The sequence below is a fragment of the Herpailurus yagouaroundi genome, unplaced genomic scaffold (assembly GCF_014898765.1).
Source record: "Herpailurus yagouaroundi ecotype Mexico unplaced genomic scaffold, PumYag 202, whole genome shotgun sequence".
NCBI classification, from domain to species: domain Eukaryota; kingdom Metazoa; phylum Chordata; class Mammalia; order Carnivora; family Felidae; genus Herpailurus; species Herpailurus yagouaroundi.
In genome coordinates, this window is record NW_024412433.1 from 2,275,030 (window position 1) to 2,342,140 (window position 67,111).

At 55.9% G+C, this 67,111-nt stretch overlaps 2 long non-coding RNA genes across 2 annotated transcripts; both read right to left on the reverse strand.

Moving 5' to 3' along the window:
- Window positions 1-18,665: 18,665 nt before the first annotated feature.
- Window positions 18,666-46,483, reverse strand: LOC121014349 (uncharacterized). The gene is made up of 2 exons (XR_005783173.1): window positions 43,344-46,483; window positions 18,666-19,365 (listed from the first exon to the last, which is right to left on the reverse strand). It is a non-coding gene; the product is annotated as an uncharacterized LOC121014349 (long non-coding RNA).
- A 6,344-nt stretch (window positions 46,484-52,827) lies between these two features.
- Window positions 52,828-57,761, reverse strand: LOC121014350 (uncharacterized). Its single transcript, XR_005783174.1, has 3 exons — window positions 57,751-57,761; window positions 56,551-56,556; window positions 52,828-56,069 (listed from the first exon to the last, which is right to left on the reverse strand). It is a non-coding gene; the product is annotated as an uncharacterized LOC121014350 (long non-coding RNA).
- Between the last annotated feature and the right edge of the window lie 9,350 nt (window positions 57,762-67,111).

The following is a 67,111-nucleotide window of genomic DNA, read 5'->3' on the forward strand; positions in this document are numbered from 1 at the left end:
ACAATAAACTGCTGGTTTAAGGGGGGCTGGTGAGGCTTTCTCCAGCGTTTTGCGGGGCTGAGGTCAGAACCCTATCCCAGGGCCAAGGAAGCAGTGAATGGCAGCATCAGGGAGGGAGGGCTGGGAAGGGCCCGCCTGGTGGTGGCACCAGAGAGCAAGTCGGGAGCGGGGATTCCCTGCACTTGCCCCCGGAGAGGAGCTCGGGAGTTTGCAACCTGCACCCAGGCGTGGGGTGCACGCAGGGGTGGGGTGGAGGGGAGGGGTCAATCCCTGCCAACCTGTAGCCCTCACATTAACATAAAAAATACGCAAGGGGCCTTTGGTCCCTGAGAGGCAAGATCTGTGAGCTGCCCAAGCCCGTGAGATCTGCAGGCGGGATGCTGGTGGGATCTGTCCCCGTCCTGGGGTGTCACATCGCAGCACCATTGAGAACTGAATGTGCTTGTGGCAACAGCTGTCTAGGGAAGGTGGGCGGTGGTTTTTATCGCCCCAGTACTCCGATGAGAGCGCTGAGGCTGTGGGCCCCAGCGCAGCCCAGTCGGGAGCGGTGGGGCCAGATTACGTGGGATCTGCCTCCTCTTGCTTTTGAGTTCTCTGATTCTGCATCTGGAGCTGTTTCCACGCTGGTGCAACGTGCTCCCTGCCTCATGGACGCGGGGCGAGGGATGGTGGCTTGCGTGGGGAGCCCGCCTGCTTTGCCCCCGAGGCGCCGTGTTCTCTTAACCACTAAAGCTCCCAGTGGGACAGGCCAGTCCCCACATACCTGTGCCCACCTAGCTTCTAACGCTCCAGGACTCTGCTGTCCCCACTGCTGTGGGCAGGCCCCCGTCCGTAACGGTGTCTCCTCCTACCACCCCTGGCCCACAGGGGACAGCCACCACGGAGCCTCCGGGATGCTGGGCCCTCCCCGGCACGTGCACATGGCTGTGGTAAATGCCGCGTGGTCGTGGCCTTCTTGCTTCTTCCAGACTCTCGATGCCCTTTCTCTGTCCACCACAACTTTCCTCACCTTCCCCCTCTCGTGTGGACCAAGATTTCTCCAAGCTTCCGGAGGGCACAGCCGTGGTCACTCCTGAGTGAACACACGCCCCCTTCGCAGACCTCCCCTCCCCGCCCCCATCTGGGCCCGCAGGGCCCTGCCGCTCCTGTGGGAACGCGTGGGTGAGGTTCAGACCCCCGCCAGGCGACGCTGTGACTTGGCCGCGTTTATTGCACTGGTGGCAGGAGGGAGGAGGTGGGTTCTGGGACGCACGTTGTCCCCCAAGGAGAAGTCTGTGCGTCCCCCTCAGGCAGGGAGACAGCTTTGGTTGTCCAAGAGGAGGGCGGGGCCACTTGTGCAGGCCCAGGGCTTCAGGGGAACCCAGCCGCCACGTTTTCTAGGGCGTCCACTTGGCTGTCCCCGTGCACGTCTAAGAGTCCCAGTGCTTTGCTCCAATCAGGGCCCCGACCTCGGCTGGCAGGAGGGATGGCCTAGGTCTAGGCCGGTTGGACCGGGCACGTGACATGTCCCGGGAAGGACTCAGGCACGGTGGGAGCCTTGGCACGGGGAGAGGGGTGAGGGTCTGAAAAGCTTCGTCTCTGCCCACTGACGTACAGTCTCACGAATTCTAAACTAAAACAACCGTCAGGGTGGAATGAGTGACATTTGAGGGAAACGAAATAGGACAGGAACAGAGGACCCCGGGATGGCCACATGCGAGGACACACCGACACCGGCAGGCAGAGGGGCCCCAGCCCTCGTCACTTTCTCTGGTCACAAAGCGGCAAAATGTGCGTTAGTGACAAAAAGGTGAACTCGACGCCCGGCCGCTTGGTGACAGAAGCCACGTCCCCTGGCAACAAGTGGATGGAGGAGGAAATGGCGACCACGGCAAAACACGTCTGGAGTCAGGAAACGGGGAAGAAATTGCAGAGAGGTAGAGGGACCGTGGCTATGGCAGCACCAGGGAGCATTTTCAGGATTTGAAATGCCTCCTTTACCAAAACGGGAGGTTGAGCAATTGGGTCCCCGATGTCCGGTGTCAAGAAGGCCTGAGGAAATTGGAAGGAAAAATAGTAAAAGTGGAACTAGGTGGCATTGGCAGGTCACATGAACAGCAGACATGAATGCATTTGAATATGAAAAGAGTCGGGGCCCCTGTGGCTCAGTGGGTTGGGCATCCGACTTCGGCTCAGGCCATGATCTTGCGGTGCGTAAGAAAAAAAAAATCTACTTTTGTTTAAAACAAAAATCGAACAGGGGCGCCTGGGGGGCTCCGTCGGTTAAGCGTCCAACTTCCACTCCGGTCACAATCTCGCGGTTTGTGAGGTCGAGCTCCGCGTCGGGCTCTGTGCTGACAGCTCAGAGCCTGGAGCCTGCTTCAGATTCTGTGTCTCTCCCTCTCTCTGCCCCTCCCCTGCTCATGCTCTGTCTCTGTCTCAAAAATAAATAAACATTAAAAAAATTTTTTTTAATATGAAAAGAGTTGAAGCCAAGAGCACATCCAAACAAAATAAGTTAGAGGCACGTTTGGAATTCATCCAAAGCATCTCTCAGCCTCGGCACTCCTGACATTTGGAACTGGATCATTATTTGTGGTGGGAGCTGTCCTCTGTGTTACGGGGGTGTGGCCACGTTCCTGCTAACACCCATCCCCAGACGTGATCACCAAAACTGTCCCCAGGTATCACCAGATGTGCCTGGGGAGACATGGCCCCTGGCTGAGGGCCACTGCTCTAGAAAACACAGAACTGAAGCCCACAGACCCTTGCATCTGATGGGTTCCTGATCGATCTTAGCCTCTCAAGGAACACATCATTTCTATGGTAGGTAATTTGCTTCTGAAAATTCTTTGTGCATCTCACGTGATAAGAGAAACTGAATGAGTTTAAGGTACAACATTTTTATGTGGGGACATAGAGACAGCAAAGGCCGGCTGGTAAAATGTGCTTCATTTCCAAGCAGGAAAGGACCCAAAGCTTTGGAATAAGCAAGCTGGGAAGAGTGGTTTCTTGTTAATGAGTAAAGACAATAGAAGTACTGCTAACACAACATCTTCTCATTGATCACATTTGGAGGGAAACACCATAAAAATGTCACCCAAACGAGGCCAGGAGTGAGTGCCCTTGGGCCCCAACAGAACCACATTACTGTGAGTAGCACCAAGTTCCTGCACTCGCCCTGCTCTGCAGGGGGACCCGTGACTCTTTCCGGAAAGACCCTGTCTGGTCCAGGCGCCCGTGGCGTCTGTCTACCACGGTTGTTATCTTCTGCTCTGGCTCCTTCGTTGGAGGGACCTCCTTCCCCATAGCTGGGAGGGCTTCCCAGTCCGTGCTGATGCACTGAGCAGAGCTTTGCCTCCTGTGTCCACGGAGCTCTAAATCCTGCCACCTCCAGGAAGCCATCCCCAGAGCCCGGCTGTGCTGGGCAGAAGTGGGGATAAAGAGCTCCCTGACTAAGCTAGAGCGGCTACAAGCTCTCGGGACAGGGGTTTCCCAGTCCATATAAGTCCATCAGAAGGGACCTCAGCAGGTGACAGGCAGGGGAGGCCCCCTGACCTTTTCTGCACCCTGCCCCGTCCGTGTGGCCCTGTCACAGCACTGCCAACAGGCAGATGCCAGCCTCACCGGCTGTTCTGCACCCTCTGCAGCCAATGTCAAGGCGTCAGCCTCCCTTTAAAGGAAAGTCGTTTGTTCGTTTGTTGTAACCATCCTCGTAATTAGTTTAACTGCACAAGCAGCAGTTCAGCTCTTACTGGGAGCATCAGATAGGTAGGGACCGTGACTTTGGTCTATGTCCCGTCCTGGTGTGATCGTTAGTACCGTCGCTCTTAAGAGTGTCTTGCTTTGTTCGATCCTCTGTGCCCACCCTTACCACTCGTGTGGACACACACGTATGTCACCGGCTGCCGAAACCCTTTCAACACAGCTAGCAAACTTGGTCCTTTTAAACACCAAATCATGCAGGCGGTTTAGGGACATTTGGGGTAGAAATCCAAAGGTCGCATGGAGTCAATCTTTCTAAAGGGAGCACCTTTAAGAGGCACGACCTTGATGATCCCGGGTCCTCAACCTTCCTCCGCGCCATTCCAGCCCTGACCTTCCTCTGCCCCATTCTAGCCCCTGCAGCTCACCCGGGTCATTGCAGGAATGTCTTTTCCTCCGATATACTGCCTGCGTCCAACTCCTCCGTCCACCACACCTGCCAGAGTAACTTGCAAAGCAGATTATAGCAAGCATCTCCCTGCGTAAAGCCGCGGCGTCTTCCTTGGCTGGGCGGGCAGGTCCCGCGTGGCTCCACCCCCCACCCCCAGCAGGTGCCTCACGGTTCCACGCCCCCCACAGTGGGTCTTATGTGGCTCCACGCCCCCAGCAAGCCTTAGGTGGCTCCACCCGAGCCGTTCCCGCGTGGCTCCACCCCCACCCCTAGCAGGTCCTCTGTGGCTCCACCCCCAACAGGTCCCGCGTGGCTCCACCCCCAGCAAGTCCTCCGTGGCTCCACACCCAGCAGGTCCTCTGTGGCCCCACCCCCAGGAGGTCCCACGTGGCTCCACCCCCAGCAAGTCCTCTGTGGCTCCACCTCCAGCAGGTCCTCTGTGGCTCCACCCCCAGCAGGTCCTGCGTGGCTCCACCCCCCACCCCTAGCAGGTCCTCTGTGGCTCCACCCCCAGCAGGTCCCACGTGGCTCCACCCCCAGGAGGTCCTGCATGGCTCCACCCGCCCCCAGCACAGACGCCAGCTGGCCCTGAAGACACGGGCTCCCAGGATGGGCGACCCTTGCCGGGGAGGGCTTCAGGAGGGGCTCTGTGCCCAGAGGCAGGAGTGGACAGGGCCTCGTGGAGACCCACCAAGCTCAGGCAGGCTTCCTGGGTGGAGGCGGCAAAGCACCGCTAGTTTTGGAAGGTGCGGGGAGTGGCCAGGCAAGAAAGTGCCCGAGGAGGGACTGACGGAGCACAGCCAGGTGAAAGCAGGGTGCGTTGGGCACGCGTATGGGAGGGGCCTGCCGGGGCTGGAGGCTGGGACTGGGGCTGGGGTCAGATGTCCCCACTCTCTGGTCCCATGCCACCAAGTCCGGTTTCCCATAAAGCCACAGATTGCTTTCCGAGAACGTTGCGGACTAGGGTAGAGTGGCCCGCCCAAGGCAGGGCCCTCCCAGCCTGAGACACAGGACGGCTTCCAGACGGGGTCTGGGGGCTACCGAGGAGCATTGTGGGGCAGCAGCCAGAGTGGCCCGTCCTGAGGGGCGCCTGGCGCTGGCTGTGTCCTGAAGAAATGGGGCTCATTCGGACGCGAAGCCACTACAGGAGGAAAACCAGCGTTCGCCACGCCAAGGGGGTCGGCCACGGCCACTCGCAGTTTCCTTGGTTCTGAGTTGGCAGCTGAGACAGGTAGGCAGGCAGTCAGTTCTGAATCCATAATCCCGTCCTGGTTGTTGGAGGCCGATAGTTACAGGCGATGTGTGGCTTTCTGGGCTGTTACCAAGAGATGCTGGTCTGACTATCTGCAGGCTGGCTCCCCGGCTGCTTTGGGCAGGGCGTGGTCCAGGCTGCTATTTGTGCTTATGGTCTGACCACTGGCCGTTTGTATTTCAGTCTTTCAAGTGAAATTGTGGGGAGGGACGGTATTTTGGGCATGATGACCTTCACACCAGAGACACCGGTACAGAGCACCCTGTGTTTCCGCACCTGCTAGGCTGGGGTTGGCTCGGGGCCAACAGGGGGCAGGTCTAGCTCAGCGGCAGGCAGAAACCCTGTCTTGGATGCAGCACCGCCACGTATCAGGGCGGCACGGGTGCACGGGACCGTGCCAAGAGAGGCATGCGCCCGGGTCCCCCTGGGCCCAGGTTCCGTGAGAACTGCTTTATTGAGACAGATGGTATGCAGTGGATTGAGACACTGCCATGGTTGGGGAAACAGCGAGAAAACCTTCCAGAAGAAAACACTGAAGAGGCAAGTGCCAGATCGAGGGAGGAAGGCAAGTCTGGAGCATGTGGGAAATTGCAAACTAATTTAAAACAATGTGAGAGGTGGGGAGGCTTGCGCGGTCCCAGCGCCAGTGCCGGGGGATCTGGCCGGATGGTGGTTCTGACTGCGTTTCAAGTGTAAGATATACTTTGATTAATTTCTCTAGACTTCACCAGAGTTACACCAGCAAGTCCCAGAACACTAATTAAGGCGAAGAGGCGGACAGTGACTCACGCTGGAAAGAGCCCAACTGACGAAACCCTCCCAGCCCTCGGAAAGCATCCACGGTCCTCATGCGATGGGAATTGCCTTGATCAAGACAGCTCTGGCACGAGGTCAGCACGATAATGGAGACAGAGCTCTGATTAATGGGCGTGTGTGTGTGTGAGAGTGCGTGCACGCATGCGTGTGCACACACACACGTGTGCAGGCTCTGGGTGTGTGTTCCTGGGAAACGCTGGCGGGGTCATCTGGCCGGCGCTTCCTCGCGGGGTCACCCCGCAGGAGACTGATGGGATGGCTCGGCGCTCTGGGGTTTGGATTCCCGGGAAAACAGCGGAAGCCCGTGCCGAGGGAGATGCGGGGCTCCCCGGGGCGTCACCTCCTCCAGCTGGATGCCACCACCCAAGGCCCCCGCTGGCTGACCAGACTCTCGCTTCGAGGCTCGAGCGGTGGAGGACGGATCGGCTTTCACCCCCCGGAGCACGGTGGGGAAAGCGGACGAGAAAGCATCCGTATCCTGGCACAGAAGCGGGTGTGTAAGAAAACAGAAGGGCACCCAAGCAGGTATTTTCTCTCCAGAGGCTTCAGGCTCTGCCGTGACCGGCCACTGTGGCTGCGGGGCTGAGGGCCACCCGGCGGGGCCACCAAGAGCCCACGGGCTGGGGGTCACCCGCGTTCATTGTTCTCAGTGCAGAGCGGGAGGAGACACGTGGCGAGATGCCGTGAAGGGCACCTCGCGTGCAGACGGCCCAGCGGAGCTCCGCACGGGCAGTCCGTGGGTGTGCACAGGAACCCACGGCCCTCCGTGTGGATCTTCATACCTGATGCATTATGCCTGCGCGAGGCAATTTATCTTCACCCTGGGTCCACGTGCAACGGTTTGAGGGCAGATAAAAACCAGCTCGCTATCCCGAGGTAACTTCTTCTCCAAACCTGTGAAGGCCCGAAAATGGTGGGTGCGTCTTTCACAGCTGCAGGGTGTGTGCGTGTTAAAAACGGAGGCAGGAAAGCCTGCGGGTCAAGAGCAAGAACTCTGAATCTCTCTTCTGCCTGTCCTGCAACTTCGGGCTGGTCACAAGCTGTGTGGGTGGCCTCAGTTCCTCTGCCAGAGGACAGCGAGTGAGAGCACCTGGGCCAGGGGCCACGGGAGCCGCCGCAGGAAACGGACGAGAGAAGGCACAGCCCAGAGCACTGAGCCATCACTCCGGGATGTAGTCGGGCTGGCGGGACGCAGCAGGGCGGACGGCTGGGGGCGGCAAAGTGTCACAGCGCACGGGGCGCGAGGAAGCCCCAGGGGCGCGTGGCCCGGATTCAGGAACCTTTTCCAGTTTGTAACCAGAGCACCGACACGGGAATAAAAAACGCTAGCACGGCTCCTGGGGCGCCTGGGTGGCTCGGTCCGTTAAGCGTCTGACCCTTGATTTCAGCTCAGGTCATGATCTCGTGGGATCGAGCCCCGTGTCGGGCCCCTCGCTGAGCATGGAGCCTGCTTGGGATTCTCTCTCTCCCTCTGTCCCTCCCCCCTGCTCATGTTCTCTCTCTCTCTTAAAATAAATAAACCTTTAAAAAAGTATTTTAAAAACCACTAGTACGGTTACAAAGACATCTTAAATTCTCAACCTGTGGAGAGGTTGTGAGAGTTGATTTTATGTGTCAACTTGATTGGGTGAAAGGATGCACAGTGACCTACAAAAAGCGGGATTTCTGGTTGGGTCTGGTTGTGTGTCCTGAGGAGATCGGCTCTGGAATCAGCGGACTGAGTAAACGGCCCTCACCAATGCAGGTGGATACCATCCCATCCCTTTGGGGCCCAAATAAAACCAAAAGGCAGGGGACCGGTGCGTTCCTCTGTTTGAGCCGGGACAGCTGTCCCCTCCCGCTCTCAGACGCTGATGCTTCTGGGTCTCTGGCCCCGATTTGCGTGGAGTGACACCCCCAGCTTTCCCGGGTCTCCGGGTTGCGGACGCGGACCGTGGGACTTCTCAGCCTTCACAGTCACGTAAGCCAGTTCCTGTAACCATGTCTCCGGACGTGTCCCATCGGTTCCGTTTCTCTGGAGAACCCTCATGCAGAAATACTACGGTAAATAAAGGAGTTCGCCTTAAAAAGGGAAGGCGGCTGGATGGGAACGGTCTGAGAAATGTGGGCACCCGTTGAATGATGGGCACAGGACCAAGACGGAGAACACAGAGGAAGCACTCCTAAGGCGACACCTGTGGATCCTGGGTCGCGACGGGGACGTTAGAGTGCAAGGTCGTGACCTGTGCCTCCGTGTTCCCCCAGGCCTCACTCGGTACCCCTGTGCGCATGCGCTTTGAATTCAGCCGATTTGATCTTGTTGGTGCAAAACTCTACAACCTGGCGTGAGTGTGACAGAGGGGCACGCACTGGTTGTGCAGGCAGAGCAAATGCACGCTCGGCCCACCGCCCGCGGTCAGCTCTCCCGGGAGAGCTCGAGCCCCTCCCTTGCACTGGGAGCGCCCGCCGGCACACCCGGCCGGGTCACACGTGCATGTGAGCCCACGGGAGTCACCCCTCACGAGCAGATCCTAGATGCCAAGGGCCGTGCCAGGGCCTGGAGGGCCGGGGGGGAGCAAGGTGACAATGGCCCGGCCCTTGCGGAGCTTAAGCCGCACTTCGGAGACAAATCAGGCAGAAGAGCAAACTCAAGCTCCACCCCTCGTCCCTTGTGCCCCACGAAGGAATGTTTCTAGTAAAGAAACATTGCTGTGACGTCACCAGCGCCGACCCTGACGTCACCAAGCACAGATGCCTAAACTGTGCTTCCAACGTGGCGGAAAAAACAACTGAAAAACGTTGGAGGTTTTTAAACTCGTGATGTCTTTCACGTCTCGCACAGAAAGGGGGTCACCCAGACTATGACAGTGACCAGCTGAGGGCCATCCCCAGGGTGCAGCCGTGGCACACACAGGGCACGCCCGCTTGCCCACGTCAGCCTCTCTGCAGCCTGCTGAGGGCTCTCGGCCGCCCCACCCCTCCCGAGCCCCCACCAGGGCTGCGGAAACACATCCGTCTGGCTCTACCCGCCCCCCCTGCCCCGGCCAGTGAGATCAGGCTCCATGCGCCCCCACCCCCAAGGGGACCCCGCTCGGCCCAGCTCCTCGTGCCGACGAGGCCACCCGGGCCACGGCCGCGGCAGCTCAGAGGTTGGCTGCGTTGGGTCCGGCATCCACCCCCCTCCGGCCGGCCGGGGAGGGGGACGGGGTGGCTGTGCGGAGACCAGGCTGTTTACTCGGAAGAGCCGTGGGCAGGAAGATACTATCGACACGGAAGACATAAAACTGAAGGCGGGGAGATTTTCCTTTTGTTCCTTGTGAATCCTTACAAGTCCCCGAATGGACAGTGGGAGGGGCTGGGTCCTCAGGGTCAGCAGGACCATCCAACAAACAGCATGCGCAGCTTTTTCCAAAGTGATTGGCTTTGTGGTCTTTCTCTCTCTCTCTCTCTCTCTTTCTTTCTTTCTTTCTTTCTCTTTTTCTTTCTTTCTTTTTCTTTCTTCCTTTTTCTTTCTTTCCCTTTCTTTTTCTTTTTCTCTTTCTTTCTCTCTCTCTTTCTTCCTTCCTTCCTTCCCTTATTTCTTTTTCTTCCTTCCTTCCTTCCTTCCTTCCTTCTTTCTTTCCTTTCTTTCTTTCTCTCTTTCCTTCCTTCTTTCTTTCTCTTTCTTTCTTTCTAATCTGCGAATTGTTGGGTCAATACCAACATCATAAAGAGGCAGCTTTTGTTAATCTTGGCATCAAAATGATGTGTTTTCAAAATCTGAACCAAACCAAAGAAGTAACAAGCTAGAGAAGTAAGCCCGAAGAAGCAGCATACTGTTTTGTGGGGAGAAAAGAAAACAAACAAACCACAACCACAATCGGGGGCAAAAGCAGCCTGCTGCGGGCTGAGTAAATGTCTAGCCTCACACGGTGGGAAGCTTGAAGGCTTTCGTCCGAGCTGAGCATGGGAAGACGTGGCTTTGAAGACGGATGCATCAGCCAAGGTTCTGGTCCGGCTGCGCTCTCCTCGTCTGGGATGCGGTTCCCACCCTCCCAACAGAGGGCTGCTGCTGTAGGGTAGTGTTGCCCACCCACGGATCAAGAGAAGTGTGGGAACAGCCTTCGAGGACCTTGACCCCGAAGAATGTTTGAGCGTGTCCATCAGAAACGGAAGACCTGCCCACCTGTCAGTGGACGACCCCAAGCCACATGACCTGAGCTGGGACATTTGAATCCAGGAGCACGGAGATTGCTCTTAGCTTTTGACACCCATCTGACGTTTCTTCCCATCTCTGGGGATCGAAAAGGGGGCACATCAACACAGCCCCAGGAATGACGGCCAACGTCTGACTTGCTCCTGTGTCATCACATGTACGTTTCTCGAGAGCCCTGCACGTGTTTTTCTTCTTGGATTCCTTCCTCGCAGAGGGGGAAACAGAGGGAAAACGGGTCATTTGTTGTGGTTATTTCTTGTGCTGGGTTGTGTCAAGTCAGAAAACTGTCTCTCTGTTCTTCTTCCAGCAGTGGAACAGGAAGACAGGGAGGCCTTTTCAGCCCCGGTGGCTGTGAAGGTGGCCCTCGTGGTCACCTGGATTCCTAGAATGTTACGCCTGGCGGTTTCTGTTTTCCTCAATGTCATTGTAAAGGTGACTGTTTGAACGTGGGTTGTTATGATGTCAACATATCAGAAAAGGTTTCCCTCTCCTCTCATAAAGTTCTGCATGCGAGACAATTGTTAGCAACCAATGATCTAATTCCTGTTTTGGTGGAAGTTTTGAGCGCATTATCTCAGGGCTTTTTACATCATGAATGGACAGGCAATCCAGTTTAAATCCACTGTCCAGTAAACGACTAAGACAGTGTACTTTGGGGAGGGTTCGGGAACCTTCAGGAGAAGTTTGGTCCAGCAGCTCTGTGATGCAGAGGGACAGAGCTCCCTCAGGCCCCCGTCTCCCCCTGCATGGCAGGTGGAACCACAGGCTGACCACGCCCTGCTCTGAAGGAAGGGAGTCGTCCCCAGCTGGATTCCTGAGGCTCACTGAGCCACCTCCGTGTCTTTCTTGACCCTGTGCTATTTTCTTCAAGTGTCCTGGGGCCCCCAGGTGATGGGCTCTGGTGGGGCCACGCATCAGAAGGCACCTGTCTGGAAAGCCACTTGCCGAAGGGCTCCCTGGGAAGACCCCAGGGTGGATGGCTCTGAAGAGGCATGCGCCCCGCAAGCCATTCCCCTCTGGGCCTGGAAGATTCCCAGAGAATCCCGAGCAGGGACACCTCCAGGCCAGCTGCTGTTTCCAACCCCATGGGCCCGCTGACCCCATCCTCAAGTCACCAGGTCTCCACCCTGGCCAGCTCAGCCACCCACAGCCCCCCGCGCTCAAGCCCACCGCTCTCATCGGTCTTTCTACGGCGCCCTCCGAGCTCTTCAGGCCCAGACGATGGACGACAGAGAACTGTCCACTCTCCTCTTGGCGGAGCTCTGTGCCTTCCCCTCCCCTTACCTGTCTGTCCTCCTCCCATGCCTCTCCTGTCCGCTCTCGTGCACCACACAGCACAGCCGGGGGCTCCCAGTCCCCCCGCCACTGGCCACACGCGGACTTCCCTGCGGCCCCCACCCACCCCTCCTGGGGTCAGGCCGCCTGCCCTCTGCCCTCCACATCCCAGCGGCAGGTGGGTTCTCCGGGGGTCACAAAGCCCCCACTCCTCTTTGGCCACGCACCCTGCCCTGCGGCACGGTGGCCACTCCTCCGTGTCTGTCCTGTGCTGCCACTGCCTCGGCGGCCTCTTTTGAGCACAGCCCCAGGTTGCTCGCTTGTGTAGACATTCATCTGAGCTGCGGGCTTTGTGGCCCTGGAGCCTCAGCCCTGCCCACTCCCAGCAGTGAAACCACCCTTGGGGAGGCTTGTGGGCTGTTTCCCTGAATATGGGGGTGCCAGAAAGGTGAGGGGGAGGAGGGAAGGGCAGTGGAGGCAGCTGAGAGGCATGGGAAGAGGAGGGGTCTCCGCTGGCCTTTCCTGTCTTCATCACTTTGAGGACCGAGGACGCTTGGCTTAGCTAAGCTTCTGCTAACAGCACACTCACTCTTTTAAAACAGAAACCAGTTTGGGAGTTGGGGTGTGCCCAGAGAAAACATCGCCCCTGGATCTCCGCGCTGCATGGGTGGGTAGCCTCGTGAAGGGGGGCCGTGAGGCTGGCGGCCCTGGTGTAGCCCCAAAACCAGCCACAGGGAGCCCTCGGCATGTGTCATCCACCGTCCCTTGACCCCAGGCCACCGCAGGCTGTGTGGTGCGCTCGGACAAGCAGGCGGGTCTCCCCTTCTGCGCGCAGCCTGTGCGGAAGGCCCTACTGTGCGACGACCCTATTAGGAGTCAAGCCACGATGACACTATGAGAAAACGCAAATACACAGATTACCTTCCTGTCATGAAACCCCGGGAGAAAGGCCCGACGGGGGTTTCATCCCATTTTACAGCAGAAGAAATCCAGACCACAAACCCAGCTTCTGACGGGACCCTGCCCCGGCTCGTTCCAGGAACACGATGTGAAACAAACCACAGACGACAGTGGCACCAAGAGGGCAGGAAGAAACCGCTGGTAAAAACAGAATGGAAACCAAGCCGTGTCTCTTCAAGGCCCAAACTGCTGGCAGCTTGGGATGCGGCAGGAGAACGTTTCTGATGCTCGAAGGGAAGGTCGTAGGGGGGTGAGGCTGGCTGGGTCCTTCAGGGACGAGGGTCCTGCCTCCTCTGTGGCCTCTCTGTCCGCCCCGCCGAGTGTGCATCCGGCCCAGAGTGGGAGGGCTAAGATGTTCTGGGACCCAGACGGGCCACGCCCCTGGCCCTGGCCGGCAGTGCCCTCCCCGCTGGGGAGCCCGGGATATCTGGAGGGGGTCCCTGCCATTGCCCCAGTGCCCGTCACTGGCCTGGTTCACCTTGCAGGGCTTCCCCGCCGCCCACGTGGGAGGCACGCCGATGCCAGGGAACAGCCCCAAGCCCCTGGCCAAAGCACGCGGAGTCCTGCCCGCGCCAAGCAAGTGAGGAGCGTGGCCTGGCGTAGAGTTTGCCTCTGTCGTGCAAGGTCCAAGTGCCCGCAGCCCAGCGAGGAGCGGTGATCTGGTCCTTGTCCACCGCGGTGGATGCTGTCCTCAAGGCCACGTCAGTACCTCTCTGGGTTGACCCTCCTGAGCGCCGAGGCCAGGCCGTGGCTGGTGGAGGGGCCAGGAGGTGGGTTTGGAACGGCCGGTGGGACGGACCCACCTCCGTCTTCAGGAACACCTGCTGACGCTTTTCGTTCTCACACTGACGGGCCGCCTAGCCAGGCCCTCAGAGGGTTTCCCAGCCCAGGCCCATCTGGCTCACCACCCTGAGCCTCTTCTCTGTGAGTGGTGTCTGAAACCTCTCAGGACTGAGCCCCAAATGGGAAGCTGCACCCGACATCCAGTCCAGAGAGAAGTTCGGGTGGCTGGCGCTTCCCCCCCACCCCCCGCCCCGAGCGTTCCTGGGGCTGCGGCGGGGAAAGTTCGCGCACAAGGAAGGGGGAGGATTAGCGTCCAAGAGCTAATGTGGTGTCACAGGGGACACCACACAGGCAGGCGGGTGGGGACCGCAGCCTCCTTCCTACTCCTCTGACGTGGGGCCTCGAGACTCCAGCAGGCTGCTCTCCGAGTGCCTTTCGATTTTGGAGAGGGACCCAATCTGCCTCATTCCAACTAGAAACATCGCGAGTGTAAAAATACCTGAAGGCAGCGTGGGGTCTGATGCTACTGGACCCGCAGCTAAAGCTGGCCAGCTCCCTCCCACCGGTCAGCCTGCGTTAAGCCCCGTACTTTGAGAAGCCCTGAGTTTCTGCGGCCCCTGCAACCACAAACCTTGATTCTGAAGCCCGAGATGAATAGATTTAATCGACCCGAAGGGGCCAAGAAACCAGTCAGAAAGGCCAGCAGTCCTCCACCGCGGCTCTGAACACACAGCGGTCAAGGCTCAGATGGCTCACACCATCTGCCACCCCCAGAAAGGAACTCTGAGCCTCGGTGACCTTTCCAGAAGACTTGAGAAGCAGGAGCCCTAGCGGGCGGGGGTAGGACTGTGCCTTTTGCACCCAGTGGCGCATCGTTAAGTAGAAGCCCGGCTTGTGGAGGGTTTGTACGTACGCCTGGCTTGTGTTTGCTCTGAGCTGGGCAGCTCGCTTCTACAGGAGCGGGGAGCAGTCAGGTGGCAGCTCGTCCGGCTGGGCGCAGCATCCCAGGTAGACACCCAGACAGAGGCCCTGTCCTTTGGGCCGTAAATCAGCAATTAGCCGAGAGCCCCGTACTCCTTCCATCCGGTCTCCGTGGAGGGTGGCGGTCTGCAGGCAGAGGGCTCCCAGGAGGGGCCTGCCCCTTCCTTCCCACAGGCGGAGGGGGGAGGGGCAAGAGGAGGGGCCGCACGTGCCACCGTCCCTTGTGTCCCCGAGTAATTGTGTCCCCAGGGTCGGCACCACCCGGGAGACCGAGAAACCGCCTCCCCATCATCCGTTCTCATCACCGATGTCATTGTGCCGTCCTGTCCCCGTCTGTACCTTCCCTCTTTCGCTCCTGTGGGGAAGCCGGCCACGGGCAGTGACTGGTAGAACCCGAGAGTTCTGCCCACCCTGCGTTTTTAAGCTTGGGAAGTAAGGCCAGCCCCCCTGGCTTCTGGCGTTTCTGGTCTCACTTCACTTTCCCATTTCATTCTCAACAAAGCAAACACGGGGGCAGGGAGCTTTCCAGCTTCGTCTAGGGCTGCCCTAACACATGGGGCAGCTTAAACACTGGAGACGCGCCCTGTCTCTCTGTTCTGGGGCGGGGAGGTCCCAGACCAAGGTGTGTGTGGGGTCGTTCGTTCTCAGGCCACGAGGGAGAACCTGTTCCAGGCCCCTGTCCTTGGTTTACTGATGGCCATCTTCTCCCTTCCTAACTTCCTCTTCTTACAAGGACACCTGTCATATGGGATTGAGCTCACCCTAATGACCTTTTACTTGATTACCTCTGCAAAGACCCCAGCTCCAAGTAGAGAGTCACCTTCTGAAATCCTGGGGGCTAGGACTCCAACGTATGATTGTAGGGGACATAATTCAACCCGTAACAAACCGGAATGGCTTTTACAGGGCACCCCGTCCACCTCTGTGGTTTATAGAAGGAGAAACTGAGGCAGAGAGAGAGAGAAAGTGACCACCACCAACAGCTCTCCTTCCGGATGATCGCAGGGTGCCAGGAAGCATGTTGGGTGTCGTTCACGTGTGGCCCCACCCAAGCCCACCCTGGAAGCAGGTGTGTTGGCTCCCGGATGCAGATTATCTGGGGCACCGGCATCTGGAACAGCGGGGAGCAGAAATGCATCTATGTCTCCTATCGTGAGTTCCCATTTCTATTGTTATGGGAATCTTCGTCTCTTTGTTCCCTTTTAAAAAACGTTTATGTCCTTATTTTGAAAGAATGGGAAAGAAGAGAACAAGCTTGGATGGGCGGAGAGAGAGAGAGACAGAGAGAGGCGAGCCCAAGCAGGCTCTGAGACGTCAGCAGAGAACCTGGCACAGGGTTTGAACTCATGAACCATGAGATCACGACCTGAGCCGAGATCAAGAGTCAGACGCTTAACCGACTGAGCCACCCAGGCGCCCCTCTTTGTTCCTGAACATCACTTATCACTTGCTTGTCTCCTCATTTGGTAAAGTCTTCTGTGGGGTGACAGCTCCCTGAGGCCTTCCCTGGGTCCCAGCCTGGCTTGTGTTTTTCACGTGCACCCCCAGAGTCGCAAGATGTCTGTCACGGCCCCTGCGCATGCCCCTGGCCTAGCACCTGCCCGCTGTCTCCGGGACTTATCTGTGAGGTGAGAGTCATGTCTTAATAAAGAAACCACCTCATGCCAAAATAATCCAGGTGGCCAGTAGAGTTCCGGGAAGCTCGTGGCAGGGAGCTGTCTCCCCAACGCGTGGCAAGAATCCTGACGCTTCCCTGTCCACGGCCGCTTTCGGTGTCCTTGGCAATGACTGCCACTGCTGCCCCGAACTCGGTGCCCCTTCCTCAGCCCTCCATCCCAGGCCGTGTCTCCCCACTGCCCCATCCCTGACGCTCTGCCGCGAAGTGTAGGCACTGACAACACCCGGGACTTTCACTCCAGACGTTTCTACGTCCCAGACAAGGAAACAGAGGCTCCGTTGCTCTACTCGGCTCAGGTGGGTCACGGAGTCAGGACGGCCTGAGGTTCTCAGGACTCCCAAGTCGGGCCCTCCCACCACCCTCAGGCTGGGAAGGAGGGGATCGGGCAGGGTTTCTGATTCTCCTGGGCCACAGTCCAAGGCAGACCGCATGTCGACAAACGGAGTATTCAAGCGGATGGACCGAGAGCACACGGTCAGTGAACAAAACACGAATGGAGTCAACGTGCTGACCCCAAGCTAAACGCACAGAGTGTAAAGGTGAGTATGTTGGCTGGAAAGAAGTCCGTGGCCACACTGCTCCTCAGTATTAACGATTGTTTCTGGTCAGTAGGGGAGGAGTTAATCCAATGGGCTCTATTCCTTGCGCGAGGCCAGAGCAGTTGGAAGAGGAGTTCTCCACTCATTTTTAAATGAGACCTGGGGGGCACCCGGGTGGCTCAGTCGGTTGGGCGTCCGACTTCGGCTCAGGTCATGATCTCACAGTTCGTGAGTTCGAGCTCCGCGTTGGGCTCTTTGCCGACAGCTTGGCGGAGCCTGGAGTCTGCTTCAGATTCTATGTCTCCCCCTCTTTGCCCCTCCCCTGCGTGTGCTCTCTGTCTCAAAAATACATAAAAATATTAAAAAAAATTTTTTTTAAATAAATGAGACCTGGGAACATAAATGCTTTATTCAGGGCCTTATGGGGTCCGGGGACACGGCGGGGTGTCCCAGGTCCCAGGATATGACTTCGGTCCTTTCCTGGGGTGCCCTGCTGAGACCCCGAGCTCCGTCCCCGACTCTCCCATGACAGGCAAGGTGTCTTCTCTGGTCTTCCCTCGGCCCCAGCACCCCGCTGTGGTCACGCCCGGCCAAGCCCTCTGCCCCGCATCGGAGGCAGCACGAATTTTGCAATTTGGAAGTCAAGAAAGAAACTCTTGGTGGCCACCCCATCTGCACATTTGATGTGATAGCATTTGGTATTGTTTTCCTTTTGAATCCCTTCAAGGCAAGGTGCCGGAGTATCTAATGGCCTCTGCTGGACCCGGCAGGACAGCGAGGGGCAGTTCTGGACTCTCACTGCCAGGGCCCCAGCTGCCCAGCTCTGTCTTCCCGAAACCTCTACAAGGGATATAGTTGTGTGTGTGTGTGTGTGTGTGTGTGTGTGTGTGCACGTGCACGTACACGTGTCCACTCTTGTCTGTGGTCAGTGCTGGGGCTCGTGCTGCAGGGACCAGGCCCCCAGACAGGTGCACGGGACCCCTCTAGTTGGTGCCAGTCCTGGCGGAAGCTGGTGCTGCCTCAGGGTCACTGCAAGGAGCCAGCCAGGTGACGGACGTTGAGGTCTGGCTGGTGTTCTGAGGGTCTGCCCTTCTAGTGGCCCCGGGCAGTGGCAGAAAGGGAGGAAGAAGATTGACAGGCCGCCACAGCCCTGCTCCCGAGAATCCTGTCCGGGCGCTGGGTGGCCTCCGGGTGGCGCCGTGTCCTCAGACAGCTCTGTCCAGCAGACCTCGTATCAGTGTCCCCCCGACCCATGCCACTGGTGGTGCAGGGAGGTGACCTGGTGACGTGCGGCTGCCCAGCTGGAAGCCCTTAACCTGGGGCTACCCACACCCGCCCTGGTGCCCCCAGACATGGCGAAAGGCTCAAAAGGCCAGCACGTGGGGTGCAGGGCTCCCCGCCCCTCCCGGCGATGTGTCTCCCCCGTTACCCCGCCCACCTGGACCGGACCCCAGCCAGACTCGCCTTCTTAGCTGCAGACTGTGACCCTTCTGGGGTTTCTGGGCAAGGGCTCCGAGCTCCCCTGTAGATACAGGTGTTCCTTCCTTAACCTCCCCCTGCTGGGTGCACAAGGCTCTGGGGGGCCGGACAGCTGCACGCGGGGCCCAGGGTTAGACGTATTCAGAGCAGTCTGGCCCCTTCTGGGAACGTGAAGGAGGGGCATGGGTGTGGGGGTGAGGCTGTGGGGAAGGCTCTGCAGAGCCAGGGGTGGTGGGGGGTAAGGGGGAGGCTGGCCTCGGCCTCGGAACGGGGATGGACGCAGGATGCACAGTCTCCACGTCACAGGCAGGAGGAGGTCTGGACAGCGGTGCTGTCTAGCCCGGGGGGCTTCGGGGAGGCCAGACGCACAGAGGGGCCCAGGTCAGCCTCACCCGCTTTCCCAAGCCTGCGTCCATAGCCCTCTGCACCGCGTCAGGGATGGCAGCTTCTAGAAAGTTGTACGATTACCCATGGCACACTGCCTCACACCCTCTCTTGTCCCTTCTAAAGCGAAGCAGTGGTCAACTCTGTGACCTGGTTCACGTTTCTCGGGCTGATTCCTTGCTGTGAAGTACAGAAGAGGAGAGGGAAGGCCGGGCTGCAGGGACATCTTTATTATTCCTGGGAGGGGGCAGGGTACACAGCCACGTTGCAGTCACCGAGCTTGTTAAAAACATCTCAATAAATAAAACAAATAAGCAACATATACACTGAAACAGAAAATATTTTAAAAAATGGTTAGCTGAGCAAATCACGAGAGAGAGAGAGAGAGGCAAGGGGTGAGAAGGAGTCCAGGCTTGCTTGGAACGATCATGCAGAGGCTGGGGGGGGGGGGGGGGGGGGGGGGGGCATGCGAGGTTCTTTGTCTGAGAGCCTTGGTCCAGTTTAAACAGAGTTGTACAGGAATGCATTTCTGTTTTATTAAAAAAATATACATTAAAAAGGCACTTAGAGGGAAATACAAATCCAAAATTTAAATCCTCGTAAATACGTTCCTGAATCTAGAGATTTTCAGAAAGAACAAACCCCCCTCCCCGCCAAAAAAAAAAAAAAAAAAAAAACCCAGAAGGAAAATCCAAACAGTGGCAAGGACAATAATGACCATGTCACCAGCAGGGACCGTCTCGGGGGAGGAGGTGTGCGGCCCGGGGTCCTCTATCCAAGCCGCTGCTGTCCCCGTGTCTGGACGCTGTGCCGGGAGCAGAGCTGGGCCCCTTGAGGTTGCACAGGTGTCAGAAGTGACAGACGTGGAGGTGCCCCGATTCCACTTGGGCCTCGGCCCCGCAGGACAGCCTGGAAGACAAGGGAGAGGGAACATGAGCCCTCACTGCATGCAGGTGTGCGTGTGTGTGTGTGTGTGTCTGTGATGTGTGTGTGCGGTCCTAGGCCCTCTCATCACGCGTGGATCCCGGCACCCCCCACCGTGATCAGGGCACACAACCGTCCCGTCTCTGAGGGCCCGCAAGCGCGTGTAAGGGTCTGCCGGAGCGTGTGTGTGACGTGCACAGCGTCCTGTTCAAAGAGTGTGTCCAGGGGCCACCCAGAGCACCCCCTCCCAGCCCCCCTGCCTGACCGTGGGACCGGCCGGCGAGGCGCCAGGTCAGAAGCCCAGCCCACGGACGAGGGGCCACGCTCTCCCAGAACCGCCACGGCCTTCCTGTGAGGAAGGTGGGCTCACCCAGGGGGCCTCGTCGCCTGGAACGTGGCGGGGTTAGGACAGAGACCCGATGGAGAGGCAGTGAGAGGGAGTGCGCGCCAAGGGACCCAGCGGTGGGGTCCCCAGACCGCGCCCACGAGTCCCGCTCGAGAGGACGTGCTTCCCGGAAAGAAGCTCGGGCGGGGTGTGATCTCCAGACCGTAGACAGACGTGGCCGCTGTGAGCCACGGTCACCAGTCACGGTAGTGGGAAGCCCAGGAAGACGGGGGTCCTGCTGCTGGGCATGGGCGTCTGCTCAGGGCCTGTCCGCCTGTTGCAAAGGTGCTGCAGGTGCCAAGGGCGAGGACGGCTGGGCCCCACACCTCGCTCCAGGGGGCAGCTCGCGGCTAGGGCCACTTCCAGCCGGTCGCCGGCTGTTCTGGGACCGAGGGCTGCTGATGGCCTCGTCCCGCAGGACCCCCGTCCCACAGAACGCTTGGCAGCTTGCAACCAATCCCGACCTATGTCATCCTTCCCAGGAGCCCCTGAACTTTGTTAGGGATTCTTTAGACTGGCTGGTGGGCACTCCGGCTCCCAGTGATCTTTACCGCCTACCCCAGGGCCCGGTGCGCACAGCACGCACCTCCTCATCTGGAGAACAAAGAAATAACCAGATCAACTTCATAACCAAAGGAGGCAAGTCCATTCATCAGAGTCGTCTATGTGCTGGGGCCACCTGGTCCTGGGGGCAAAACGATGCTTGAGGCAGGCCTTTCCCCTGCCCCCGATGCGCTGTGGCCGGGGGTGGGGTGGGGGGCTGCCGGACCCAAGTGCTGAGACAGAAGGATGAGGTTTGCAATGAGGCCGGCAGGGGCTGGGGGTGGGGAGGAGTCAGGAATGGCTTTACCAAGGAGAAGCCTGAGAGGAGGGTCACTGTAGGAACTTCCCTCCAGGATAAGAAGTCAAGGACGGGCACCCCAGGTCCTGGGACCGTGATGTGTAAGGGTACAAAAACACAGAAGGATTTTTGATCCGGTGACGGGTGACAACTTCCACAGTGTGTTGTGGGTGTGCATGTGAGTGTGAGTGTGTGTCCCTCATACTACTGGGCAGTTGCAAGCAGGAAGCTTACCCCTCTCCCTGCACCCCCAACTCCCTTCCCCCAGATCCCTAGAGAATTCTAGAAAGCCCCGCTGGGCCAAGACAAAGGACTAAGAAGTTTAAGACACATTTTCCCTGAAAGAAACTCATGTGTGTGAAAACATGCACACACACACACACTTCTTTTCTTTCGAGCCCAGAGCACTCCAAATATGTACGCCTTTCTAAGTGGTCCTGGGCAGAAAGTCAAAGGCTGCTCTCTCTTGGAGAATGTGGTTGTAATTAGATAATTAATAAGGGGGGCAGCTAGAGAAAGGTAAATGGAAGCCTTCCTCAGAGGGAGGAAATAATTACAACAGTTTTTGATATATGAGCCGCACCAACCCTCCAAGGGGAAATACAGTATCATCCATGAAAAGCCAAAAATGACAGAGGCCGTCCCCCAGTAGTGGTGAGTTTCAGGGCTGCTTCGTGTACCCGCGGGGCCCAGGGCTCAGGCAGAAATGAGCAGGTTCATTCGTCTTCTTGACCGAGAGCCTGTGGGCCTGGCCCCCCTGATGTCACCCTGACCCCGGCCATGTCTGCTGACATGGGCAGCGTTCTCAGCAACAAATGTAAAACATGTGGGGCCCAGGACTGCCTCCCGCGTGTAACAGCCACCTGAAACCATATGCGTGTGCCCTGTCTGTAGTTCACTCCCCACATCTGTCTGCCTTGCAGAGATTGGGGGGGGGTGGTGACGGGCAGAGCGGCGGGGCAGCGGCTACACTGAGAGGGTGACTTTGCTTCTCTCTGCCACACCAGACCCTTGGGCACAAATATGCAGTAAAGGGTCTTAGTTGACTATTAATTCCAGGACTTAACCCAGGGAGTGAAACAATAAAAATTCTCCAAAAGGTGAGGCAGGGGCTTCAGGGGGAAGATTTTATTAAAAGGCCTTCCATCCATCCACCCATGTACTCACCATCCATCCATCGTCCATCCACCTTTCACATATCTACCCCCCCACCCTTCCTTCCTTCCATCCACCCACTCATCTATCCACCCACCCACCCATCCATCCATCCGTCTATTCACCCACCTACCATCCATCCATCCATCCATCTGTCCATCCACCTACCATCCACATATCTACCCCCCACCCTTCCTTCCCTCCACCCACCCACTCATCTATCCACCCATCCACCCATCCATCCATCCGTCTATTCACCCACCTACCTTCCATCCATCCATCCATCCATCAATCATCCATCCGTCATCCATCTTCTTAACATGTATGGAGCTTCTATCATGTGCCAGAAATGCTAGTAGTTATTTAAAAAGCCCAGAAATGAAACAGAGAAATCTAACAGGGGAGAGGAAACCTGTTTGTAAGCAACTAGAACACACAGTAGACAGTGGCAACTTTTTAAACAAAGTACAAGGCAGACTGTGCAGCCAGAAAGGGAAGGGACAAAGTACCTTGAACTTTGTGGGACACTGCCAACAAAAGGCAGGGTAGGGAGTAAGGGTGGAGGGGAAATGGGCACAGATGTGTGATCTCTAATCAGTACAGCACACGCACACGCACACGCACACACACACACACACACACACACACACACACACACGCTCCTGAGATTTTGCCAGTGGAGATGGGGGGGGGGGGTGTTGAATGTGAGTCTCAGGAAGGCAGGAACTGCGCACAGAAACCCCGGAGCATGGCCACCTTGCAGAGCGCGGAGCAGATGCCCTGAGCCTCACCCAGGCCCTCGTCGCCCCCTTCGGCCTGAAAAGGGGAGGAGTCTGCCTCCCTCAGACCCGACATTGCCCAGCTCACTCGAAGGAGCCACCACCGGCCAGTCCGCACTTGCTGCCACTTGTTGTTTCTCCCCTCCCAGTCACTATGCCAAAAACAAAGACCCCCAGCTCCTGGGCTCCAGAACACCGGGACTGGGGGGACGTGCCCTATGCAGATGGACAGTAATGAACCCAGTGGTGGAGCTGATGGCTGCCACCTCCCTGGAGGGTCTTGCCCATCCCACATGGGCCAGTCCCCCTGCTTGGGCACTCATCGAGCACCGTTGTTCAGCTGGGGCCCGCCGTGCCCTCGCCAAGCCTGGACGCAGCCTTCTGACCATTTGAACATGGCTCCTCGGGGTTGGCTGGGGGCATAGAACCCACTTACTAACACCAATCAGACGTGCCATAAATACGAGTGGAAACCATGTGATGCCTCACATCGGGCAACTGGGGACCACGGCGGGGAGATTAGCAAGCCAGGCGCCTCACAAGTGGCCCAGAGCACGAGGATCAAACTTTCCGGACGGTGGAATTTACCATTTGGAGAGAAGCCACGGAGAGTCTGCATGGAGAAAGTAAGGCTGCTCTGCTTTCAGAGAGAAGGAGCAACCAGGAAGTAAGAAAAGGGCTCTTGGAAATCGCAAAACGTCTGGAAGTGGAGTATTTCTCAAGTAATGGAAGCAAACTAGCAAAACAGACCTGATAAAAAACGATCAATAAATCAGAGACTGACTCATGGAGGTCTCCAGCATCCGAGCAAAAAACAAGGAATGTGGAAGGAGGGAGGAGAGGCGGCCACAAAAGAGATATGGGGGAAGACGTCCCCAGGCTCAAGGAAGATTGACGGTCCCAGACTAAAGTGACACAGAGTTCTGGAAAGAAGAGCTGACAACACGGGTAAGCATGCCACATCACAAGGAAAGTTCTGGATTCTGAGTACAGAAAGCCTCCTACAGGCTTCCAGACAGAAAAAGAAACAAAAAAGCACCCAACGAAGGCCACCCGCTGACAGCCAATCCCAGGATGCCCCGTGTTCCTGCGGAAAGGGGTCCATGGACCACATCGGGGAGCAGAAGGAACATGTTGAGGCATATACGGCTCAGAAAGTGCCCCCCCCCCTCCAGGAGCCACTTCTGGGCAAATACTACTTGAAAAGGTCTTTCCACCCAGATGAAGAGTCACTAGGGCTTCTGTCTCCCCAAGTACAGCAGCAAATAACGCGACAATCGTCCCACCGCAAAATGAGCAGGCAAATAGGAACTGGGGGAGGAAAGCCTCAGAGGTCAAAGGTAAAGCAGAGGCCACATCTGTGGGTCCCCAGCCAGCCCGAGCTCCCGCCCAGCCAAGGCCACAGGACCGCACACCAGACAGCCCCATTCATTCATAACCACCACACCCTCCGATTTGCACTCTGCCTACCAACCTCACTCAAGAAAAGGCAGGAAATCTGAATGTATCAACATTTGTAAGATAAGGTGACCAGGCTACCCAAGATCCGTATCTGCCCTACAAAGAACCCGGGGCCAGATTCTTTTACAAGGGCATTAAATAGAACCTTCTGTGACCAGGTCATTCCCATCCGTATTACTTGAGCTGTTCCAGAATTTAAAGACGAGGAAACACTTCCCATTTTGTTTATTTTTATTATTTACTTTTCTGAAGGTTATTTTTTAGAGCGGTTTTAGGTGCACGGCAGAATCGTGGCGCGGGTAGAGAGGGATTCCATGTGCCCCCTTCCCCCCTTCCCCTGCCCCACGCGCGGCCTCCCCCATAAAATGCCAACGCGACACAACTCGGGCCCCCGTCCAAACGGCATCAGAACCAAAGGCCAGGTCATGCCACTCGTGCCTCTGAATAAGACATCAGCAAGCCAAGTCCCGTTATGTAGGTGAAGAACCCCTTCCACATAACCAAGCAGGGTTTACTCCAGGAATGCTGGCCGGTTAACACTCGGAAGCCCGGCACAAGACGGGGCCGTGAATGAGTAGCTCAGTAGACACGGAGACCTGTAGTCAAAATGTCCTGAGCATTCTGGAAGCTCCCGGTAAGACAGGAACCAAGAACACCGCCTTGAGCCAAATCCCAGTGCCGCGATCCATGGGCAGTCCAGCCTTAGGAAAGCGGCCTCGCCTCTCTGGGCTTCACCCCCTCCCGCCAAGGGTCACGCCAGGCCTGCCACCTCGGTGCTACGGGGGTCCAAGGAGCCACAGCAGACAAAAGGCCTGGGGCCTCGCCTGGCTCGTGCCCGACTCTCTTGTCACCTTGAGAGGTCAGGATGCTGCTTCTTCCCCAGCTGGGTCTCCACGGTCTAGACCAACACCTGGCACGGAGTAAATGCTCAGTAAACCCCTGTCCAAAGAGGCCACGGTGAAGAGACCGAATAGCCCCCCCCCCCCCCCCCTTGCAAGGTTTGTGCAGGCGCAAAGTGCCGGGTCCACTAGAATCACTCTCACGCCTTCTAAGTTCCTGCCACTCTGACGGTGGCTGCTGGCCAGCGGCACCTGCATCAAACCAGAGCTCGTGAGGAATTCGGGGGCAGGCCTGGCCCTGAACCCGGGAGTCCACCTCTGCACCCTGGCACGTCCCCAGTCCCCAGCTCGTCTGAGACGCTTCTCGAGAATCGGGAACGCGAGAGCACGCTCAGTCCGCATCGTTCGGTCCCCGGTCAGCAAGGTCAGCCGCAGCCTGGACACAGAGTGACTTGCCAGAGACACAGCAGGTCAGAGGCGAGGCTGGGCATCCTGATGCCCCTGGGGGGGGGCCGTCCCCCCTGCAGGCAGCCAGGCCCCGAGGCTGTGCCCGCCGGCTACAGTTCTGCCCCACGCACAGGCGGGCGGGCGCGACACAAAGCGGACACGGCTGGGCAGCCGGCCTAGGCCTCCCGCCATCGGTCACCCTAGGGGTGCCAGTGACAGGCCCTGGAGGCTCCGAGAAGGTTACACGGCCCAGCTCACGGGGAGCTCCCTCCTTCCTGGTGAGGGCTCTGAAGACAGCCTTGGCTCCGGGTGTAGGCTGGCTCTGGCCTGCCCCCCGGCCCGCCAGCCCGGCCGGCCTGGGCCGTTGCCAGTGAGCAGCCGCCACAACGCTCGCTCTCCCGGAGCCGCCTTGCCCCAGGGGCTATCTCTGCGACTTGTCCAGAGACAGAGGAATAAAACAATTTGCCTTCAGACGAGACGGTGTGCAACCTCCTTCCAGGTCGGATGTGCGGGCAGCCCCAGTCAGGCCGCAGGCAGGACCGTCCCCGGCAGGCAAGTGGCCAACCCCTGCCAGCCTCACCTGGCTGACCAGAAGGGCGGAGACCCAGCTGCCCTTGCTGGGTGCTGGGTGGGGTGAGGGCAGCACGCGGGGGCCTCCAGGGGGGTGAAGGGGGGCTCAGGCCCCCTCCCCTGCCTGCCAACCCCCTGTGCACCTGTCCTGGAGGGGCAGAAGGTTAGAGGCAAACGACAGAACACGCCCCCGCCCCCCCGCCAGCGAGTGCAGAAGGACCCACGTCTAAGTGACAGGGCAGGAATTACCGCTGGTCCTCCGGGGGGCTCGGACTCTATCGCCTACGACTGGGTTTCCTAAGGGGTGTCACGGGACACAGGGAACACTCTGTGGGATGCTGGCGGAGGCAGGAGAAGACAGACTAAGGCTAACCGTCGTCACTGAGACAAACGCAAGTCAAGAAGCCATCGGACTTGTAAGATTTTTACCAGGCTCCTCTGGCTGCCCGCCCGTGCCCCGGCTACCCCACTCTCCCAGCCGCGTCCCCCCACCCCCAGCGTCCCTGCCCCGTACGGGAGGGCCTGTGTCCCATCCCCGGGTCCAGCAGTGGCTCTGACAGGCAGGACGCTCTGGTCCCTCTCTGCTGGTCCTGGGGCCCTTTTTCTAGGAGTTAAACAGAGGCCACGGCCACGGGGTTCTCCTAGGCCATGGCGCTCTCCAACGCAGGCCACAGTCCAGATGCAGGAGCTTCTGTGCTGGGCAAGGCCCGGCCCATTCCCCTCTGGACGGTCTGCTTTCCCAGGAATGGGTGGGTGGGCAGGTGGGGTGCCCCCTGGCACCCACAAGGCTCCCAGGACACCGGCGGGCTGCTAGGCTTCTGCCGCTGGGGCGGAGAAGTGGCCGAGGCACTGCGCTTGGTGCGGCCCTGGCGGGACCTCCTGGATTCCCGGGACCGGTGGCCCTGTGCGTCCAGGTGGCAGTGAGACCGCTGGGAAGGCTGCCGGGAGGCCGGCGCGGGCGGGCGTCCCTGTGTCCCCTGCCTCTCTGCTTCCGCGGCAGGCCCCACGCTTCCAGACGCCAGGGCCTACGCTCAGGGCCTGGGGCCTGGGGGCAGGGGGAAGGCGGGTGAGAAGACGCTGTGCCCCTCTCCCCTCAGCTCTGGGACTCGGGAGGGGAGTCTGCCTTGTGCCTGAGAAAGAGGAACCCCGTCTACGGTGGCTGTATTTATGATGCGGGGGCTCATCTTCCACGGCTCCCCACCGTCCACGATTCCCACCGTCCACAGCTCCCTGGTGGCTGGCGGCCGACCTGTTGGCCTTGCTCCTTCAGGGGAGCGAGAGGCTCCCGCCAACCTGGAAGCAGGGCTGTCTCTCGGTCCCTGTGTCTCTCTCCTTGGGGCTTGGTTTCGGGGATTCAGGCGGAGTGGCCCGCCCGCCAAGGGGCTGGCCTGAGAGCGACCTGGGGGAAAAGGCAAGTTTGCCTCCCTTCGCAGATGTCTCCCCTGCAAGGTGCCTCCCAGGCTCTGGGCCCCAGAGGGACGCGGCCCCCGGCTCTCCTGGCCAGCACTCTCGGATCCGAGGGGGCCGGCGCAGGAGGCCCAGTGTTCACCCTCAGGATTTACCCCGTCCGCCTTCCTCTGAGCGAGGCCTCCCCACTCGTCCTCCATGAGTCATGGGACACTGCAGAGGGAAGCCCCGAGCTCAGAGGTGGGGAGGGACAGCAGGCCTGAGTCACTAGATGGCAGGAGGGTGCGGCCTCCTCCCGGGACACGGGGCCCCCAAACCCAGGAACTACCCGGAGCGGCGAACCGTGATTTCTCCAGATGGCACCAAGCTTGCCGACAAATAAAACCCATCGGCCGAAGATGTTAAAAAACATCGGCGGTGTTAAAAAAATCGCCCTGTGGGGCCCTATTTCAGGCGCAGGAAGTGCCTGTCGCGATGACCCGTCCAGGGACGTCACCCCAGAGACGAGATGGGGCCCGTGGCGGGGGAGGGGACTTGTGCCAAGCCACCGGGCAGGTGCAGCGTCGTCACCAGAACTCAGGTCAGCGAAGGCCCGAGGAATCCCCATCCCACGGTCCTCCGTCCCACAACACCAGTCACGTGGGTCCAGACCCGCGAACGCTGACTTAGTAAATGTCTTTGCACACTTGACAAAGGAGTATGTGAGGACACACCCCTCCCCGTGACAGCAGCGGCGGCTCAAGAGGAAATTCACCGGAGGTCCGCCGATGTCAGGCCCTCTGCTGGCCGACCGGCTAAGGCTGAGGACAGCTCAGTCCCTGTCCTAAGCCAGTTCACTTGGGGACAGACGGCAGAACACGTTCTGATTACAAGTATGTGCTAAACGTTCTAACAAAGGCACAATAAAAGCACGTGGGATCTACAACTATTTTGCTACAAACGTAAATGGTTAGAGCAAAACATAGTAAGAGTTAGAGTAAAGGTATGAAAAGGCGCACAATAAAGACACAGAGAAGCAACGGTTAAACCTCTGGTCAGGTGGGTGGGCTAGCTCAGGGGGCTTGGGGGGCAACGGTGAGCTGTGACTCTGGGGAGGGGCCCGGGGTGGGCAACGGGGGTCCGTGAGAAGCGCAGGGGGCACTGGCATGACCGGGCCGGCTTTGCAGGGGTAACTGCCGGGTGGGCCTCGAGGACCGAGGCTCGAGGAGGTGAGACCCCCGCCCCCCCCCCCCCCCCCCCCCCAGCGGGTTCGGGCAGGGCAGGTGTGTGAAGCGACAGGAGGGGTGGTGACCCGGAACTGAAGAGGGAAGAGGAGGGAAGGAGCCTTGGGGGGAGCCAGCAAGAGCAGAGCAGGTGGCAATGAGCTGGAGGCGGGGTTCACTTGGCAGGACACCCAGCTCGGACCCCAGAAGGGACTTCACACGCACTCTGGGCGAGGCCATCGTCCCCCCGCCCTTTGAAGGCAAAGGGAACGGCTGCTTGCCTTCATCTGGATTCGAACCCAAACTAGGGGCTCGACAGACCTGGATGCCGGAGAGGGGGCGGGCAGGTGAGGCCGCAAGAGGCCACGTGTGGCGCCCCCTGCTGGAGGGAGGAGAACGGGGCGGGGGTGGGCGGTCCCCGCACCCGGCAGGCAGGGGTCACCAGGCCCAGCAGAGCGCCCACCGGTGCTGCGGGTCAGGGGGCAGGGAGGGCTCCGAGGGACGGTCTTGAGGACCTCCGCGAACGGCGGCGGCCCGCACCAAGCCACGCTGGCCGCACGGCGAAGGAACCGAGACCTGGGAATTGAACCCAGAGCCCCGGGCTCCGGGTGCCACCTCGCCTCAGTGCGAGAGAACGTCTCTCAGGCTATTTCCTCGAGCAGTGGGCAACAGGGGCGTGCAGCCACTCCCGGCAGTGAGTCGGCTCTGCCCACGCGCACCCCCTGGCAAGGGCCACCAGCATTCACTTCCCAAGATCAATCTCAGAAAAAGACGCAATTTTCAAAATGCGAAACCACTGACAGAAATAAATCTATTTTCTAGACCTATTTTCTTGGACACTCTTTTTAAAAATACTTTGTATTTATTTTTGAGAGAGAGGCAGAGACAGAGCATGAGCTGGGGAGGGGCCAAGAGAGAGAGGAGACACAGAATCCGAAGCAGGCTCCAGGCTCCGAGCTGTCAGAAGAGAGCCCGACGCGGGGCTTGAACTCACGAACCGCGAGATCATGACCTGAGCCGAAGTCGGCCGCTTAACCCACTGAGCCACCCAGGCGCCCCTGAACACTCCTCTTTTTTAATTAATGACCCAGAGAAAACATGCTACTTTAGAAATATCATGCACACGCTCGTGCATGTTCGGAAGAATGCTAAGTCCCTACTTGGTAATGGGAAGAGCCCTACTATGCTCCAGTCATCAGCCCTCACAGCTCTGGGCTCCCTGGTTTCAGCAGACGCTGCAGGTGTGGGATGCATCTTGAAATGCCAACAGCACACGGGGTCTGGTGCGAAGTACGCGTTTCCAGGCGCCGCGGACATCCCAGTTTTCAGGAGCACGGACGTGGCCTTGGCTCACACCCCCCCCTGAGCAACAGGCACAGAACCTGTTGCTCCCCAAGCTCTGGACTCAGTTACTTTCAGCCTATGTCACATCCTCAACCTCCAGCACCACCCGAATAAAACTGGCCTCTGCGTGGAAACACATCATATTTAGAAACCAACGAGCACACACTCAAGCGTCGAAGACTCTGTCCAGTGCGGCTGAAGTCAGCGCGTCTACAGACGCAGGCGGGGTGGCACGGGCCACGGGGCTGCGGGGGGTGCGTGCTGAGGCCGCAGGAGGACCGGCCATCCTGGAGGTGGCCTCGCGGCAGCTCACTGGAGCCAAGGCTCTGGGGTCTCGAGGGAGGGGGCGCGTGGCTGCCACGGGACGGTTCCACGAGCGAGACAGAACGCGCCCGGGTTAGCAGCCAACGAGAGCGGAGACCGGATAAACCGTCCAACTTCACGGACACACGGAAGAAGAAAGGATAAACGGTCCACAAACAGGCCTCAGTGTCCCATCGCAGCTGCACGACCTCTCTCACACGCGTCCCGTACGTTTCCCGTGCTCAGTGGCTGCGAATTCAGACGGACATCTTGCAAGCGCTCAGGTCTCTCTAGGGACAGACTGGAGAGGGAGAGAGACAGCGGAGACCCAAGAACCACAGGGTTTGCTGGACCGGCCATTCCGCCTGGAACACGTGCACACCCTTGACCCCCCCGGCTCCCAGAGTGACGGTACCATCGGCCAGCGGAGCATGACCCCTGGCCTCTGAACTTCCACTTTTTCTTATCTTGGGGCCTCCGCGCCCTTTTCACGACCTCGCCTCCTTCTTGCGGAGTGAAGGGGTCCCTCTCCAGTATCCACCTCTCTCTCACCCTGCAGCGGACCTCACACCTGGGAGCCCGCATGCGACAGGGACAGCAGACAGGGAGACAGAGTCCAGGCTGAGATCCCGGTGGCGCAGAGAAGAGGGTACGGCCCCGACGTGAACCCTGCAAACCCCGAGTTAGGTCCGGGAAGATGCCCGGCTCGGTGCCCCGGCTCAGCACCAGCCAGGACCTCCAGGGCCCGTGGGGGGACACAGAGATGCTCCGCTGTTGGCTAAGAAGGGGCCCCAGCCCTGCGGACACAGTCAGGGTCGCCCTGCCCATCTTGAAGCACTTGACCTTGGCATCGCCCCTGGAAGCTGTGTTTGGTATTCTCTCCCAAAAACGACATCCGTCAGACTCTCTCAGACAAAGAGCTGTGATTCCCAACGTTTTATTTCTGAGACTTAACGCTTCTAATTTCACGGTCCGCCAGTCCATGGGCTTCCCTTGTCTGCGTGGGATCCTGAAGGATCTGGGAGTATGGGTGGATGTGCACAGACCCGTATCGGCCCACAGGGAAGAAACACTGTCCCCTTCCGTGGTGGGTGGGTGTCGTAGGGTCTGAAAAGGAGTCACATGTCCTGGTGCTGATCCGACACGGACGGGGCCAGGGCAAGAGATACAGGAACATGGTCTTTATCGCTCAAGTTTTTCAACATTCACTATCCCTGGGTTGAAATTTCCCATACTCAAATCTACGACTTTTTTTTTTTTCAAAATAATTTTCAATAAGAAAAAATGAGAAATGACTGTGCATGCACATTTTTGAAAAAAAGTTTGGGGGATTTTGGGGGGCTTATTCGGTTGATCGTCTGACTTTGACTCAGGTCATGACCTCGTGGTTCATGAGTTCGAGCCCCGCATCGGGCTCTGTGCTGACAGCTCAGAGCCTGGAGCCTGCTTCGGATTCTGTCTCGCTCTCTCTTTCTCTGCTCCTCACCCGCTCGCGCTCTGTCTGTCTGTCTCTCTCTCTCTCTCTCTCTCTCTCAAAAGAAATAAAAACATTTTTTAAAATAGTGAAAAAAATCCTAAGGGAGACACCATTTCCTTGATTGTGCGGTGCACAGAACGGGTTCCTTCAATTTGACAGGTTTCGTGAGATCCCTGGCTGGCTCCTGACCCCTCCCCCATGGGGACTGTGGGAGCAAAGCATCTGAAAATAAACAAAAGCATTCCCGGGATGTCATGATGAGGGAGCCCTGACTTTTGCCTGGCTCTCGAGGTTTCCCGTCCCGCTGCAGCGGCTGTGACCCAGACCAGATGTTGCCACGTCCCGCAAAGACCCGTGACCAGCGTCTGTGAGTGCACAGCCTGGCCGTGCCTCCCTTCCAATTGGTGTCTCACCTATAAAGCGGGCTGGGTCCGCCTGCGCCCCAGGTGAGTGGCCAGTGGGCGTGTGGCAGGTGCTCGAGGAGTGTTAAGAGATCCGCGCGGAGGGCACTCAGGTGCGAGGCGGTTACAAATGAGGGTGGAGGGGTGTGAGGGACAAGATCCTACTCTGTGTCACGTACACTGACTTCATCTGGGTTTGGGGTGTCTGGACGCTGCAGGCAAATAAATCAGGCAGCCTGATATATGGCACAAATATAGACAGAAATTTCTTTGAAATGATAGAAAAAATATCTATCGTGCGCAGTGTGGCTGGCTCTGCTTAGACTCGGGAAACAGGGATGGACAGAGCACAGCTGGTTGGCATTGACTTTAGGGCTTTGATGTTTAGATATATTCAGTATTTGTGCAACTGGTGCACTTCTAGAGTAGGTGTGTGTGTGTCACAGTATCACATGCCGTACGTACGCACATACACGCTCCAGAAACACGTCACATATGCACACGCCGCATATAAACACATGCACACCCCTGCCATTCTTCCCTAAGGGTCACCTTCGTCCCAAGTTTGCTCCAGTCCTTACTGGTGTCCCCGTGTGGGGGCGGAGGTCATACACCCATGCTGTTTCAAACTGGTCCGTCGCACAGGAGCCGGTGTGTGCTCAGGGTGTGGAATGACGCTTCCGCCACACCTGGCTGGTCCTGCCGCCTGGCTTCTGTTTGCCCCCACGACCCTCTGCTGAATACAGCACCTTCAGGATGGCCAGGATTTGGGAGCGGACGGATAAGGAGCCTCTCTGCACCCTGGACCTGCCATAGCGCCAGGAAGCAGGTAGCCAGGAGGTACCCAAGGAAGCACTGGAGTCCCTCTTCTTAAAAGAACATTTTTGTTTTTTTTTTTTTAATTTTGTTAATGTTTATTTATATTTGAGAGAGAGACAGAGAGAGACAGGGAGAGACAGAGAGACAGAGTATGAGTTGGGGAAGAGGCAGAGAAAGAGGGAGACACAGAATCTGAAGCAGGCTCCAGGCCCTGAGCTGTCAGCACAGAGCCCGACGTGGGGCTCGAACCCACAAACCGTGAGATCATGACCTGACGGGAAGTCAGCCGCTCAACCGACTGAGCCAACCAGTGCCCCAATTAAAAGAACATTTTTCATCACCCACGTGTCAAAGAACACTTCTGGTGTCTTCCTTTCTGGAAGCAGCATCAGCCTGAGCAGTCACTGGGGGGGCTCACAGGTGCACAGGTGCCTGTATAGCTGTGTATGTTCCCAAATTTCCCTGTGTCTTTTTTCATGGATTGCAACAATATTCCCGAGTTTGGAAGCCAGAAGCGACCGCTTATATTTGAAAGACAACAGAGCAACCCCCTGGCAATTATTCTCAGAGCTGAGTAGCTACGTGTCCAGATACTTGCTGGGGTATTTTTCGGCTAAATCCAGGCCTGCTGTTTAAGTGCAGACCCCCCTTCCACATTGTTCATGCATTTAACTACCATTTGAATTCCAGCTTAACATCCCATAATAACGTCTTTTGCCAAGAAAGACCCCCAGTGTCAATGGCAGTGTTTACAAGGGGATTGGGACTTCCACTTTCAATCCTAAATCCAGAAACCCACTTTCCCTTCTAGACCCTCTTTAATGGAGTTTTGTCAATAAATAGATGTGATGCAGATGTTCTGCCGAGTCTTGAAGAATTCAGGGTGAATCCACTTTAAAATAAAGTGCACGGGAAGAAAAGCCAGTAGACACAAGGAAGTCCCAACAAAACCCAAAACGGAGGCAAGGGCCTCGAAGACAAGCCAATAATACACCTTGAGCCAAAGATCAGAAGTCAGATAATGCTTAGGGGCAGTGCAAAACGATGAAACATTTTCAACATCGACTATAAGTTATTTCAAGGAAATCTGGTGTACCGAGACCCACGTTTAGTAAACAAATAAATGACGCCATGGTTACACCCTTTGTAAAGTTTTATGATTTATAAAAAGCTTCAGGGAAAAGCGCCTTTAGAAACCGGGCTTCTCTAAAAATGAACGTGGAGCGACTCACTTTAGATAGTTTTTCTAAGCACACATCCATTTTACAGAGCAGGGCATACCTGTCTAGGGCCCTGCGGCAACACAAGGGAGACCCATGAGCGACGCCAGATCATCTGCTTCTTTTCTCAGGGTGTTTCCATCAGGGCAAGCGAGGCTTTGCTGCGACGACAAACAGACCCCCACAACTCACTGGGGTAACACGGTGGCCATTTACGTCTTGTCCGTCCTTGCTTGTTCGGGTCAGCGGGGGCTCCTCTCCACACAGCCTCCCAGGACCCAAGTTGGCAGGGTCTCTGCCATCTTGTAGATGCGTTGTTTGGGACACACGCCTTCTGGCCCCTTGGGGCAGCAGCGGGGAGACTGGAGTCGCACACTCGTTCTTCCACACTTCGGCCTGGAAATGCTATTGTCCCTTGCTCCCAAAGCTCATTGGCTGGAACTAGTCACATGGCCTTGCCCAGCTGCAGGGGTCCTGAGGAGCATGAGGGAGATAGCCACTGAGTCCGCCTCAAAGGCCAAAGCAAGGTTTTTTAATAAAGGCTTGTCCAAAACACAAAATAATTTCCCTCGAGAAGCTGTCTGATAATTTAACTTCACTAATCTCTACCAAATGTTGGGATCAGACTTCTGAAAATTCACAGGTAGCAGAAATAATGGCTGGGGACGTAGGGTAGGGAGAGGGTGCAGAGAGCAAGATGCTAAATCAACCAGTGAAAGGACTTAACTTTTAAAAAAAGTACTCATTAAGATCAACAGAAGGGCACAACACCGAGATGAATACGGTGATATGTATTCGACCTGAAGTTGGTGCCAGTGGGGTCCTAGTCGCTAGCCTCGGTCCTTGTTTGGTTGGGGAGAGGTGGGGCACTGAGGGAAGGCGGGTTATTACTGGAAAGTGCCTCCTCACTCTCCTCCCCCTCCTCTGAGTGATGGGCCACCTGGTCCTCAGGACCGAGGCACAGTGTCCTTGGTGTGAAAGTTCCACTGGGACCCGTGACTCCGGGAGGCCCGCCATGGTGCAGTGAGCTGCCATGTTGCGTCTAATGGCACTAGACTTCCAGAGAGGCTCCTGTGCTGCCCTTGGAAGAAAGCTCCAAGGTGCCTCAGTGGACTGGCCTTTCACGGAGTCTTCTTGGCATCTGTACCCAGGATTGCTGGGCATTGTTCAAGCACATTCTTGGATGTGGTGAATCCATCTACTCCAAGTTCCGTCTTCCAGGGCTGCCTGGACACGACATTTCTCCCTCTCTTTCCCGGTTCTCTTTCGGAAACTACACTTCCACCACGATAGGAAGGTTTGGCAACGGGAGGTCACTCGGAGCCTCCCTCGTGGAGCAGCTTCTCTTGCTGCTGGGAATCCGTGCTGAAGACAGAGCTCCCGCTGACCCAACACACAACCCCTCCACTGCCGCACGCCTCCCTGCCTTCCCTCTGGACCCGCTTGCCCCATTCAGCTCATAAGCATCATACAGTCACACACCAAGATGGCGGCCAAGAGCACCGCACACATGCAACAACCTAGGGGCTCCAGGAAGCATTCTAGAGGATTGCTTTCCCAAATGTTGAGCAAGGTGAACTCAGGGCTGGATGAGGGATTGGAGCAAGGTGAACTCAGGGCTGGATGATGGGGTTGCCATGTACACTGGGCTCATCTTTGCTGCACCGGTGACCCTACGGCACCCTCTGGGGAGAAATCTGAGTTCTTCCGCGCACCTTGTGCTGTGGACCAAAGAAGCAGAAATGGAAACGTTTCAGTGAACCAAAAGGATGTGGACAGAAACCATTTTCCTTCCGGTATAGTCTAGCTTGAGTTTTAGGTATTAATTGTGGAGTCAAAGACATAATTGACACTAAGCAAAGCTGTGACCTTGGATATTTACAGGGGCGCAGGGGCTAATGTTTCACTAGCAGCTGGGGACTCAGACCCCAGAAGAGGGTCTTGGCAGGCGTAAAACATGGGCGCCTTTCTGTTGCTCTTTAGAATACATTTCACGTCTTAGTGGGAAACTCATTAGCGATATGATTGCGAGCTAAGATTACCAGCATACTCTAAGAATGCAAAAACCACCTTGGCTGCCTTTCCAAAATGATCCTAACATATTCCAAAAGCCCCTTCATCCCCCCAGGGTGGTGCAGAGCCGTTACGAGGAGGTTTTGCAGGATTCCTGGAGATCTCGAGGGGGAATTCTCGGCCTTACTCCCAATTCTCAGACAGAACCTCACCTGCTTGACAGATACCAACCCCCAGGCCCCGGGCAGGGAGGGTGCCCAGACCTCCGCACGCTCCGTGGGGCCGCGGGCTGGTGCGGCAGACAGAACACCAGACAGCCGTGACAGGCAGAGTCACAAACAGAACACTCTCCCCAGGTCAACTGTGTACAACAAACCCCCGAGAGGCCAGTTTTTCATTGTCCACCTCTTCGCCGGGACCCAATAAAACTGGGCGAACCAGGGCCTCGGCGGGGTGCCGCGTGGGCCCTGGGAGGGAGAAGGTCGGGAGGAGCAGGGGACCCTCCAGCCCCACAGCACGCCCTGAGATGGCCCGAGCGCTACAGGGGACCCCGAGAGGGAGGTGGCGGCCCCAGGGTGTCCCGGCCCCCGTGCCGTCTGCACTGTTTGGGACAGACCTGAGAACTGACGGGCCAGGAGGCTGGGGAGGCTCCCTCGGGCTGGACTGGCCCCAACCTGCTCCCAGCTTCTCCGGGAAACATGTCTTCATGTGTGTCCTTCACTGCCACGTCTCCTCCCACAGAGAGAAAGCTCAGTCGATGAAACCCTGGCCTCCCCCTGCCTCCTCCCCCGCCCCAGGAAGCTGGAGAAGTGGCCAATGACTGATTTGGGAAGAGAAAACAGAGTGCATTCAGCGCAGGGTCTGGAACCCTCCGCCAGGAGCTGGAGCTGGCTGCAGGGACCAGGTGTTCCCCGTGCACCCTTCCAGCAGGTTCCCCACCCGGCGGACCACAAGGGGGGGCCCACCTGGGTCCAGCTCCGCCGGCACCGCGGGGGAGTCGGCCTGCATCCGTGAGAAAGGTGATACTGCACCGGCCTTGTCTGTCTCCAGTCTCCATGCCCGGGTCGGGGGAAGGGCACTGCTCATCCCACCCCTGCCCTGCTGGGGGGCACGTGCGAGGGAACCACACCCCTCCAGCCTGGTAAGTAACCAGCCGGAGGCCCAGGATGCTCCTGGCACTCACACCTGGGCACCCGTGGTGTGGCCAGCAGGGAGTGGGGTCCACCGTGCACCAGCTGGGGCTTGCGAGACCTCCAGCTGTAGAACTTGCCATGGGGCATGAGGCTGCTTCAGAAGGAAGCTTCCATCAGGCCAGGCTGAGCCCACCTGCCTCCCCTCTGCCACCTGCCGTCTGAGTGACCTTGGGCACATCTCTCCAAGCTGGTCCTCACTTCTCCCAGGTAGAAATGGGGTGGGGGGGAGGTGCCTGGCTCAGGGGTCTTCATGGTCCCTGGGGGCCTCATGACTTTGTAGAAACTCAAGGAGACTGGAGGGCTCCCTCACACGTTCTGTCCAGGGGCACAGATGGCATCTGATATACGTGTTCCAGAAAACGGGGTGAAGGCGTACCGTCCGTTGTTGGCCCACATGCTTAGCTCTGAAGGTCCCCACGGTCCTTCTTGGGGAGGGGCCTGGTGTTGGCAGAAGGATTTCTGAACAGAAGAGGAGGCTGGGAGGGAATTCAGAGACACCAGGCCGGTCCCAGGTGTCTTCCCGCCCCGCCCAGGGCTGGGGGACAGAGGGGCTGCGACCAGACCCACCGCTCTTGCCCCCGGCTTCGTGGACTGACCTTCCCCGGCCACGTAATACAAACGTGTGGCGGGTGCTCCCGGAGAGAAAGCCACAGTCATGTACATGATGCAGCTGGGAACCAGCGAAAACACAGCCCCGTCAGGTCTTCGTTCCCCAGGGCCACCTCCCTCTCCACAAGGCAGAGCCAGCACGCCCTCCGCTGTCCTTTCTGAACGCCCCGGAGGCTGGGGTCCACCTTCCTCAACGCCTCCACGCACTCAGGGTGCCTCCCTGGCCAGGCTTCTAGAAAACTCTGCTGCTCACACACTGTCTTCCCTGCTCTGTTTTCAAATTCCCATTCCCTCCCTCCTATTGGAACGAAAGGGCCATGTGGTCGAGGAGGGCCGGGCCATCCCGCCTCCGTCACTTCCCTGGTGTCTCCTGCCCCTCCCCCTCCACCGTGCTCCCCCCTCGTCTGCCCTGTTTAATGTCAAGAGAGCCCGCCCAGCTCCTCAGGAACAGCAGCTGCAGAAGCGAGCACGAGTGAATTTCACATCAGCAGAGTTTTCCCAGTGAGTAATGTGGTGAAGCCATTGTCTACACTCGCATGGGTCCTGCTGGCCCGGCCTGTGCTCTCGGGACAGTGAGATAGAGCAGGCCAGGAGAGGCGGCTCCCGTGGGCAGGAAACGTCCTCTGCCCCATCCTCACAAGCAGGCAGGGTCCAGTGACCGCCACGGTGCCCCTCCGAGGTCCTTGAAGCGCGACAGGCAGAAAGTGAAGGTCCCAAGTCCCTCCAGGGCCACGCTGACCACAGGCTGCCTGGCCCTGTCTGAACACCCTCAGGCTCACCGTCTCAGGATGGGGAGACGTTTGCGCTCGGGGCAGCTCTGTCCGGCGGACATCGGCTCAAGCCTTCCCCGGCTCTCTGCCCCCGGGGCCACGGTGGACAGGCCACCCCCAGCACCCGGCCAGCTGCACACCAGGGCAAGAGGTCAGGCACCGGGAAAGCCGTGGGGCCCAGACGCTGGTCATCCCAGAGTCCGCTCTCCCCTGAGCCCTGCCCATCGGGAACCGGGTCTGCCCGGCCCTCAGCTGCCCTGGGCGGCCAGGACTGCCCGGGTCTCTGCAGCGCTCAGAGAACACCCTTCTCCTCTGTAAAAAGCAGCTTTTTGCTCGGCCAACACTCAGAAGTGGGTTATCACGGGGGTTTGGCTGCCGGAGGGCCCCCTCGCCAGGGCAATCTGAGTCGCACACAGCTCTGCCCCGCAAGAGGCTTTCCTCCCGAACCCAAGTGTTTTCACAGCCCATTAACCCTGGTGGCGAGGCCAGGGCAGCGCGGAAGCTCTGTGGTGGCCGCTGCCTCGGACGGCCAATCACCGCAGAGGCGAAGAGGCTCTGAGATCATAATAACATGAGTCAACGCGAACCCAAATTAAATTCACACATGCTTCGCGAGCGCGGTCTGTTTTGCAAGGCAGGGCACACCGGCACGGCCAAGGACGCACGGCCAAGGACGCACGGCTCCTGCATCTGTCGGGGCCGCGGCGCAGCGTGGAGAGCAGCGCTGGTGTATTTCCCAGCCGCCAGGTTGTCGACTGCCTGTGCGGTCCTGACCCCCCGAGCACGGCACTGTGTGTGCGCGTGCAAGAGTGTGCGAGGGGTGCGCGTGCAAGTGTGTGAGGGCAAGGGCGTGCGTGGTGTGTGCATGTGTGAGACACAGATGGACCCAACGACAGAAAGAGATGCCGTGTGGCCCAATGGCTCCCACGGTTGGGAGAGCCCAGGCGGGAGGTGGGGGGGGGGCTCCCTGGGGTGCAGCGCTCTCTGGCACTTCCTGACACAGATGTTCACAGATGCAGACCACGGACTGGGGCGACACACACGCCTGGGCTGCTGAATGGAACTGAGCCAGGACAGGGATGTGAGCTCACAGCCAGGGAGGCAGGCTGGCCAGTCCAGGGGCAGCCCCGGCACAGGTGAAGCAGGCCCGGGAGGGGGCCCTCGAGGAGGGAGGTGAGTGAGCAGGGGGGCCGAGAGGAGCACAAAGGGGACCCTCACTCTGCTCTCTGTGACCCCCCCGTTAGCCGGGGCTCGCTGAAAGAGGCAACACCAGAGATCACTGCTCTGGACACAAGTGCCCCTGACATTTAGTAATAAAATCTCCTTGGGGCTCCCGGGTGGCTCAGTCAGTTAAGCGTCCGACTTCAGCTCAGGTCATGATCTCGTGGTTCGGGAGTTGGAGCCCCGCGTCAGGCTCTGTGCTGATGGCTCAGAGCTTGGAGCCTGCTTTGGATTTTGTGTCTCCCTTTCTCTCTGCCCCTCCCCTGCTCGCACGCTGCCCTCTCTTTCTCAAAAATAAACATTAATAAAAAATTTAAAAAAACAAATAATGCCCCCATTCCTTCCTTAACACGCCATAGCTTGCCACCCGGTCCCTGGTTCTGGGGGTGAGAATCAAGGGGGAGGGATTTTCAGCACAGGCCTCCCGATAGGGAAGAGGCAGCAGGGAAGGGAGCAGAAAACCCCACGAGTAATTCTAAGGCACAGCCTTCCCTAGAAAGCAGCAGAGCTCATGAGTGCGTGCGTGTGTGTGTGCGTGGACCCTATGATGCGTCCCCTAAAGCGAGCCAGTTTTGAGAGTGAAGGGGGCAGTTAACAAGCAGACTCAGACACGGGAATTAACCAGGACAGTCCTAGGAAGATGGACGGGGGCGGTCACATTGATGGGGCGCTCTTCACCCCCACTCAGTCCAGTGGAGCCCCGATGATGATCTCTTCATCACTGAGCCCCCATCTCTCCAAGATGCCCGGGCTGGGGTAAGACAAGGGCAGAGACCCCCACCCCCACCCCGAGGGGGGCACAGGCTCAGCGGGGAGAGAGCCTGGAAGCCGTGTGTCCAGGCTCCCTGCCTCCCTGTGCCTCCCGGAGTCCGTCTCTGCATGAAGCGCTCACTGGAGTGGATGTCGTATGATCAGAATTCTCGTTAAATTACGGTCTCACTTTTCATTACTTGGGCGTCAGCTTTTCTATACGATTACATGCCCTCCGTTGGTATGTTTAATGGGCGAATTCTTGCCGCGGCCTCCAACATTAACATTTAACAAAACGTTAAAGAGAAAAGTCAGCTCTTGGAGGTGGCCGACAGTAACGAGAGCAGGTCGCGTGTCCAGCTGGCGGCCCGGCCGTCACTCGACTCGGCTCCTGGGCCCGGGTCTAGGATTCAGTCTGCACTGTCACTCCTGTCTGGGGGGACATGTCTTCATTCTGTGTTATCTCCTGGAGGAACAGACGCCACATGAAGCCGGGGGTCCTGGCCTCACCTGGAAAACCCATCAGGCGGGTGCTGTCACCTGCACTGTGTCAGGGTCCCTGCGAGCTGCTCTGCTGTTGCATTTAACTCCAGATTCACTGCAGAAAATTGTAGCTCTGTCTACAGGTGTCCACGTGGACTCTGATAAGGGGACACGGCCACGGCCAGGCCTGCGCCCCTCTGACGGCAGAGACCCGCGCATTAACAACTCACTCGCTGGCTCACGGAGAAGGGAGGGGTGCGGTCAGGGAGGAGGGCACCCCAAGAGTTAGGGGTCACAGCTGTGCACAGAGAACTTTGGTCTTTACGACCTCTAAGGCTGTTCTTGCATAGACCTGCCAGACCCCAGCCTTTTTTGGGGTTACCCTGGGAATACCGCTCGCGAGAACCGTCCCCTTCCCCTGCACCTGAGTATGACACACGTGCAGGTTTTTCTGGAAGTCTCTCTGGCACTATTTCATCCAGTTTCCTTCTAGTCCTCACCCTGCCCCCCACCTTCCAGTGATTTCCGTGCCAGGGCCCAGAGACAGATAGCACCTCTGCCAGGGACGGCCCTCCCGTCCGCCCCCCTGCTTTGTCAGACATTCTCCGATATGTCTGCGGTCTTACTCTTCCATATATACTCCAGGATAATTGTGTCCAGTTAAAAATCATACTAAATACTTGAGTTAATTGGGGAAGGAAATGTCACGGCCATGGTACTAAGCATTTCCAAACAGCATCACAGTCACAGAGAGCTCCTCATTCAAAACAACATTCTGCTGGACTCCCCTATCTCATAGTTTTCATGAAGGATTATACATTTTTGTTTTCTGGCCCCTTGGCTTTCATTACATGGTCTAATGGGCTATTGCTAGCATGCATGAGAGTGTTTTCAAAAAGCATCTTCTCTTAGTAACTGGCCTCCATTCTATATGGTTTCATCAGTCGTAAAGGTTTTGGAGGGACGTTTTTGGTGATGGGGTGGGGGGGCAAGGTTCCTAGTAGACAATATCTTTTATTGTTCTGTTTTCTGGTAGACCTCATCATTATTTCTTTTTCTTGTTTTACAGAATCACTTAAAACGTTCAAAGCAATGTTATAGAACAGTATGTCGGGGAGAACAGTCTTGACTTTGACACAAATGACTTGACTGTCACTTCGGCTTCCGAGACGCATACTCTAGGAAGGGGAGGAAGAATCTTTTTATTGTGGCTTCCGAAAATCCTAAGTACGAGAGGTTAATGTCAGAAATACGTTGAATTTTCTCAAATGCCTTTCCAGCATCCACCGAGATGATCCTTTCTCTTCTGACCGTGGATGTGACGAACGGCATACAGAGCAGTGAGGGTCACGAACAATTTCAGTGCTGTTGACAAATACTGCCCGTGTGCCAACGCCCAGGAAAGGACCCAAAGGTGAAATCACCCTCATCGTCCATCAGTAAAACCTCCATGTCGTGGGTCTTACACTTTTGAAACATCACAGAATTTATTTTTTTAAGTTTATTTATTTTGAGAGAGAGAGAGAGAGAGAGAGAGGGAGGAGAGAATCCCAAGCAGGCTCCTAGCTGCCTGCACAGAGCCCGACACAGGGCTCGAACTCATGAACTGTGAGATCATGACCCGAGCTGAAGCCAACTGATGAGTCAGAGGCCTACCAACTGAACCACCCAGGCGCCCCAGAGAATTAATTTTTCTTGTACTTTACCTGGAATTTGGGTTAAGTTCCTAATGAGATGGGCCTGCTTGCTTTGTTTTGTTTTTCATGTTTCACGGGTTTTGGTATCACAGTATGACAGATACCCTGTGTGTTGGGGGCTGTCCCCAAAGAGGGGGGGGGCTTTCCACAGTCCCCAGGAGGAACGGACCCACCAGGGGTGCCTATTTATTGCCTGAGTGATCCTTGAAAGAAGAAGGGAGTCATCCAGAGAAAACATACTTTGAGGCTGATACCATTTGAGAAGTAGTTCATGAAACATTTTACGGTCATTTCCCCAGGGCTTTGTTCTTCCCAGTTTCAAAATTCTTAGGAGTATAAAAAGTTACGAGCCACTGAGAGTCCCCGCCTCGGTTTCCCTTTGGTGAGGGCCCAGCGGCTGCCGGGCGCCCTCACACGCAGCTCAGCACCGGGGCCCCACTCCGCCAAGGCCCCACGCCCACAGGCGGCGAGGGGGTGAGGGTCTGAACCTTACCCTGCGGGCCTCGGGGCCCCCGCCCCCCAGCCCTGCCCGACGGGGGAGCCCCACAAGGGGCCAGTTTCCGTGTCCTTTACTTACGTTTTCTGTTGCACCCGAGTCTCCCGCAGTCAGCCTTCGTCGGGGCCTGAGCGGCGCTGGTCCAGAGGTCTCGGCCAAGGATCTGTGAGGTGGTCTTTCCATCTGTTCACCTGTGGCTTCGATGCGTGGGGACAGGGGAGACATGCACAGAGGCCCGTGGCCCCCGGCATGGGGATTTGTTTGGCTCGATCTACGGCATTCCTGTGACCCTGGTCAGGCAGCTAAAGTTCACAGCGCTTTCTTGGCTCCCATCTGTTGCTGGACGTCCAGCTCGGGGGAAGCCAATCCCTGCTTCAAGGTGACGTGCAATTCTGCGGTTTCTAGCAAACGACAGATGCCGGCCGTAGGAAAAATAAAGCGCTGGGGACGAGCCCCTTCTCAGAGTGCTGGGCCGCCATCACACAGACTTAATTTTCTCTTCTCTGTTCTTTTGGCCAAATCCATTTCCCCCCACGGAGGAAGCTGTCGGAAGAACAGCAAGGAGCCTCTCCCAGGGGGTCACACTGAAGTGGCCTTCTCGGGAGGACCCGCAGCTGGGTTCGTCCCTCTTATCTGTCATCTGGGCTCCTTGAACGGCCAAGCGTCCGCCTTGCCCACTCCAGAGCAAAGAGCCGGGTCCACTGTGGCCTGAGACAGTGATGTCCTCCAGATGTCCCCTGTCCCCAGCCAGGATTTGCCCGCTTAGGTCAAACCATTTAAGAGGCGGGAGAGCCAATGGATGTATTTCATATTTTCTGCATTGTTTCCTGAGTCTTCTGGTAGTAAGAGAAAGTAAATCCACCCAGGCTGCGTGAGCTCCGCCTCTCCCCCGTCTGACTTTATTTATTTTTGTTCCTTCGTGCATTCTACCCGAAGTCGCTGATAGAGCCTAGCTGACTGCAGGGGCTCCACAGCGGGGGGGCATGGGGAGGGTATCTCCAGTGTGGTAGAGACAGACAGACGAGGACACAGAACCCCACTCATGCAGCCTCGCTTGCTCCCGGGGGGGCTCGGGGGCCGGGGGCCAGCACAGGCACGTCTCCTGCCTGAATCACAGCTGGCACCCAGGGGATGTTCACCTCGATCTCCAGGGGAGAGATGTCTCTGCTCCAGAAGACGAGGAAAGGGCCGGGATTTATGTCCTAAAAACAAAAATACCTGCTGGCAGCCGGAGAAGGACCGGGCCAGGGCTGGTGCGGACCAGCGTCCAACAGGGAGAAAGTCAGCGGGCTGCTGTCCAACCGCGACACAAATCATCGCGAAATGTCAGCGTCTTGTAGCAGCACGGGGGTCCGGGGCCAGCTCCTTTGCCGGCATCCTCACATTTTCCCCATTCTTTTGCAAAACAAAGACACTTGGTAACTATATCGCACATCTTCAGCTCCGAGAACGTGGGACTGAAGAGAGACACTGTGTGTGCAATTAAGATAACCACAGCAGCAGGCAAGGTGGGACTTTTAGGCAACTCTGGTTTCCATTTTTTGGACTTGGTCCCAGACCAAGTGTCTGGGCCATCGTGTTCCCCAAGTGGCTGTTCCCCTTGACAGATGACGGCCGCCACCCCCCCAAGGTGCCCACCTTGGTCTCTGATTCCTCTTTGGGGTCTCGTAACTGGGGAAGATGGTCCCCACCCCTCACCGCCCCACCCTGGGCCTGGGCTCTGCCTGCTTTGTGCCCGGTGTCTCCCAGACAGGTTGCTAACTTCCCCAAGACACGGGCCGTGTCTCCGCAAGATGCAGAACTGCAAGTGAACCATCCTGGTTTTCTTCAGCAAATATGGATCAGCGAGCTGAGACAGAGTCACCAACACGGCTTTGAGCCCGTGCACGACACAGTCCCCGTTCCCGGGCTAGGTTGGGGGACAGGGACAGCAGACCAGGAGATGAATCACAGGCTTCCAGCTTCTCTTGAGCAAGACCTGAACAAACACATTTTATTATTTTGTTTTTTGGAGCTGAGATGTTCCAGAACATTCCTTACAGGCTCACTTATCAAGTCTTTCCAGACAATGTGACTTTGGGTCAAGTTTTGCTTCTGTCCTGCCCTGACAGGGTAGCTTTGCAGGACACTACGTTGTGTTTGAGAATGTGTACGTATGGACGTCCAGCTGTCTTTAGCTCCCGGTCTCCCCCTGCTCCCTCCAGCCGCCTCACCCTCCTCGGCCCCATGCACAGCCTCGCAGGGCAGAGCCCTCACTGCATTCAGATCCGCTCAAGAGAAGTCACGAGCAGGTGCCGGGAGACGGATGAATCCACGCCTTCCTGGTTTGCAAACCACCATGACCCAACACTGACACGTGGTATCGTAACCGGTGGCTTAATCTACTTGTCTCCGTGGCTGGACGGCAAACCCTCCACAGGACAGACCAGATCACCCTCACCTTTATGTGTCCAGCACCAAGCATAAGACTGCAAACAGTCAGTGCTCAATAAATGTGAGAACCACATAACGGAATAGCTCGGAAAGAATAACTCTGTCGCGTCAGACCAGCTATTTGGAACCACCCACTGAGTGGGTCCTGCTGGAGGTACGTCCATGACCTTCAGACTTTCCTTCTTCAAAAGGAGGAAACACTGGTCATCTGTCCACCAACCTGCTCAGGTGCCTACGGCCAAAAGGGCATCTGTTGGGTGTGACGTGCCCACGTCCCCGGTGAGGCCCACCTCCCCCCAGGCATGTATGTGCTATTTCATAATTCACAGTTCCTAGAGCCTCTGGGAGCTTTGTGTGCGTGACCTTGAAGATGCAGTTATCAAATCGGCAGATGTGTAATCCAACTCCTAGAAAAGAAAGACCATCACCTTTTCCTCCACAGACTGGCCAAATTAAGTTACTAAGTCTAAACACAGGCAAACAAAAAAGGGGCTCTAATTTCTGTAAGGCTTTGGACTCAAGCCTGTCTCTGAAATCCGTAAGAATCACTTGTACCTGGAGGGTGCTGGAGGCCCCGACATACCCAGGGCCATGCTCCTGAGACCCCTTCTCAGACCTGCTGGGCCCCGCTGGGCGGCCAGCTTGCTCAGGGAGTGGGGGCAGAGAGGGCCTGGAGTGGGGGGTGCCCAAGAATTGTTCCCCTCTTCCAGTTACTATCGCAGGAACGCCTCCTGAAAGTTCTGTTGGGTTGTTTTTCTTTTAATGTTTATTTATTTTTGAGAGAGACCGAGAGAGAGAGGAGCAGAGAGGGAGACAAAGAATCCGAAGCAGGTTCACTACAGAGCCCGACGCGGGGCTCGAACTCACAAACCATGAGATCCGAGCCAAAGTTGGATGCCTAACCGACTGAGCCACCCAGGCGCTCCCTGAAAGTTTTAACTGTAAGAAAAAACACAGGTGCAGCATTATTTACTATCAGCAAGAAACGGAAGCAACCTAAGCATCCAACGATGAATGAATGAGTGAATGAAAGAAACGTGGTATATACACGCAATGGAATATTATTCAGCCATAAGAACAATGAAATCCTGCCATTTTTGATGGTGTGGATGAGTCTTGAAGGCATTATCCTCAGTGAAATAAGTCAGAAAGAGAAAGACACATACAGTATGATCTCACTTATTTGCGGGATCTAAAACAAAAAACACCTCACAGATACGTAGAATGGATTGGTGGCCACCAGAGAACAGGGGTCAGGGGTGAGTAAAATGGGTGCAGGAAGTCAAAAGGTACAAAGTACACAAATCCTGGGGATGTCACGCACAGCATGGTGACTACAGCTAATAACCCTGTGTTGAGTATTTGACCGTGGCTAAGAGATAAGATCTTAAAAGTGTTCATCGCTAGAAGAAACAGTGTTGTAACTATTACCGTGGCTGATGTTAACCAGACGTACTGGGGAGACCATTTCACAATATCCACAAATATCAAATCGCTGTGTCCTACACCTACAACTGATACAATGTTATCTGTCAATGACGTCTCAACAAAAAGAAAAAAGGCCTACATCTGAAAGTTGTAAAAGTCAAATGAGATGATTTATTTAGGGTACCTGGACTGAAAATAAATGTATATTCCTACCTTAAAAACACACATGGCACAAATTTTACCACCTTTGTCATTAAAAAAAATTTTTTTTAATCTTTATTTATTTTTGAGAGAGAGACAGCGTGTGAGCAGGGGAGGGGCAGAGAGAGAGGGAGACACAGAATCCGAAGCGGGCTCCAGGCTCTGAGCTGTCAGCACAGAGCCTGACGTGGGGCTCGAACCCACGGACCACAAGATCATGACCTGAGCCGAAGTCGGACGCTTCCCCCTCTGAGCCCCCCCCCCAGGCACCCCACATCTTTATTATCTTCAAGTGTACATCTCAACAGTGAATTGAATGTCCACGTTATTGTGCAACCGATCCCCAGAACTTTTTCATCTTGCAAAACTGAAACTCTGTTTCCATGAAACATTCCCCATTTTCCTCTTGCAAGGCTTCTGTCTCCATGCATCCGACTCCTCCAGGGACCTCATGTAGGTGGAACCGTGCATCATTTGTCTTTTTTGTGACTGGCTTGTTTCACTGAGCATCAGTGTCCCAGGTCCCTCCACGTTGTGGCGGGTGTCCGAACATCCTTCCTTTTAAGTTGCTCTACTGCAGGGGTAGACCACGAGGGGTTGATCCACCCAGCCCTCCAAGAACATTTCGGCCGCTTCCTCCTCTTGACGCCTGTCATGAACGCGGGCACACACATCTCTCTGGAGAGACCCAGCTTTCCATCCTTTTGGGTGTATGCCCAGAACCAGGATAGTTCGACGTTTAACTTTTTACGGAACCTCCACACTGTTTTCCGCAGTGGCTGCACCAGGCCGCGTTCCCATGCACACCACACGAGGGTTCCCCTTTCTCCACGTCCTCGCCAACACCTCACCTTTCTGTCCTGATGGGTGCGAGGGGATAGCTGTGGTTTTATTTGCATTTCTCTTGCGTTTAGGGACGTGACGCACCTTTTCTTGTACGCGTTGGCCATTTGTAGATGATCTTCGGAGAAATGTTGATTCAAGTCCTTTGCCCTTTTCAAAAATCAGATTATCCGATTACAAATCAGATCACAAATTGTTAAGCTGTAGACATTCTTTACGCGTTCTGGATGTTAACAAATTTGCAAAGACCTTCTCCCATTCTGCGGCCAGCCGTCGTCACCCTGTCCATTAGGGTCGATAAGTCCCATTGGTCTATTTTTGCTTTTGTTGCCTGTCTTCCGAAAATTTTCCCAAGAGGGCCCAGACTGTCCTTTCTGCAATAAAGTTCCAACCCCGTGGTGGTGAACAAGTTATGGCAGTAGCCTGTGGCCAACACCTCTCTGAAAGAGCTGCTCACTGCCGCCGACGTGCCTTCCCGCCCCGGGTGGACAAATCCTCATCACTCACTTTTCGAGTGGGTCTGGCACGCATTGGTATCTCTCTGTGGAGTCCTCCCCGGCCACATCCTTGAAGGAAAACCACTTGAAGCATCAGACATCTGCACCCCACTCTCCCCCCTAACATGATCGGACAGCACATCCAACACCGCCTCGTCACGCGGCATTCCCTCAGTCACATGTCAGTCCCCGCGCCTGCCGCTCCCAGCAAGGCAGGACCCCTGTGCACAGCATCCAGCTGTGGCCGTGCTGAGCTGTCACATTTGTTCCTTCTCTATGTCCGCCCCCCCCTCCATCTCCAAACCAGCCGGAATCTCGCAGATGTCAGACACCCCTGAGAACACAGGTCAGGGAACGATTCTCTCTTCAAGATCACAGGCCCCTGAAGACTGGGGGAGAGGCACCACCATGGGGTCAGAGCGCATAAATTCAACCCCAACCAGCCCCCAGCCAGCACACGGACTGGGCCTGATGGGTAATGACCCCTCTGAGACCCATACTCGGGTCTAGAAAATGCGAGGAGTAGCCCCCACCCCAGTCGCTGGACTGTAGTGGGGACTTCATGGCTGCTTCAGGCCCCTGTACTGTGCCTGACATGCAGGGAGTTCCTAAGTACTTGCTCAGCCACTAGAATACGTCCCCTCCACGCTGTGCCAATCGCCACACCGAGCCCAGTTGGCCATGTCTGCGCCAGTGGGCACCGAGGACGGTGTGGGGAACCTGGTACCGGAGAATCACCAGCTCGGAACGCGGTGATCCAGACAGTCTCAGCCAGGGATGCTCAGCTGCCCACCCTGGAAACAGCATCTTTTATCTCGTGAGGGGCAGCTAGGGGCCCTGTGGTCCAGCCCAGTGATGGCGTGACCGAGTGATGGGGGTGGGGGTGGCTGGGTCTGTGCTAGCCACGCCCCCAAGTGCCGTGTGCCTTAGACGGCCTCCTCACCTCTCCTCGGAGCCAAAGCTATGGGTCGTGTGCGCGTTAAGTCTCGCTCGGCTGCAGAATCACCGGGAACACAATGTGCACCAGAGTGAGGGGTCAGATCCGGGCAGATGGTGAGCTTGCAACCCGGGGGCCCCCCCAGCCTCAGCCCTGACCCAGGAAGGCTCCGGGGCCCCCCAGAGCTCCTTCCGAGGTAGCTGTTCCGGGGTCGGCCGAGAGCCTCCAGTCCTCTGGGAGCTCCAGGCTGGTGCACCCAGGGGCGCGGTGGCTCAGGCTCAGGTTGGGGGGATGGAGCCCACGATGACCTCCACCCTCCCCTGACTGCAGCTCCCGGGGTTTCCATTACCTTCAGCCTTCCACTCAGCCACCTGCTCACGCCCCACGTGATGGGACAGCCCCCCTCAGCACCCCCCCCGGTGGTGCGCACACGGGTCCCCGTGGTCCACCTCCCCGCGTCACCCGGCCCTTGGGGGTGCAGGGGAGGCCTCGAGAGATCCCTTGCCCCCGGCCTCCCAGCCCACCCAGCAGCTCCCTTCTGATAAGGACACTACTGCATGTCCGTGTCTGGCTTTCAGTCACTTCATCTGCAACATGGGCCCCCGTGCTGCACTCAGTCCTTGGATGTGCTTGTTGGCACGCGGTGGGCAGGCTGGCAGACGGCGCTCTTTCCTGTTTTATTGAAAGGTTCCCAGCCACGACTCTCCCATCGGGGCCCAAGCATCCCAGGAACCAGGCTGGGTTCTTACTGACCCCCACACCCCCAAAGCCACTAAATAAAGCCTGGTGAGACACGGGCACTTCACTGAGTGTGTGAGTGTGTGTGTGTGTGTGTGTTGAGGCCAGAGGAGATGACATCGCACAGAGCACAGCATTTCACTCCACAAATCCCCCCCCCGCAGATCGACGTGTGCCTCTACCCCTGAAGATCACCCGTGTTAGGACGCACTGTGCCAGGTGCCCTCTCTCTCTCTCTCTCCACCCTCTTCTTCTGCAGAGAGCGACTTAGGGGACACGGCCCCAGGAGCCCCCAGCCTGCAAACTGCCACTGGCTTGTACAGCGGACAAGGCCCTCCCAAGACGAGGCTGACTCCACTCTCAGCAGCGAACTCAAGGCCCGCAGGCTGCCAGGAGTGTTCTCAGAAGCAGCCGGGGAAGGATAAATCACAAACGCTCTTTCCTGCCCCGGAGAAAATGTGGTTTTAGATCACGGACCCTGCACAAATCCCCACTATTGCATTTCTGCAACATGCAAACACGTCCCACGTACAAACCAGGGGCCTGGCTGCGGACCGGACCCGGCGGTCGTAACACACAACCAAGATGTGGTCCCGAAGCTGCTCCCAGGGAAACGGGCAAGCAGGTGCCTGGAGGTCATTACTAGGGGCGCACCAGACCCGGGGAGCTCGAGGTTCACCTGAAACACTGCAGAAGGACTGCCAGGGCCACCAAGAAGGGGATGCCGGGCTGGGTACTGGAGGGAGGTGTGGAGGTGGGGGCATGCTGGTGGAGGGAAGGCCGCACAGAGGCACCGAGAGCCAAGAGGCGACGCGCAGAGAGGCAGGTGCCTGGATCGCTCATCCACTCTGCCCCTCCTTTGGACCCCTGCCCCCTGCCGGTCCCTGCTGCAGTGCTGGGTGTGCTGCGAAAGGGCAAGACCCCTTCCCCGCCCTGGGGAGCTCAACTGGAGGATGCCTGGGGATCAGAAGAGCAGGGCCCGCAGCCACCAAGGGACCAGGGCAGCCCCACGGTGGGGCTGGCATAAAGGAGCCGGCATTCGACACGGCCCAGGGTGCCACACACCATGAGGGGCACGTGACGCACGTGTTCCACCAACCGCTTACGTGGTTAAATCAGACGTGGCCTGGGAAGGGGCCACTGGCCGCTGGTGTGAAGAAGGCACCGCACACCTGTCAGAAGAGCCCGTACCCGGAACGCCGACAGGACCGGCTGCCGGCGAGGGTGTGGGGCGAGGGGGCCAGGAGGGACGCACCCGGGACCGCATGTGGAAGGCAGCCTGACATTTCTCACCGAAGGAAACACTCTCGCCATGCACTCCAGCGCGTGCACTCTTTAGCAGGTACCCACAGGAGTTGCATGCTTACAGCCACACAAAAACCTGCACGCGGATGCTTCTGGCAGCTTTATCCATGACCGCGAAAACTTGGAAGCACCCAGGGTACCCTTCGGTAGCTGGACGCCCGGACGGTGGCGCACCCGGACGATGCTAGGAAGAAATGCGCCATCGAGCCACGAGAGGCCACGAAGGAACCGGAAACACGTGTTATCAAGTGAAAGAAGCCAGTCGGGAAAGCCTGCAGGCTGCATGATTCCAACTATGGGATCTTCTGGAAAAGGCAAGCTACAGAGACAGTAAAAAGGTCAGTGGTGGCCAGGGGTCGGGGGTGGGGGGGACAAGGGGAGGAGCGGGGGAGGCACAGAGATTCTTGGGGCAGCGAAGGGACTCGACGACAGCACAGCGATGGCTCCGTGTCGCTACACGTTTGTCCACGACCACAGAGCGCGCACCACCAGGAGTGAGCCCTCGTGTGCACTGTGGACTCTGGGCGACCGAGACGCGTCTGTGTGGGATCATCCACCGTCACACGTGTACCCCCTACCTCTGGTGGGGTGCTGCTAACAGGGCAGGGCGTGCCTGTGTGCAGGTGGGGGGTGGGGCGCAGGAAATCTCCCTACTTTCCCGCCATTCTGCTATGAACAAAATGACACTGCTCTGAAAAAGTCAAGTCATAATAAAATATTAATAAATTGCAATTCACAGCACGGAGGGACGGGAGATGTTCCACTATCGGGAATCACAGGCAATCACACGCCTGTGTAATACAGACGGGGGGGTGGGGGGGGGGTGACCAAGAACACTGAATCTGCGTCCTTTCTTACACCACGTATTTGTAAAGGGGGTGTGGTTTCTTTAAGCTGGAAGAAGGTTCGCGGCCTCCTAGCAGGAAAAGAAGCTCCAAACCAGCAAAGTCTTTTTTTTTATCTTTTTTTTTTTCAATGTTTATTTATTTTTGGGACAGCGAGAGACAGAGCATGAACGGGGGAGGGGCAGAGAGAGAGGGAGACACAGAATTGGAAACAGGCTCCAGGCTCTGAGCCATCAGCCCAGAGCCCGACGCGGGGCTCGAACTCACGGACCGCGAGATCGTGACCTGGCTGAAGTCGGCCGCTTAACCGACTGCGCCACCCAGGCGCCCCACCAAACCAGCAAAGTCTTAATAGCACAGACCCCGAGATTCCCCTTCTTCCCTGGCCCTGCAAGTTCAAAGGTTTAATCGCCGGGCATGAAGAGCCAAGAGATGCCCGGGAAAGGAGAGGGGCAACCTGCCCATTTCTGGCCCCGGGGACCCCGCTGTCCAGGCTGAACAGCACCCGGCCTGTCTCACCGAGTCCTGCCAACAGCAAGCTGCACAGGTGCGGGGGGCGGCGCGGGGGGCGAGGTCAGCCCCCACCCGGCAGCGTGAGCTGGCTGGGCCGCCCACGAGCAGAGGCCAAGGGCCTAGGAAATGCCACATATGCTGGGCGGGGCCTCTCCCCTCTCTCTCTGAGGAACTGCCCTGCTACATTTGGGGACCACCAACCGCCTTGGCTGAGCCAGAGACGCCCAACGGAACAGCACGGCCCCAGAGCAGGAGCTGGGCCATATTCGACACAGAAGGGAAATCTTCGCTCCTACACAGTCTGCTGAAGGCCCAGACGGCCTCAGTTCAATTCCTGCCTCTTCCCGCTGCTGGCTGGGTGCCCTTAGCTGAGCCACCAAAGCCCCTCAGTTTTCCCACCTGGGGAGTGGCAGTTAGAGACCCAACCGGACTGGGTTCTTTTCAGGATTAAAATAACACTACAGGCCAAGCGCTGTGGTCAGGGGGCGGGGTGGGCCAGAGCCTCAGCTGTGGGCACTCAGCGTCTCTGCCCGTGTGCTCTGCTCTGCGCACCCCTGCGGGGCGGAGTGCTTCTGCCATAGTCGCTTACCCCCGCTGCCAGTCTGGAGCGGGACACGGGAGCTCCTAAGACCCCTCTGCAGCCAGGTCTGGGTTGGGTGAGACCACCCGGTCCCCCCTGAATCTAGGTCACCCCAGCTACACCCTGTGAGTTTTCCAGAGCCCCCAGCCTTTCCCCGCTCCCAGATCCTGAGGCCAGGCCCCGGTGCATGCCTGACACTCTCCACCTTACAGAGGGTCCCAAAGGAGTTGGGAAATCCCAAGGACCGCCTTCCTGAGTGCACAGGAGCTTACTGAAGGGCAACTTTGTGCAGGAATGTCCCCAACAAGCATTTCTGACGGGGGTTGGAGCGCAACACGGACCCCGGGCCAGGGTGCACCCTGGCCTGGCATCTCTGAGCACCCAAGGCCTGCACTCACCACATACCCCCCCTCCCCGACCCCTCTGGGCCCTGCCGTGGCCCCATGGGCACCGGCCTCCACTCCAGTCCCACGAGCGTGTGCCCACGCCCGCCCTCAGGAGCCTGGAGCCGCCTCTGCCCTGCGCGCCTGGCCTCCCATTCAAGCCTCCCTGCTGTTTACTTGAACAGCCAGAAGACAGAAAGCCACGGCTCTGAGTCACCCGCTTTGCTCCACGGTCGGCTCCGATTCAGGCAGGAGGCCCACGGCGGGGACCAACCCGGCCCTTAACCTCCTGGTTTCCCTGTGTCGCGACAGCGGAAGGTATCTGTGGTTTCGGGTTGAGGATTAACGCACGGCTGGCCTGGCAGCCACGGCGTGTGGACGGGTGTGCGGACAGGAGACAACCTGGAGCACGCACACGCGCGGGGCTCTCCCTCCCCGAGCCTCGGGCCGCTTCACCGGCCGCGATGGAAACTTACAAATATTTCAGTCATGTTTCTGAAGAGGGTTTGGTCATCTGGCAAGTGCGGTCCCAGAACTTGCCAGAAGTATGCCTCAAGCGCAGCCCAGGGGTGAGAGAAGGCAGGCCTAGTGCAAATTAGATTATGGCTGAGGATCCGAAGGGGAACGTGAAACTAGGAGCCCGGGGGCTGTGCCTGGGGACCCGCGGCTGGTGTCAGGTCCCCAGGGAGGTGGAGGTGTGATTCAGGCACTAGGGGCGGGCAGGGCTCTGCACAACCGGGCCTGCTGGTGGGGGGACGAACGCCCTGGCCCACCGGTGTCCCCTCCAGTCCCGAGCGCTCACGGGCCACCACAGAAGGCCAGGGGCTAGGGGGGAGTGGTTTTAACTTCTCATTCCGATCATCAGCGAGCACAAACGCCTCCAGAAGGTAAGGGGGCTTCTGTCGTATTTCACCTCCCAGTTTGGGTTAGGAGAACAGTCCATGAGTTCGTCGTATTTCTCCCACTTACTTCTATACATCTGAAGTGGTTTGGGATTAAGAACATACATCCCCAAATACATGGAGACGAGTTTACAAAATAAAGACAAGTGAGGGTGTTGTTAGCAAATGGGGGAGGGTACCACTGGGGGGTGGGGGCAAGGACAAGGACAAGCGAATTCCCGAATTCCCGTCATCGCAGGAAACCCATACACAGCCCTGCTGCCCCAAACAAACCTGCAGGGCCATATTCATACGTTCTGGAAAAGTGTATCAAATTAAACTACCACTAAAGGCACTGCATAAAAATAACAGTCAGGGTCTTGAGCCGAGGGTTGCAGAAGACAGAAAAATAATTATTTTTTCTTACGTGACTTCAGGTGGCACCAAACCTGTAATATTGAGAGGAGGGCCCAGCGAGGGTAACAACAGGCTGGTCCCTCAGGAGCGGGGCTTTGCGATGGGCACGCAGGGGAGGGGTCAGCAGAGTCCAGACCAACGACTCGCTTGTGCACACCCTCGACTCTGCCTTTAAAAAGCGCCGTTTTCTTGGAGTAAGACCCTGGCATTTGCAGAAAATTTGGCAAAGAAGGAAAGCCAATGAGAATAATGAGAGGGAGATCTCTGACTCCCGCTTTGGCCGAGAGGCATTTGCTCTTGTGACAGGTGCACCCATGCAAACGCACACTCTGATTCTGCAACCTGGGGTCAGAGGATCTGCTCCACTGGGGGGGCATTTCCCTCGATGACCAAGTATTTGCTTACAAGACACAGTTTTCTGGCTGTGTAGTGTTTCAGTGGATGGATAAACCACAATTTATTCACCCTTTTCCCAGGACATTTTGAAGGATCTCACTAATATTAGCAAAGCTGATAGGAATCTTTTTGTTGCTGGTCAGATTCGACCATCGTTCGCTCAGGATCATGCCTAAAAGCGGCCTTGCTTGTCTCAAAGGGCATTTCCAAATTTTAAATCTTCTCTTATCCACTGTCAAAATCTCTTTGCAAAGATTTTACAATTTACCTTCTCACTGTCAGAGACGAGATGGCCTGGTTCCTCACGCTTTCCTTAATACTGAGGGTTCTCTCTCATCTTTGCAATGTAATTAAAAAATGGTATCCTCCTGCTTATTTTCCATTTCTTGGATTATTGCTGAAGTTCGACACTTGTCACGTGTTGACTGGACAACTGAACTTCTTCTTTTGCAAATTCGTATTATGACCCTTATTCCACTGGGGTTTTTAAAGTTTATTTATTTATTTATTTATTTATTTATTTAGAGAGAGTGAGTGAGCGAGCACGAGTGAGGCAGGGGCAGAGAGAGAGAGGCAGACAGAGAGAACCCCAAGCGGGTCAGCACAGAGCCCAACGTGGGGCTCTATCCCACGAATCGTGAGCTCATGACCTGAGCCAGAATCAAGAGCCAGACACTTAATGGACTGAGCCACCCAGGTGCCCCATTTTCTTTTGGATTTTTAAGGGCTCTTTGTCTAGTAAGATTCACTGTACCACACGTTGGTAAGTACTTCCTTCCTGGCTCATGAAAAGTTTCTGATTGTCGTAGTTTTTTGATATATAAAATATCAAATTTTAATTTAGTCTGTTATTTTTTTCCTTCGTATCTTGCGCTTTGCCACGCTTGGAACGATCAGCTTCAGGAAGCAGAGGCCGTGAGGGGTCCCCATTAGTGAGTGTCACTTAGGTCCCCCGAATGCTCGCTGTTGGCTTCTGTGGGACAGCGACCTGGGTGTCCCCACCGCACTCCGTCTGTGGCCACACGCTGCAGGTGATGGGTGCCGCACGAAGCATGGGGCTTCGATGGGGTGAAGTGAATGCATCCCCTTGGGTTCACCAGGAAGCCTGATTTTCTATTAGCTTCGACAGCAGATGCGGCCAGGGAGTTAGCTGAGTGGGTGGACATCGGGACACCGAGGCCAAGAAGGGCAGGTGAGTGGGAGGGAGGGGGCACCAAATTTGGTTCACGTCACCTGGATGGTAGGTCTGAAAACCAACTGCACAATCAAGGGCCAGAGACCCCCGCTTTGTGCCCTATCCTGACCGGAGCGCGGGCCCCAGTGTCCCGAGGCTCGCAGTGCATGTGGATATGCCCGAGGCTCCTGTTCAGGTACTCGGAAGCAGGAGAGAGGAGACCGAGGGTCTGGGTGCACAGCGAGGGTGCGTAGCCCGCTGACAGATCAGAGTGTGGCCCCTCTGCAGCCGGGAACCCACGCGGGGCTGACGGATGGGGACCCTGACATAACATGTGCCGGCTCGCGGTGACCCAGGCTCCCGGCAGGACAGGCGCACAACCAGGGGTGCGAACAACCAGGTCCCCTCCTGCTGTCTCTCCCTGGAGCCCTCCTTGTCAGCACGTGGGGACTCTCCGTCTCTCTCCCTCCCTCCCTGGTGGCCGTCCCTCTAGTGGGGCAGGGGACTGGGAATGAACAGACAGCAACGTCCTTTGCTCTGGGCAACCCCACTCTCCTGGGAAGGTTCTCTGGGACCTGCTCCCAGTTCTGAGCCCTTCTGCCTGGATCCCCTAGACGCTAACAATCCATGAGCCCAACACGATCTTTGTGGTTTCTGTGAGTGTCTCAAAGTGCTGACTGTGCAACACCATGAAGGTGAGAGTGTTTAAAAAAGAAACAGAGCTGGATCATGGCCACGGAAGCCCCAGGAAAGCCACTGTGCCGCCCCCTCCCTCCGGCGTGGGTCCCGAGGGCACAGGAGGCTCAGGAGACACAGCAAGGTGGACGGATCAGGGGAGGAAGGAGAGGAAACACCGCCCCATTGGCCGGAATGACCTCGCGCCACCGTCCTGCCTGCACTGTCTCTGAGGACAGCACAAGAGCACACGCACCACCCTTTGTTCTATTCCCAGCCCCCAGGGGGAGAGGGATTCGCTGAGAGGAGCAGCCCTGAGCCGCAGGCCCCGCTTTTCAGGAATCATCATGTCCCTGGTGGCAGCATCGACCTCTCCAGGGTCTCTCTGAGCCTGAAATGGTCTGACCCACCGACAGGCCCAGGGAGACCACTGCTGGATGGGTCAAAATGTCCATGGACCAACCCCCCCCCCCCCCGCCCCACTACACATGGGGAAAATGCCCCCTGCTTTCGGCTGGGTGCACTGCAAACGACACACAAGCTGGGGCCACCCCTTCCCCATCCGTCACCCCCAAAGGTGCGAGAAGACTCAGTCCATGGAGGGGCTTCCAGAGAGATAACTGACGGGCCACCAAAACCAAAGGGTGGGCAACGAAATGTCAAGTGTGTTATCAGAGTTCTTGGACGTATTTTTTTTTTTTTTTTAAGGACCACATTAGGAAATAGATTTCCAAAGAGAAAGAGAAACGTTTTCAGGCAGGGATAACTTGAAGGCAAGGATAATGTGGTAAGCACAGAATCACGTGGATAAACCGAATAGCGCCTCTGGAAAGGGGCGAGAAGCTGAAGGTTTAACACCCCCCCCCCCCCCCCCCCCCGTCGGCCCCGCCGCAGTCCTACTTGTTACCAGAGAGACCCACGGTCTGTGTCACAGGATATTTTGGGGTTTGTAAAATACACATTATTGACATTTATCGTTTTGACCATTTTAAAGTATAAAGTCCAGCGGAAGTAAGCGCACAGCCCTCACGCTGTTGTGCAAGCATCATCACTATCTATTTCTAGAACTTTTTCATCACCCCGAACAGAAATCCCACACCCGTTAAGCAATTCTGTTCCAGGCCCCCTCCTGCAGGCCCTGGAAGCCACAGATGCACTTTGGCCTCTTCCGGATCTTTCGTCCAGATGGAATCCTACCACATTCGGTCTCCTGCGCGTGACTTCTGAGACTCAGCGTCGCGTTTCCAGGGTCCGTCCGTGTTACAGCAGGTGCCGGCGTCTCGCTCCTTCTTACGGCTGAACAACATCCCACCGTGGGGCTAGCCCGCATTTTACTGACCCCGCAGCCGGCAGACGCCCGTACTATTTTCACCTTGCGGCTCTCGCGAGCGGCGCTGCGATGAGCACACACGCGCATGTTTTTCGGTGGAGACCCTGCTTTCGATTTCTGGGGGGCGTACAGCCAGCGGGGAGTAGCCTGGTCACACTGACTCACAGAATACTGACAGCTGCAGGGCATCAGAAACTCACTCCCTCATTCACATAGAGGGAAACTGAGTCCCGGAGAGGCGACGCCTTACCCAGGCCACGCGCAACCGCGGGCTGAGAGCAGGAGTGTCCTCCAGCCCACGTTCAGCTTCAGGAAAGTCTCGTTGATCCCCTAGACCCAAGACAAAGGGTTTGCCCAACAGATTAACTCGGGGGCCCAGCCGGCTCCTACAGAGGCCACAGACTGTGGTTTCCGCCTAATTAAAATTTCCCCAAACAGAAAAATGCCGCGCAGGAGGAGTTTGCTAAGGGAAAGTATTCCATACGGTGTCTTCTGGGAACAGTGACTTCAATAAATCGCAAAACCCACCGTGGAGAGTCACGCTGGTTACACGGAGCCACGGGCGCTGGAAAGCCCTCCCAGTGTGCGGGTTATTGGTTCCCGTCGTGCAGGATCACGCAGGGGAAAGCAGGTGGGCGCCCCGGGGACCCAGAAAGGCACCCCAGCCTCGCCCTCTGTCTGCACACACCGCCCTTCCCCTCGTGCTGCTTGGAAAAAGGAACATTATGTAACTAGCAGTAAACGAGATTTGCTGCATCTTTCAAAAAAGAAACGTACCCCACAAGAGATGGGTTTGGAGAATCTGCACATGGCACTGTCGTGCCAGTGACAGTGGCCGGGCACTTTCCTGACGCCCCTTGGAACAAAGTCAGAGGAGAAAACACTTGTAAAGTCACTGTGGCCTGGGTGGCCTCCTGCCTGGGGCGTGGAGGCAGAAGAATTGAGGTGGCCTTGCTGGGTGTGAATGAAGCGTCCTTTTTCCGGGAAGGCGGGCAGCGTGTTTATTCTGATAAAGCATTTTCCGCTCCCTCCCGAGGGGCCCGGAGGGAAGAAGTGATCCGTGTGCCTCCAGCAAGCAGCACAGGGGGAGGCATCGCGGCACCCAAGCCCGGGCCTTGCGTTTTGTCATCAAGGGGCCTCCACCCGCTCGGTTGCCCCGTCACCTTTTCCCTTTAATACATCGCGAGACGCTGGATTCACGTGTGTGGAGCCTTCGGAGACCCACGAGGAGAGCAAATGGCTCAACGATGAAATTATAGGAAAGCATCCATTTCTGAAATGTCACTAAACAAAAGTGGACGCAGCATAAGAGCTATCCTGAGATGAGTCAGCAGGTACATACATCACGGCCCTCACTTTGTGCTTATTGAAGTAGGAGAGGATCCCTATCCTCAAAAAGGAGTCCACAGGGGAGCTTTGGAATTGGCAGTGATTTAACATCCAGCAAAATCGCCTTAATTCTTCCCTCCGAGTGTTTCGCCGTGTGGACCCTTCCTCACACCTCAGCAACTCCATGAGAGATGAGCTCTGTGCGCACGGAGAGCCGCCTCGGCCCCTACCGACGATGCCACAAAACACCAGTGTGTGCTCATGGGGTCACCACGCGGTCCCCGGGGGGTCTGAGGTGGCTGAAGCCACTCAGGTTGCACGAGAGAAAAAAAAAATAAAACCAGGATAAATCAGGTTTCCTGGGGTCCAGATCTCTGGCACACTTCTGTTCTGGAATCACTGGAGCAGCTTTCTTAGGAAATAGTAATGATGGGCAATTAAGGACAGGGAGTCACCGAGCCCGGGCGGGGGGGGGGGGGGGGGGTTGGGGGGACCCCGTTAACGAGCCGCACCAAACTTCCCAGACCCACAACTGCCCAATCCCAGTGTGTTTCCTCGCCATGTGTGGTTGTGCTGTCGCTGGAACCTGACGATGGGCTTTCTGTTCACCCTTTATCGCTTATCATAATATGAAAATGTATGTGGGCTTTGGATAACAGTAATAACAACACAGAGGAGCCCTCAGCTAAAGAAGACAAGAAAGAAAGCTGGGTGTAGGGGTGGGTGGTGAAGGGCACGGCTGGGGAGGAAGTGCTCACCGGGCAGGAAAAAATGTGCAAAGGATCAAATCCTTCTCTCTGGGTTTCCCACCCACGCACGCAGACATCACAAAAGAGAGGAAAATCAGTTTTGATTATAGTTAGGGACCCATTTCTATGTGGTTCGCGTTTGCGAACGGTTTAAATTCGGGAAAACCCGTTTTCGGTGAGGATGCTGTGGGTCTGTGGGGCTCAATCAATCACGTGAAGGCAACACGTCTCAATTGGAGACAGAAAATCACGTCTTCCCCTCCCTCCTTTCCTTCCCAATTTGCAGTAAATCAGGCGTTTAAATCCCAGAGAAAGGACAGACACGTCACAGGCGGTCTCATAGGAACGGGATTCTCGGTCCACGCAGCCTCCTGGAAGTCAGCGCAGGACCTCCTAACCCCGCAGGCCAGCCTGCCTTCAGTCCTTCCACTGAGCCAGACGTCTCTGGCTGACAGGCACTCTGCACCCCCGGGTCCGAAAAGTCAAACAACGCAAGTGGCTTTTGGTTTCTGATCCCCCTGCACACCCTTCACGAGCCAAATCTACTTTAAGAACCGAGATCAAGGAAAGGAAATAGCAGTTTGATCTTTTATTTCTAGAGCTCTCGTTGGAAGGAAGACGCTGCCTGCTTCTTCCAGAACGTTAAATCAAAGTAGAACACACAAAGAAATCCACCGTGGCAGTAGACAGAGTCAGAGACTGTAAACTATGGGCCTGCGTTTTCTTTTAGGGAGTTTGTTTATTTTACAAGCTGTCCCTTCTGGAGCCCCCACTTGCCACGGAAGCAGGGAAAAAAAAAAAAAGAAAGAAAGAAAGAAAGAAAAGAAAAAAAAAGATCTCTTGAATCTCTTCAGAGACATGCTCAGAGAAAGAGAAAAGTTAGCGTGGCATTTTGTTTGCTTAGCAGTAGTAAAACAGCATTAACAACAAAAATGTGGGCATTTTTTTTTTTCCTCCAGGAGGAAACCGGCTAAAGTTTCCCTTCCCGATTCCTCCCTCCTCGAAGCAAAAGGCTAAAAACCTGCCCTAAGTTGTTCTGTGCTGAGTGGCCCTGTCTGGTGCTCGGGAAAGTCTCAGGGTGGGACCGCAGACCTCGGCTACGGGGTTGGGATTTGATGTCTGGTCACCACCAAAGGGTTAATGAAAACCAAGGTTTCTGCCCAAATCTTTCCTGAGTCAGGCACACATCAGATCTCCACGTTCAGAAAAACAAATGTGAACTCTGTCAAAAACGAAACAGTGGGACATACAAATCTAATGCCAGACAACATAACTAAATTTACCATTTCCACCCCCCCACCACCACCAATGATGCTGATGACTATTTTTTTAAAGGCCGAATGTGAGCTAAAAAGAAAAAGTATTTTCCAGTAACTGAAAGCTCTTTGGGTTACCCTTCCTTTCACTGATGGGGAAACTGTGATCGAAAGAGAGGTGGATGTGCCAATTTTAAAGGTATTGGTCTCAGAAGTTGAGAAGTAAAGTTACGATCCTATAGAGGAGGTCACGAGAAGCCGGGTCCTCTCCATTCCCCACCCCCCCCCCACCCCGGTCAAGTAACAGAAGAAAGCGTATCGGGATGGGAAACCGGGTTCTAAGCACCAAGTGTCCACAGACCCCACGCGCTGAGCTCCCTCAACCACGGGCTTCATACACATAATCGCAGGTGTCTGTTACTCTGAACCATCGAGCTGCACGAAAAGCAATACCGATATTCGAAGCAGGCAAAACACTATTTTGGTTCAAAACGACTCTATCTTCAATTAACCATTAGAAGTTTCTCTCGTGCCGGAATGAGGCTGCCTGCTGGCTTTCCCAGTTTCTGACTCAAGTCTCCTAGAGCAAGACCACCCTTAGTAGTCACTGAAGAAAAATCCCATTGTGACCTAGTTTACATCAGCATGAAAATCACATCGTTAATGTCACTGTATCGCATTCCAAAACAAACATTAAATTAAGGCACATTTAATATAACTAAATTGCGTTCGAAGGTTTACCACTGAACCAAACACAAAATATGTTCCTAGAACAAACAAATATTACTTTAAAACAACCATGACTGAGTTTAGGGTTTGATCTCTCCCTCTCCTTCTCTCTCTCTCTCTCTCTCTCTCTCTCTCTTTCCTCTTCCTCTGTGTATGGCTCTAAATACTAAAACTTCAATCTCTACACCTCTTGGTGAATAATTTTTACAAATCGCGGGCTTTAGAATTATGTGCATGTTTCACGCATGTCAGCGTAGATTTAGTATCTTAAAAGCAAACGCTGGGTCCGTTTGGGGTAAATATTTCATAAAATTTATTTGAAAAATATTTTGTTTCTGAGGATAGGAATAAATACCAGGATTGACTGGTATTTCTCCTCTCAGATTTTCCGGGATTCCACTCTAAGAATTACAAGGAACCGCCTTTAACTCTACATTGGAAACACACAGGGATTCTACACATTCTGAAAACAAGTACAACAGGCAAATGACATCAAGAAAAAAAATGGGCTCAAACCACATTTTTAGTTTATTACCCCAAGACGAGGCATAATAATTCCTTCTATAATGTGCTTGTTTGGATATATGAAAAATTTTAAATTCTTGTGGAATATCTTTCCTTGAAACTTTTCATTCTGAGGTAACTTTAGATTCACATGAAGTTGTAAGAAATAATACAGAGAAATTCCCTTATACTCTTTACTTAAGTTTCCCCCATGGTAACATCTTGCAAAACTATAATGTAATATCGCAACCGGGAAATTGACACTAATACAATTTCCACGACTTAGCTCACATTTCACCAGTTTTATGTGCACTTGTGCGTGTGTGCGTGTGTTTCATTCTATACAACTTTATCACACGTGGACACTCAGGTGACCATGCGGAATATCTTTTTAAAGAGTTTCTGTTTGCAGTATTCCATCTGGCCTTTACTTTTGAATGCATCCTGTCTGTATCTCTTAGGTTAGATTCTCCTTCTCCTTTATGGCTGCTTCTTGGCTACAGTAACTTACTCACCTCTTCTTTGAGTTTTATTGCCTCATTCGTGAACTCTTTGCTGGTGGAGAACTTTGTATTTGGTTTGCTTTCTGCAACACATTTATCCTTTCCCAGGAAGAGACACATACATAAACAGACATTCCAACATGCATTCACGGAGTTTTTAAAGACACCAGTGAGAATAGATTAATATAAATACTAAGCTTAAAAACTGTCATAAAAGTTCAGCCTTTAAAATTGGCTTATTAAAATATTTGTTTTTTTTTAAGCCCAGATTTAAACTAAACTTATGAGTTATAGTGCTCTGCTCAGAGAGAGTTTACGTTATGGTCTTTTTGCCAGGCTAGAGGAATCTGGCATCTGTAATGTCCGTCCGGAATAGAGTGGAACAGGGAAGATGGAAACTCCGTTCTTTCGGGCTCAAGACTTGTCTGAAAACAGTATGGTTGTCAGAAAACCTCAATAAAATACTATATTTCAAACGACCTCAAGCAGCCACTCTCAAAGCCCCATCCCACCAGCCCCCGCTCCGGCCAGATGCATCAGGCAAGGTTGAAAGCGGAGCTTCAGATACTTAGACAATACCCACATCTCGGAGGTCAGCTCCCTATACCGCATCTTACTGACGGCTATTTTTTAACAAAACATCACTTCTATTTCTGGGAGCTCAGTCTTTCGGTCCACTTCTTCTGATCAATCAAAAGCTCCCCTGGGATTCTGCACATACATTCTCCACGGGGAATTAATTTTGAGATCGGTTAGCATTCCAAATAGAGCAGTTAACAAACACCTCCAAGAAGGAAGTGCCCAAGAGGGAGGAACAGGCTTACACACTTTTCAGATGGTGAGAGGGTCATACTCTGTTCTGCAAAGTGAGCACAAGTTCTCGGGGGGCAGGGAGCAGGGATAAAAAGTAGTTTGTTGAGTACAGTAACCTACTGAAAATCTGCGTATTGCACGAGTTAGGGAAGATGTTTTCTTTAAGGACAAAGCAGAGGATAGGAAAAATGTCTGCTAATCGTCCCCTTCATCCAAGCCAGGTGCCTCTGACCCTGCTTCTAAGGAGAATACTAAAAGTTTCTTTTGAGTTTTGTCTGATTCGATGAACCCAGCTGACCGTCCAAAGACACCTGATTTATTGTGTATTTGTGTGTTTAAATACCAGGCCAAAGAAGAAAGCCAGGGTAAATATTAGCACCAGCTGAACCCTCCACCATTTTCTGTGCTTCTCTTTATATCAAAGGACAATTTGGGCTTTTTATGGTTGCTGCTGTTCGTCTGGACACATGTGAAAGCATCTCATGTTAAGACATTAAAATCACACACGATTTACTGGAAAGTCTAGAAACTGTTTGCTGATATAGATAACTAACACCCTGTCAGTTAAAAATGTTGCAAATAAATAACAAATGTCATTTAGCAACATTTTCAGGAAGTCAAACCAATCATGATTGTATTTCTATTCACAGTGTGATAAAAACAAACAAAAAATACAAAAACGCTTGCCTAACGAGTCTGATTAAGTAAAAACAAGGTGCATCCGTGATCATTAGTGTATCAAAAATTTACACCTGTCCCTTCTCTTCTCGTAGAGCATGGTTATCTCCCTAAAGAAACTGGTTTACTAGAATTAGCCTGTTACATCCGAGTATATAAAAATAAAAATACATGGGCCCCCATGTGATCATTTGCTCTCTAGCTGAATGTGTTATCTGCTATATTTTAAGCATTTTCCCCCCCAAAAAACAACACTTTTAATGAACAAGTGCTGCCTTTTATTTTTACATAACCTTTACTTGTGATCTATGTCTGATTCTCTAAGTTGGAGGAATGTAATTATTTTTAAATGAATTTTAAATGATTTTACTAAATTTTTCATTAAGGTAATGTCTCCTGGAATATGCTTTCAATAATTTTCTGGAGGGAAGTCTTACTGATAATTCTGTTGACATTTCCCTTAAACAAAGCTACGCATGTATGTTTAACAAAGATGACATCCCTCATCTGTTTGTCCTTTCTTCAGATGTGATGCAAACTATGGATGGTAAAAAGGGTAAATGGAATTAGCTAATGGAAGCTCATAATTTAGGCAGCAGAACCCAGAATTAATGTATTAACCCCCTGTAGCATTTTACTGCTCAGCCAATCCAAACTTTCTTCCCTAGAAAAATATGTGATTGAGAAACTTTCCATCTGTTTTTGACAAAGGTAGGAGAAGATACCCGTGTTATTCTCCACTAAAAATCCTTTTTTAAAAAACCTACAAAACAATCGTTACCTTAGGGAGCTGTTTCAGCAAAAGAATTTTCAGTGGCACAGAAATAAGAACTTTTTAAAAATCCACCTGTGCTGGATCGGCCTTGCGTGGCCACAGCAAAAACACTTGGAGATATTAGAGACCCACATAAAAAAAGAAATAGATATGTTTGGGAGCACGGGCGGGGGCACGCTCAGGATTAATCTAAATTCCTTCTGTGTGAAGTAGAGACTTAGAAAAACACTGCGAGATGAACAATGAACACGAAACCAAAGCATACGAGGTAGTGAGGATTTCTACCCTCCCCCCCCCAATACATCTTGCACCCTCCCATTGCCCAAGAGGGTCCTTTGGAAGGGAGATGCCCACCGGCCTCACCGAGCCTTCTGGAAAGGACGGCGCCTCCGGAGTTAAGCTGGTCTAAAGGGGCTTCCAAGGTGTCTCCTGAAAGGGAGCCGGTGCAGGGCGCCCTGAGCGCTCTTCCGGAGCAAACCAGAATTTCCAAGGCTCTCGGCGGCTGCGTCCCCTCCGCCTCCTCCCGCGCGGGGCCTGGCCCGCCCCGCCTGTCCCTTCCCGCAAACCCGCTTCCCAGCCCGGCCCCGTCGCGCGACGCTGCGAGGCCGGGACGCAGCGCGGGCAGAGCCCCGTCCCGGACTCTTCCAGGTTCAAGGCTGGAACCAGAGGCTCCCGGCTCCACCTGCCTGCGGGCCACGGGGTTCCGACCGCCCGCCACCGGTGGCCTCGTCCAGGGCCGCCCCCGGCCCAGGAGCTGCGGTCTCGGCGCCCCGGTCCCGGCCCTGTCTCCCGCGCTCCCGGGCAGGGCCGCCCCGGGCTGTCCCGCCGCAGCGGCCCCGGAGCCGCCAGCGCAGGACAGCGTCCTCCCGCCCTCCCTGGGACAGCCTGGCCGCCGGCCCGCGGCTCTGCGCCCCTCCCGGCCGGCCGGGCTCCCGAA